The sequence below is a fragment of the Uloborus diversus genome, chromosome 1 (genome assembly GCF_026930045.1).
Source record: "Uloborus diversus isolate 005 chromosome 1, Udiv.v.3.1, whole genome shotgun sequence".
NCBI classification, from domain to species: domain Eukaryota; kingdom Metazoa; phylum Arthropoda; class Arachnida; order Araneae; family Uloboridae; genus Uloborus; species Uloborus diversus.
The window spans coordinates 141,480,044-141,552,132 of NC_072731.1; the positions used below are offsets into that span (position 1 = coordinate 141,480,044).

General features: G+C 33.2%; 2 protein-coding genes across 2 annotated transcripts; one reads left to right on the forward strand and one right to left on the reverse strand.

Annotated features, from left to right (window-relative positions):
* Positions 1-4,111: 4,111 nt before the first annotated feature.
* LOC129221739 (DNA excision repair protein ERCC-8-like) lies at positions 4,112-13,820 on the reverse strand. The gene is made up of 5 exons (XM_054856190.1): positions 13,708-13,820; positions 12,013-12,190; positions 10,331-10,432; positions 9,757-9,959; positions 4,112-7,790 (listed from the first exon to the last, which is right to left on the reverse strand). The coding sequence occupies exons 2-5, from the start codon at positions 12,183-12,185 to the stop codon at positions 7,078-7,080; spliced, it is 1,191 nt and encodes a 396-aa protein (XP_054712165.1). The 5' UTR covers positions 12,186-12,190; positions 13,708-13,820; the 3' UTR covers positions 4,112-7,077.
* Positions 13,821-19,706: 5,886 nt separating this feature from the next.
* Positions 19,707-53,117, forward strand: LOC129221755 (alkaline ceramidase 2-like). Its single transcript, XM_054856191.1, has 6 exons — positions 19,707-19,934; positions 26,421-26,542; positions 30,624-30,877; positions 39,875-40,012; positions 48,813-49,064; positions 52,576-53,117. The coding sequence occupies exons 2-6, from the start codon at positions 26,441-26,443 to the stop codon at positions 52,637-52,639; spliced, it is 810 nt and encodes a 269-aa protein (XP_054712166.1). The 5' UTR covers positions 19,707-19,934; positions 26,421-26,440; the 3' UTR covers positions 52,640-53,117.
* Positions 53,118-72,089: the final 18,972 nt, after the last annotated feature.

Sequence of the window (72,089 nt, forward strand, 5' to 3'; positions counted from 1 at the left end):
CTTGTAAATCATCAGCACACCACAATGATAATTAATGAATCAGTTAATTACTCTTTACATGAGTTCTTATGTAGCATGAAATTACTTATTTACTTTGAACAATAGTGACAAAAACTTTAAAAACTGCTGCAGAATATTTTTTAACTCCTGAGATGGAAAGCATTCAAAGAATATGCCACGCCAAAAACAAAAATCATTGTTTTGAGCTACAGAATAAAACAAAGGCTTTATTAAAATCCATGTACTTAATTTAATAATCCACATGATTTAAAATTAAAATACTTCAAATAAGAGATTGAAAAAATACTTATATGTATGTATGTATATATATATATATATATATATAAGGTAGGTGCGGGTATTAAGGCCTGTCGGGTAATAAGGCCTAAACAGCGAAAATATAATTTAAAATGGTTGTAGCCGCTTAAAAACGCTATCGTAGATAGTTTACACTCCCAGATGGCTCCTCAAACTGGTCGCAACGTCATGCTCAGTTGTTTTGACCAGCGAGCCCAGATTCATTTTCACGGAACGCTTGTAAGACACGAATAATAAAAAATCGTCAGATTGAAATGTAAGTAATTTTTGTAACATCATACTTTTATGCATAGTTTTGCGCTACAGTTATCTATCTTGAATGCTTCTATCGATATTTCATGTCTGAGTGAAATAATATGATCGAATTATTGTACTTTTTTGTATTTTTTTAAATTTGACGTCAGCGGCTAATAAGGCCTACGAAAGTTGACCGTAGGCCATATTATACTCCTTTTTTTGTAGCGTAGTTTTTCAGCTGTGCATCTTATTTTGAACCTTTCTCAACATGGTATGAGTATATTCAGTAAATTACCGCCCATTAGCCAGGGCTAAAGCAGAAATACGTGAAATACACCGCCAGCTCAGTCAATTTCCAGCCGAGGACTGCAGTTTCGTGCTTATTAGCTAATAAGCATGAAACTGCAGTCCTCGGCTGGAAATTGACTGAGCTGGCGGTGTATTTCACGTATGGTATGAGTGTTTATCAATAATTGCGGCTGTTTACGACTTGGTTCATTCTTATTTTAATGCCTACATCACGATGCCTCCCAAACGAGCACTGTGGTCTAATATTGACTTAGTGTCGGCTATCCAAGCAGTAAGAAGAGGTATGCTGAGCTCATATAAAGCAGCTGTGAGGTATAATGTTCCCAGGAGAACCATTAGAAACCATCTCCAGACCGGAAGTTTGAAAAAAACACTTGGTAGAAAATCTATTCTCAGTGATGACCAGGAAGCTGATCTTGTCATCAGAATTTTGAGGTTTGCTGAAGTAGGGTTGCCTGTGACACCACATATTCTCCGACGCTTGGTTTATAAATTTTGTGAGCTTAATAACATAAAGCATAATTTTAATAAACTTGCTAAAGTTGCTGGTAAAGATTGGATTAAAGCATTTATGAAAAGACACCCGGAAATATCTAGACGAAAAACTCAATTTATGAACACGGCCAGAGCTCAAAAGCCAAACAAATTCATCGTTAATGATCACTTTAACAGACTGAATGAAATTTATGATAATCTGGACTTGAGAAGTCATCCTGAAAGAATATACAACATGGATGAGAAAGGCTGCCGTCTCACAATTCACCACCAGCAGACTGTTTTGGCAAAGAAGGGGACTAAAAGAGTGCATTTAGTCTTCGGAACACGCCGAAAGTGTCACAATAGCTGGAAGTGTAAATGCACTTGGTACTGCTATACCACCAATGATAATATTTAAAGGCAACGGTTGAAGGCAGAATTATATGACAATTTGCCACCGGGTTCTTTGGTAGAAAAATCTACAAAGGGTTATATGACTAATGAACTTTTTAAAGAATTTCTAAAGCACCTATCTAGATTTAAAAGTGCAGGAAAGTCCCTTTTAATATTTGATGGAGCGGCTTGTCACCTAGACTTAACAATCGTTGAAGTCGCCGATTATACTGTTTACCTTCAAACACCACTCATGAACTCCAACCTCTTGATAAAGCCGTCTATCAATCATTTGAACACCACTAGGATGCAGAAGTTTTATCATTTATGGAACAAAACCCAGACAAAAAGCTCACCAAGGCAAATGTCTGGTCTAAATGCATGACACATAGTAACATTACAAGCGACTTTAAAGCCACTGGTTTGTATCCATTGAATCCACAGGCTATTTCAGAAACAGCTTTTGCTCCGTCTGTATTAACAGAAATTCCAGCTCCCGAAGCTGACAAATTTCAAGAAAAAAATTTGCAACCTCGCACCTCCCTCATGCCAATAATCCCAAGGCCTTCCCCATCGACAGCACAAGATGGAATAATTAATAGTACCCCAAATAAACCTCCTGGAACGACGTACGGCATGGTTTACGGTTCTAGTTCGGACGATGAAGAGGACAATGTACCACTAGCTCAACTGAAAAAAAAAAGCATTTCAGGAGCTTATGCGTACTCCAGTGAAAAATACTGAAAAAACATCAATTTTAAGAAGAAAATCTATTAATTATCGAGGAAATAAAGTCACCAAAGAACTGTTTGAAGAATATAGAAAATAGAAAAAAGCAAAAAATGACGTCAACGCTCAAAGAAAGACGACAAAAAAAAAAAACGATGCTAATTGATACTGTCACGTTTGTGAGGAGGATAAAATGATTGACATGAGGCCCTGTTCAAAATGCAACAGGTGGTATCATGAGCAATGCGTCGGTTTACAGCCGGTGACGAAGATATTTTTGAGTGCCCTGACGGCTGTTAATTTTTTTTTTTTTTTGTTATTTTGAAGATTTTCAGCATGAGTAATGCTTAAGGATATTACAAATGATCTCAATTACCAATGTTAATAGCTTATTTTGATTATTTACGAGAGTTAAAATATTAGGCCTTATTACCCTACCGTAGTATAATAAGGCCTAATTGCAAGGTTTTTTTTAATAATTAAATTTATGTTTGTTTTCGGCAAGAAAGTCCGTTTTTTGTTATTTTCGTGTAGCAATTGAATGGTACTTTAATTAAATTTGCAATTTGCTGATTCGGATCCTTTTCTTTCCATTTTATTCCAAATCTCCCTTAGGTAGGCCTTATTACCCGCACCTACCTTATACCAAAACAATCTAATTCAGAGGAGACCATGTGTTAATTCAAACTACGTTCAGGCATGTCGTACACTTAGTCTGCACCTGTTAATGTCCGGCTGACCACAGAAAAAGAGGCGAGAAGGGGGAAAACTTTATTGCCTTTTAGTATGACGTCACAGTGTAACTAGTTTTCCAGCCTAATGGCCTTGATAGTCAAGATGGCGGTGGCTATTTTCAGTAGTTATTTGGCCCTCAATGGTACTTTTTTCCTTGTTTAAAAGAAAGGTTGTAATATCAAGCCGGTTAAATCATTATTACAAAAAACTTAAATTGTAAAAAAAATAGAAGGTAATGATGGATTCACTAATTGATAAATTTGTTTAATATTTGAACATAACTAGGAGCATTTGTGGGTTCTCCCCCAAAAATATTGTTCTAAAAACGCAATTTGTGTCTCTTTGGTGGTATAAGAGGCAAGAGAGAAGAGATGTTCTGAGGCCCTTCTCCAGATTGTTTTTTAAATTGAAGCCTTAACAACCCTTACTGTTGGTCATTTTTGGTTCTCAAGAACCAAACTGACACGAAGGAAAGGGCTGGTATTCAGGAACTCTCCCCAGTCACTTTTCCCTATTGTAGCTCCAAAATACGATTCAAGAGGCTCTTCAATGATGGTTAGAAAAAGGGACTTTGAGGGCTTTTCTCCAGAAGATTTCGGAAATGAAGTCCTAAAATGCAATTGTAGATCATCTTTGATGACATTAGGAAAAGACAGGTTTCAGAACGCTTTCCCTAAAAAGGTTTCGATATTAAAATTCCAAGAATTCAGCTTTAGACAATTTTTGATAAAATTGAAATGCAAAGAAAAAGGACTTCAAGATTAAACTCCTAAAACTTTTCAAAATTGAAATCCACTAAAATTGAACGGAAGTAATATTTTGTCCCCGTCTACAAGGGTGCGATCAACCCAATTGCCCCCCCCCCATATGGATTTGCCACTGTTAGTGACTCAAGAGTATCTCCACAAAACATTTGAGGGAACAAAGCACTGAATGCAGTTGTAATACGAAAAGGATGGTGTTCATACCAATGTTTATGACTTTTAAGACTTCAAAGTGAGCAGTGTATAACAAACATTAAACTATAAGTAACACAACATTGAAGATAAAGGGGGATATGCTCTCTTCCAGATCACTTAGAAAGCGAATGCAGGATAACAACTGTTATTTCATGACCGTTTGCCATCAAAATTACTCTTACATGACAGTGGCAGAAATAGATTTTACACCTTCTATAACATAGACCTGTTCAACTGCAGATTCCTTGAAATGCAGAAATTTACAGTTGAATATTCAAAGATATTTCATATTGTATTTTATGAATTTGATCAATTGTATTAATTCTACCCTAAAACCTTAATATTAACTTACCTGCCACACGGCCCCGGATAAATGTTCAGTCGCTTTTCTAGGAGGGAATCAAGTCCTGGCACCTATGTGCCACGAAACCCCAGAGTATAGGGAGTATAATTTAAAGACCACTCAGTTTAACTAATGTTCACCTTATTTTATTTTCCTGCTAAGAATTAAATTTTCTTTTTGTTTTTCTTTTTTAAGTACGGTATATGTGGTGACTGCAATGTTTCAGATGTTATTCATCCATTATAAGTTTAATACAATGTGAAGTTTTCAATGATTTTTATAAGGTTAAAGAATTTGTTCTTCATTTAAATTTATTGACTTCCAAGTGTCAAGACTCAAATAAAGGACTTCCAATTCTGCAGGATTTCAGGATTGTAAGGAGCCAAGCACCATTGACTTTATTCTTCTAAAAACACAAATTTTATGTCAAATAGAAAAAGTTGGGTTTTTAAGAAAGCACTGTTTTTTTAATTAAACTAGTAGTTTACTCGAACTACGAACACAAATTGTAGAGCACTACAAAATCAGACTCCAATTAGCAATTATCATTTGGTACGCAAAAGTGTGAGGTAAAAAAATCCAATGGATCTCAATAAAGCATCGCTCGGATTGGACAGAAATTTTGCTCAAAAAATCAAATTGATATTTTTAAACCGAGGAGTTGGTTCATAACTTCATTTGAAAAGTCAACAGTACCGTGAGCATTATAAGTTAAATATCATAAACAAATAAAACAAGAAACATCTTAACATTATGAGGAGAATTTTCACAGGGAAATCAAATTACGAGAAAATTTGTTAGACATTTTTAATTTCAATGCTGATTACAAATCTGTTATAAAAAAAAAGGGGTTACCATTTGAAATTTTAAATTTGATACTGAAATGAACATAAAGACGGTACATTAGCAGATCCTTATAATTTGCAATTTATACTGTTCATTATTCCTCATAAATAGACATTTTTCACGTGTCTCTGCTGTAAATAGTAATCAAATAAGAAAATGTATCATTGTATTATTTCAGGAGGAAACTGTATAGATGACTATATAAGCACATTATTAACTCTATGAGAAATATATTAAATTAATCATATCCTGCTTACAGCATTTCGGTTCCAAAACTTTTAGAATATTTATAACAATACACTACGTACATAATATGAACCATATGAATACAGAAATAGGCAATTACCTATTAACATGAATTATTTTTAAAATATTAACAACTTCCACGTTAAAGCAGCTAAAATCTTTACTAATAATAAAACTGAAAGTCTCTCTGTCTGTCTGTTAGGATCTCTGTGACGCACATAGCGCCTAGACCGTTCGGCCAATTTTCATGAAATTTGGCACAAAGTTAGTTTGTAGCATGGGGGTATGCACCTCAAAGCGATTTTTCGAAAATTCGATGTGGTTCGCTTTCTATTCAAATTTTAAGAAAAAAATTATCATAAGATGGACGAGTAAATTACGAAATTATCATAACGTGGAACTGTAACATGGGCACAAGCCAATTGGCGAGACACGAAATTATCATAACGTGGAACCGTAACATGGGTACAAGCCAATTGGTGAGAAAATTCACCATACATTATTTGTAAATATACAGGCGAACCAAAAGACCTTTTCAATTTCCTATTGCGGGCAAAGCCGTGCGGGTACCACTAGTGTTCAATATTAAAATAGACAACTTTTGAGTTTTGCAGCATAGCTATATATCTCCTTTTTATTAACGTATTTTTGGGGAAAAAAGGGGCGGAGGGGGGAAGGGCAGGGAACATTTTTATACAATTCAGATTCTAAGTAAGGTTGCATAATTTTCCTGTTGACAAATAGTAATTTTAGTTTAGTAAATAAATATATAAATATTTAATGAGTTCAATAAATCCCTTTTTACATTTTTTTGAATGTACAAGTTTACAAGCTTTCATCAAATAATTACATCTTTTAATCATCAATTCATGTGCCATAAAAAAACAAAACAAAAGGTATAAATTTGTTTATATTCCTGTAAATTCAACAATCTGAATTCATTTTTTTAGGAAATGCATTGTTCATGAGTATTTTTTCCAAGCCCAAAAATTTTTTTAAAGTTTTACTTGAAGATTTAGTACGTAGAATTTCTTTTCCATTCCTAAATCAAATTTTGAGCACTTCAAAGTCTTTTTGAGTTGATTTTAACTTCAATTTTTTTAAATCTTCTTATTTGAGGTTATTTCTTTCACATTTCCCCCTTTAATATATATATATATATATATATAGGTGTGTGTGTGTGTGTTTACATTCAGGTTATACAAATGTCAAAATTGATTTCACTGTTGATTTATAACTCAGAAACAAAAGAAAAATGCAGCAGTACATGTGACATAAATAATGATAATGTACTATGAATCAACAAATAAATAACAATTTTTTGGTGCACTACAGCCTTAGAATGCTATAGTGCACTAAACATTAAACTTAATAGAACCAAGCCAATAAATAAATCTGTTCATCAGCAATTTCAATGTACATAATAAATTAGAAAAGTTCATAATATATGAAATAGTTTACAAAACATGCACTTGAAAAATAAGATCAGTCATCATCTGACCAATTATCAGAATGAATGGGGGAACTTCTTTGACGATCAATGGGCCTGCCCAATGCTGAATCTTCGAGTAATTCTCTTTCAACATCCGGTGTCCACAGAAGGATATTCATATCACTTCCTGCGGTATAAAGCTGATGTGTAGTAGAGCGGTATGCACAGCTGTTTACAAAACTGTAGTGTCCAACCAAAGCTCTCAGTTTTAAACCGGTAAATAAATCATAAGCATATATATAGTTTGAAGATGGAACAAAAACTGTAGGAGGATTTGAGTCACAAGATATGGCAACACCACGTTGGCGAAACTCATGATTATTGGCAACCAAACCAAAATTCACGTAAGTATTGCAGCATGTTGCAACGTCCCACAGTCTTATGCGGCTGTCAGTTCCGTATGACATCATGTACAAGCCATCATCTGTGAATCTTATGCAGTTGACAATACCATTGTGAGCAGTAACAACATCCTTTTTGCCGCTAACTTTGACACCATTGTGTTGGTCAAAAGTACTTAAGTGGCCTTTAGCAGATCTAATGTCCCAAAGGAATATTTTATTATCAGTACCCCCAGTTGCAAGCAGGTGTTCTGCAAGAGGTGACCATCGGACACAAGTGACATGTCCTCGATGAGCACGAAGTTCATGAGATTTTGCACCAGATATGGGATCAATTAAAAGAACATGAGGATGATGCATTGCAGCTAAAAGGAATAGAAAATAAAAGAAATAAAATAGTAGTGCTTCTAAGATAAAATTCTGAAAATGTGTTAATTTAAAAACAGTTATATAATAACAATAAGATATACTTATTTGTAAAAGTATTTTTAATGACAAACAACCCCTAATAGATGTATTATCATAACCATTGATATATATACTATTGAAATGAGAAAGAACTAAAACTCAAAATACATAAATATAAAGTAATAATATCAATAACAATATAAACCTATTGCAAGGTTATGATAGACAATCATAGGCCTCTCATAATCCTTTAAATTATGTCATTAAAAAAAAAAACTTTGATTCTCTCGATTTTACATAAAATTAAAAATTTTAAGAATTCATTGTGTACCTATAAGGAGTATATTCAAAGTATAAAAACTGAGCATTTCTGTAAACTGAATATGCTGAATATGGGTAATGCTTCTAAAACCAGTGGGAAGTTCATTATGAATCATTAGCAACCAGGCACGGTCCAAACTTAAATTTTTGGAGGGGGGAATTTTTCGATTGGCTGAAATAAAACTCTTAATTTTATTAAGTTCTTAATTTTATAAAATGCACAAAGCATGCAAGCATCTAATGAGAAGAGCCATTGAACATGATTTTAAAAATATGAAAAATGAAAAAAACGGCACTTTGCAACACTATGCTGTCTCTAAATTTGCCGAATTGTCAGAAAGAATTTGACAAATAAAGACATTTTTGGAAAGCCACAGTGACCTTTACTTCCCATAAGGGTGCCCTTGTTAGCACAGTACTTTTGAAAGGGAAAGTATTTAACGATAACTTCCCTTGCAGAATGGCAATTTTCTTATTTTCAGTCACAATTTGAAAAAGTTAACTTTAATGAAATATAAAAGTGTGTTACAAATTCTTATTTTGTTCACTATCAAAATGCGACAGAGTCATCCAATATGAATTTTTTATTACACACATACAAGCAATGCAGGTACCCTCAAATCTTTTGAATATGCTATATACATTATTCCATATATTCCATAAAAAAATTCGTTTGTAAATTAAATTACCTTTTTTTTATTTCTTTTGATGCGAAGGTTTCGTAAAAATGTAAATCAAAACTGAAAATAACATTTTCTGACATCTAATTAAAAGTCCACCTATTTTTGACACTTTTGGAAACATTTACTATATAATATCAATTATTTTCATTTGCTTGATAAAAGCACATGATGTTAGCTTGGAAATAGGAATAAAACTTAGCTATCTGAGAATGATATCAATGTGACTGTATAATGAGATATAATTGCACGTCTATGTTAGCTCTAGAAACACATATATTGATTTTAATGGGGGGGGGGGAATGTTTGAACTTGTTCATAACATATACTTAAAATTGATCAAGATCCAAAACCGTAAAAAGTGCAACATTTAGGTTGAACAGGGACTGAACAGGTGTGTAGGCAAATGGAGTCATCAAAGAAACAATGGTCATTTGGGATGTCTGTTAACAAATTATGGTACATTTTTGTTGAAACAAAAATACTTTCATACTATATTAAACTATCACAATATTTAGGGGATAATCTTTCCAGTCTCTTTTTGCAATTACTGCCTACAGCGATAGTTTCATTGCATCTACTTTTGGTTGAAAAAAGTCTGGAAGAATTTGAATTATATTTTTATCTGTACTTTCTTCTCATAATTCTTGATGCTTCCTGCATTTGAAACCACCTGTTTACTGCACTTTGAACATCCACTTTGCTTATTTTTTATCAAACATTTTTTATTGCATTTCTTGAGAGTTAAAGGCACATAATTCAGCATGCATAATTCAACTCATTTAAAATCATAAAATTTTCAGAAATAGGAGAATTACAGCATTCTTTAGATCAAAAGCTTCGAATTCTGGGGCAGTCCCAGAAAAGTTCAACACGTGGACATGATACATAACATAAAAAACTATAGAATTTTTTTTATTACCAGCAATCAGAGAATGTGTAGCAATGAAAGAGACATTGTGACTGAATATTTTATGACCAAGATGGATTTTGTCAGCAGGCTTCAAGCTGTTAGTATCCCAGATTTTGAGCACACAATCCATACCACTGGAAGTGAATAAGCCAGTATCAAAAGGATGCCATTGAACTGTCTCCACACTATATTTGTGAGCATATCTTGATTGCCTACAAGGAAGAGCATTAAAATATCAGTATTCAGTACATATTTCCTTCAAACACGTGAATAAAGTAGAAAAAAAAAGAGTTTTCCCTTCAAAAATCAGTTGACTTTTCTCTGTCAAAGATAGAAAATTTGTATAGCAGATGGCAAAAGGCTTTTTGATAATGAAAGTAATTATATTCTTTATCAAAAATAAAAACTTTTAAAAAATATTTGTTTGAAAAAACAACAGCATTACTTTCCCCTTTATCCTTGTCCACATAATATTTTTTGTCTATAAAATTTTAGATGAATAAGTAAATTTAATAAAGCAAAAGAAGTGAAGTTTTAGAACACCTATAATAAATGAGGAAGAAAGTCATGAATAACTAATTACCTCCGAACACGGCAAACAATGTTGGAAGTATGGCAAAATCTGCCTGTATCATTTTGTAAATCATGAATGCAAACAGAGCCATCTTTGGAACCGGAAAGCAAACTAAACAAAAAGGAACTGAATTAGTGAATTCACATTTACTGCTTCAGGTACATGCATATTGAGAAGCATACAAAAAAAAAGTAACAATAAAATATAAACAACATTAAAATTACAAAATAAAAAAGAATGCTACCTTTTGTTTTTCGAGTAAAAGGTAAGGTTTGAGCAAAAGGTTCTTATGTTTAAGTCAGAACCCCTTAGTTTCTGATGTTTCTATAGAGAATTTTTATTGAAAGTTCTTATTATTGTAATATTTCTTTCAGTAAGTGACTCAAAAATTGCACCCAACTTTTTTTATAAAAAAAAAAAAAAATCTTTAAACATTGGAAATTCATCATTGAAGTTGTCTTATAATTAATCAACAAGTTTTTTCATTTTTAAATTACTCCAAAAGCAGAGATCATTGTTCGGAAACATATCAACTTGTTCTTTGATGTAATGAGAAATGAGGGTATAATATTGAAGGTGTGGATTTTGAAAAAAAATGTGAAAAAAGGAATTCTCATTTTCTTCAACTTTTTTTCTTTACTCTTTAAGAATTTAGGAGCCTGAAATTCTCTATGTTAAAATCAGAAAAAAATTCTAAATCCAAATAAGGAAGTCACATTTCTTTTTTAGGTTCTGTTTTGGGGATCTCAATGCAATGCATACGTTTCCCCACTTCCATTTTTGAGCTACTCTATCTATCACAATCCTAAAGACCCTCCATGCAAAAATTTAAATTGTAAAAATACAAATCTGATTAGTTCTCAAAAGTTTCTTATTTAATATAAAGCACTATTTAAAATACAAAATTAGTTTAAAACATAATTTTTCATTCTTTTTCATCATTAATTACTACTGCAAGCTGTTTCTTAACAAAACATTTCTTCAACTTATTTATCATAGCATAATAAATATACTTGACAATTTATTTATTTTGATTATTTATTCAAAAAAAAAAAGACAAATGTAATCAAGTTTCAACTTACAAAGGGTTTTTACAATAATTACAGCCAAATTTTGCGCATATGTACTAGTGGTCAACATAGACAGGTGGTCAAGATACAAAGGTTTTCCTTCATTATAAAATAGGAGTAGTTCTGCTCTTGACACACGTGGTTAACTGAAAAGGGTGGTAAAATTTACATGTTTTACTGTATTAAGAGATGAATAATGATGGTAAAAAATTGTGAGAACTTGTGCCTCAACACAACTATGTTGTGACAGTTTGATATCATTTTACTGGAATGGTCGTACAATGGCAGCTATAACTACAGTCAGACCACAGAAATGTGGCACCTGCTGATCATTTCAGACATAAGTTGATTTCTTAATATGGATGGAGAATGAAAAAGGGGCAATTACAAGCTTAGCGACATTTTGCTATATGGGTGCTTTAATAAGTTTTATAACAGAGGAACATCTTTACCAAATATAACAATGACAAAGAAATGGTTATGATAACACACAAGTGCCAAACACTTTTACAATAACTTGATGAAATTCTGACATACAATGTCTTATAGATGTATTAAATTTTTAAAAGAACAGTGCAATGCATAAGTATTTGAAATCAAGTGACAAAAATAATAGCTTACAATCGTTCTTCTACTCTATCTATATCCAAACAGTTAATGCCACCAGAATATTGCTCCTGTAGTTTGCAGTGATTGCTCAATTCCAAATCAAACAAACGATCAGTCGTTATTGCATACTGAAAAGACCTAGAGCTGATGATCCCATTTTGCAACAATTCCAATGACCTCAACATTCTTTCTAAAAACAGAAAAGTACAATTAAATCATGTATTTCATTGACTGACAAAGCAAAGCATACATAATAAAAGCTTATTTTGTGTTATGTCAGCATAGCTAGATAATGTAGATGCACACGCGCATGCCGTGCACAGATACATTTGCCACTATGCAGATACATTTTCTGCAAATATGTACTTCGCCCAAAATTTTTAAATTAATATCAATTTTAAACAATGGTTTTCATTGAAAATCTGTAGATAAGTTGATGAAATTAATCTCTTGCTTTCATGAATACATGATTGAAAGTACAATAAGCATTGCATTACTGAAAATTTTCCCTATCCACTTTTTGTTTTTAAATACTTAAAGATAGTTTTGAGCTGTGTGTGCAGATACTTTATATTTTTTTATCTTAGTATGCATGTCAACAATGTTGGGAAATTCAAAGTAAAAATAAATAAATTGATTCTTTAGAAAACATCACTTTCTTTGCATGAACTGGAGAGGACTAACACGTCTTCTTATGGTTCTCTCAGATGAGCAAAGCTTTTGTCTTAATAATTTTTTTCAATTAAGAAAACTTAATTTTTTTTTCGAAAAATTTTCAATCTTAATTTTATAAGAAAAGAAATTAGCAGAAATTCTGGACCTATTTCTTCTCATTAGTGTCATAATAATATCCAGTTGGTTCTTTACTTGCTTTGGATACATTAAAAAAAAAAAAAAAAAAGCATTATTAGCAGGATTAAAATTTAAATACAAATTCTTATGTAAGGATATCTATAATTTACAACCGTTTGATAGCAGGGTCTGCCGATATATATCAGTGGATATATATTATGATATATATCACGATATATATCCAATATTAATTTTGAAAATATCATGATATTTTGATGTTTTCGATATTTATTTTTTCAACTTTGGTTCTTTCAATATAAAAAGTAAATTTATTCATTTATTATTCAAAATAACCAAAAAGTTATGTACTATATTTTTATGTTGTATTAATACATCATTAACAAAATAAAGTAATATAATACTCCTACTTCACGTGTATTTTATATTCATAAAATTATTATGTAATGCAACAATTTCAATTCATATTAAAAGTGCCTGGTTAAATGTTAAACATTGCCCAGAAAAAAGAAAATGTCTTATGACTGTGCACCAACTAATGTATACATTTTATTTCTGAATCATGTAATTGCAAAAGTAGCTAACAGAAGAAAAATGAATAAAACAGCTAATCCTAAATAACAAAATTAAAATTGATAGAAATTTAAAATGAAATACTAAATATAAGTAATGAAAGAAGCCTTAATTTTAAGTATACATATTGTAATTATAATACAAGAAAATAAAGAGTGATTTGAGAATACATTTACTATTTGGAAGACTAGTTTGTGCTAATTGAAAATATCGGATATATATATCAAAATATCGGATATTTTCGAAAATATCATGATATTTTCGAACCATGGTTGATAGCCACATTCACCATAGCGAACATGATATAATTTTACATTAACTCACATCAGATTAAATGTGATTTACTGAATGAATTTGAAAAACGTTCACTTCTCCTCTGCCATTAGACGGTTTCCCCTCATTAGAAGAAAGCATCAGATAATCAGAGAAGATGATACATAAAAAACACACGAATGCGTGTCAGTTTCAAATTAATCTGTCATATACTTTCTGGCTTCTGTGTTCTGTGCTTATGTCATAATAACAAAACCAGAAGAAGAACTACTATTACTATTCCAGGGGCCTCTAACCCCTTTCAGAAAACGAAGGACTGCGTGCCAGGCGCCTTGCCTTCATAAAAACTGAAACAGGATTAAAAAATTAAGAAAAGGGAGCACAAAACCTCAAACAGGAGGAGCAGAGGAAAACCAGAAAAAGGAGAATTATTGGAGGAAGATGGATAAAACAGAGGAGCAAAAGCCATGCAAGCAAAGCAGCGGGTAGGCAAGAAAATCATTGGCATATATAAGAAGATTGGGCGGAATTTGGTTTTTTAAAGAGTCTCTAATAGCTTTAAACTTGGTGCAGACATAAAGACGATGATGGATAGTGTCAGTTTCTTTGCATGAGTTACACATAGGGCTGTGCTCTAATCTCATTTTGTAAAGTTTTTCTTTAGTGAGATAGCAGTTGGTAATTAATCTATTAATCAGGATCTCCTGCTTCTTGTTGAAAATACCATTATTACGCTGTTTGTCTAAGATCAGCTTTCTGTATTTGAATTTGTTATAATATTTGCTGTTTTTCCAATTTTTTTCTCTATAACTAATCTTAATGAAGTTGATATGATTCTTGCAATCTTTCCAAGTGGTGCAGGGTAGTTTGGGGGTATGACTATTATTGACTGCCTCCTTCGCAAGGTTATCCGCGGTCTCGTTAAGATCAATGCCTGAATGACCTGGAATCCAAGTGATCGTGATTTTTTTATCTTGGGAAGCTTTAATGAGAGTGTTTCTTGTATTAGTGATTAGGTTATCTTCTTTATTTTTTTTTGTTTTAATAGCTTGAACTGCACTTAAACTATCAGTAATGATTATTATGTGGCTTTCATTGCCAATAAGGTATTTGACAGTATAGAAAACAGCAGCAAGTTCTGCTGTGAACACTGAGCAGATATCTGGAAGTTTTATTTTTCTTGTGGTGGTTTTGGCCTTATTAGTAATACCGAAACCGACTCCATTTTGATTCTTAGAGCCGTCTGTTGCCCAAAACTCAGCTTCGTTATTTTCATTTATGTAACTTAAAAAATATTTCTGTATTGCTTCTTTATTAATTTTGCTATTCTCTACAAATTCTTTCTTGATTAAAACTTCAAAGTTATAGCCTTCCCAAGGTTTGGAGTCATCCCCTTTAATGTAACTGTTTTGTCCAATCAGGTAACTGGTTTTATAATTTTCCACCAAATTAAGAATTTCTTGTTCCATATTATTTGTGCTTCCTTGAAGGTAATTTTCCAACAAGAACTTATTTTTTGGATTTTTTTTATAGTGTTGTTTAAGCATGTAAGTTATAAAAGACCATTTGATCCTGTCCTCATATTTGTCTATTGTGGTCATATATCTGAGAACTTCGTTAGGAGCAAAAGAATTAAATTTAAAAGCTGATCTGATTGCTTTATTTTCGATTGTGTTAATCTTTTTCCTATTTTTTTTTGTGTCCAGTGTCCTGGCAATGCTGCCATAGTTGCTTTGAGGGATGATGACCTGCTTGATGATAGAAAGTAAATTTTTGTGGCTCATGCCTGTTTTTTGGTTTCCCAGGATCTTGATAACGTTTATACTTTTGAAAATTTTCTGAACAATGTAATTGGTGTGGCTGTCCCATTTTAAGTTGTCTTGAATATAAATCCCCAGGATTTTGTGAGTATTAGCCCACTTGATAGGTGTATTATGTAACTTAATTGTGATGTTATGTTTCTCTTTAAAGGGGGACATGTTGAGAGCTGCACATTTGTCGGGCGAGAATTCTAGCTGATTTTTGTCTGCCCACTCGGAAAGGTTTGTCATAGTGTTGACCAGGATTTTTCCAGCTATATCTGCATTTTCATGGCTTATGATACAAGTAATATCATCAGCATATACATACAGGGAGCAGTGCTTATTTTGAATTTGTCCGAGATCCAGTAAAAAACAATTAAAAAGAAAAGGGGATAATATTGCTCCTTGAGGCAGGCCCTGCTGGACAATTCTCTCTGAGGAATCTTCATTTCTCCATTTAATAAGGCATTTTCTATTAGTAAGGAAGTCCTGTACCCATTGAATGATCTTGATGTCAAGGTTTGTATTGTATAATTTATTGATTAAGATGTTATGCTGAATGTTATCATATGCTCCTTTGATGTCGAGCGAAATTAGATAGGTTGTGAGTTTGTTTTTCCTAGCATTCTTTATTTCTTGGACTATTTTAATAATGCAGTCTTCTGTACTTCTTTCCTTTTTAAAACCGTAAATAAAATTGGGTAAAATGTTGTAGTTATTGTCCCACCAGTTGAGGCGTTCTAGTAATATTTTTTCCATGATTTTGCATGAGTTTTGTGTTAGGGCGATGGGTCTATAGTTGTTTACAATTTTATTATCTTTATTTGGTTTTTTTATAGGATATATGATTGTTTTTTTCCAAACGTCGGGTACTTTCCCGCTTCTTAAGCTTGAGTTGAAAAAAGCAATGAGAATTTTTTTTCCTTCATCTGGAAGGTTTTTTATCATTTTATTGTTTATTTTATCAGATCCTGGTGAAGTATTTTTCAGGTTTCTTGTAACATATATGAATTCTTGGTCTGTGATATCTTGAGATATGGAACATCTGTCAGGATTGCTAGAAATATTGAGATTATCTGTTGTCTTTTTTGAAGGTTTATTAAGGAAAAAGTCCGCAAAGATGTTAGCTTGATTGATGGCTTCTGTAATGAGCTCCCCATTGTGTTCAATGACGAGGTTATTTTCGATTCTTCTGCTATTAAGGTTATTTTTAAGGTGTTTAAGTGAGCGATAAATATTCTTGGTTTTTTTTTAGGTCAAAATTAATCTTAGACCAGAATTTGTTTTTGGAAATTTTAACTTGCCTTCTCAACACTGCTAGTTTTTTTTTGTACATTATCCAGTCCTCAATATTTTGGGTGTGAAAGGCTTTGTTACGGGCTTTATTTTTTTCTTTTTTTTTCTTGGCACAGTCCATATCCCACCATTTAATGCTATTTTTATTGTCTTTGTAGTATACTGTTTGAGTTGATTCATTAATATTTTTATTAATAATGTTGTTGAAATCTTCGATATTATTTGGATCTTTAAAATTGTTTTGATCGTATTGTTGAAAACTTTCTGCTATGTTCAATTTAGCCTTATCCCAGTTTGTGTATTTTTTCTTTTTTCCATTTGTTGTATTTTCAGGATTCCGTTTTAACAGAAGTGGATAATGGTCACTACTGCCATTTTCTCTGCTGATATGAAAACCAAAATCAAGGGCTAGATTTGCTGTAGTAAAAATCAAATCAAGAATAGCGTTATTATTATTTTGATTGATACGAGTTCCTGATGTGTTGTTTAATAAAATTAAATGTTTTTCATTGATCCAATCGTAAAATTTATCGGCATTTGGGTGGCTTCTGGAGTCTCCTGTCATAATGTGCCTGGCGTTGAAATCCCCAGTAAAAATTTGATTTGTTTTAAGCAGCGAGTTCAGGATGTGTATGAAGTCGTTATTAATATTTCCAGGTGGGCGATAGCAGTTAATAATTTGAATGGGATTCCTTTTATCAGTAAAAATTTGGACGCTCACAATTTCAATACTAGAGTCATTGACGTTAACTGGGATTTCAATAGACGGGACAGATTTGTCCACGAGAATGCAGACTCCTCCTCCTCTTTGAGGGGAAGATCTTTCTTTTGTATAAGCAACATAGTTGGAAAAAATGGGGAAATCAACATCCTTACTCCAGGTCTCCTGGAGGCATATAACGGTCGGGCTTGACCACGAAATGAGGAATTTAAGAAAGTCACAATTAGAAAAAATGCTGCGGATGTTCCAGGACAGCAAAAAAAAACCCATGGAAAAAAAAAAAAAAAAAACTTAACGTCCTAGTTAAATTTGGATGTCCCCTTCAGGGGAGCTATCCAAAGGATGTAACCTTTGGCTAGAGCAGCCAAGAATGTCGTCCATTTCGCTAGTTATCATGGCCTCGTTGTCAAGAGCATTATAGAAAACATCTTTTTGAATGGTTTCCCGGTATTGATTTATTAAATTTTTTTCACTTTCATTTAAGTTGTCAAAATCATTGGTGCTTTTGATATCCAAGTTGAACTTCAGATTAATAATTTCAATTCTAATTTTTTTTATCTCTTGTTTTAATGCAGATATTTCTTTATCCCTACTTTTTAGTTCAGATTTTAAGTCGTATATGATTTTATCTTTGCTGTCTTCGATTTTCTGAATATTTTTCCCTTCCACAACCTGAGTAAAAGATTTTTTGCTAGAGTCCAGTTGATTGTTTCCTAAGTTTTTTGTCAGGGATGGGCAGTTCGTGCTGAGTGCCGAGTGTTCCCCTTTGCATCTAAAACACTCCGGTTTTTTCCCACAAGCAGTATGTTGCTCGCCGCAGTCAGGGCACCTTGTTTCACCTTTGCAAAACTTCTCCGGGTGACCCACTTTCAGACATTTTTTACATATTCTGGGACGATCTATGAATTTGTTGACTTTGTATCTGATTCTTCCGATATATATATATTCTCTATTGCTTTTTCCTATTTCTTTAATAAGTATAACTGGTATTTCTTCCTTGGTTCCCTTCTTTGTGAAACGGCAGATTTGCGACACATGAATATCATCTTCTTGCAGTTTTTCAGCGATATATGCTAGTTTTAATTCAACATCTACGTCTTTGACTATGTATTTGGTGCAAATATAATCATCTATAACTCTGGTGTGAACTGCTACATCTAGAAAAGATTTGATTTGTATAGCCTTTTCAAAGGTCTTTTGGTTGCTTGTTGTTAATATAAGGTTTCCATTACGGGAAAAAGTGACCAAGTCTCCCTTATGTGTAAATTTTTCCAGCTCTTTATGGAATTTTAATCCTTTATTTGTGGGAATTTGGGTTTCGTTTCCCGAAATGGCAATTTTAACGTTTGGACAGCCATTTTTTATTGCGAGTTTGTATCTGTCTGTGTCCGGAGCATTATTTTGGAAAATGAGGGGGTCATGTTTGCGAACTTTGTCCGCTACTAGACTCTCTTCATTATTGGACTCCTTACTTTTACGTTTATTATTTGTCATTGGTGATAAAACATGCCAAGCAAACAGAGGGGGGGAAAAAATAAAAAGAGAATAGAACAAGAAAATTTTACAATACTTGGTGCAGCATAAAAACGTCCTCCCGGGAAGAAAAGACGAAATGAGTCTAATGACTCAAAATATCAAATTATTAAGACTCTGCTCCTCCAAAAAAAAAAAACGCGGCTCTCACGACGGCAGATTCCACCAAAAAAAACAAATTGTAAATAGAAACCAGAAGAAGAAGATAAACAAGTTTGAGTTGCCAACTCTACTATAATGTTGAAAATAAATAAATTTATGGTCGAAAGTCGAAATCATCGATAAAGTACTTCAGTATAAAATTTAGTTGAACGTAATTGAATTCGTTTGATGAAAAAAGTTACGACTAATGTTTTTTTAGGTCAAAATTTCTGGCGTTTTTTAAATCATAGATATATTTTTTAACAAATGCTTTTGGCGTGTAGAGGAGCCCTTCTTGGGTGCGTTCGACGAACCTCACCGGTTAACCAGTAAGTAACTGGTTACTTACCGCAGCGTTCTATGATCAACCGGTTACCTCAGTGGTTACCATTCTAAGCAGTTGATTGGTTGATTGGAGCACGTGATCATTAGTTGTCACGTGATTAACTAACCGGTCGCTCTCGGTCGTGCTCATCGAACGCAACCTTGGTGTTGTTTTCGTTTTTCTTCTCTTGGGTGGAAGTTACGCAACAGCGTAAATAAATAAAAAAGAAAGGCTTGAATGCGAATGATTGAAACAGCTGTAAAGTTAAGCTTGAAGGACAGTTTGTTTTGCAACAATGTGCTAGTTCTTGTTTTTTAGAGTGGAAAATATGATCAAGACATTGTCTTAGCCTTGCATATTATACGTTTTTCAAATGCAGACGGTATCTCCCTAAAATATCGAAAGCGCGATTATTATAATTTTTTCCTTTGTTGTGTAACAAAGGAAATTCTAAGAGTTGGTGAGTACAGTGTGAAATGAATAGGTAACTGTATTCTTACACTTAAAGAACAGATATTTTCTTGTAAAGAATGGAAAAGTTAGGGAATCAAGCGCTGAAAATTTTTATTACATTAACTATCAGTTTACTTTTTGAACTATTTTTTTATTATTCTGATTATGGTTTAAGTGCCAACAATAATTTCTGTAACAATTCTTTGTTGAGTTTTTTCAATGCAAAAATGCTGTGCGATTTATGTGTTTTATAATGTGTATTATAGATAAGGGGCTGAATTTGCATCATGAGAACTTCACTGCTGTACTTTTCTACTTTTTGTGAATTTTCAAGTAAATGAAATGTACACTAATTTCCTTACGAAGCTAAATTATGAGGACCACAAGGCATCTTCCCTTTTTCTAGAAATTAAGCTCTATATGTATGTATACATCAGTGGCGGCTCGTGCCTTAATTTGACGGGTGGGCCTGCTCTGTAAAGCTTTCACAATAATATTTATACAGATAAAATGAAGAGAGCTATAGTAAGTAATGCTGAGCAACAAAATATAATCCTTGTGCAGTTTCTTTATTTCGAGCTTCTCTTCAAGCGTCAAAGTTTGAAATTGGTGTTTTACTAAATAATTCACTTGATTAATATATTTTTTTTTTCAATTTCAAGGTAAACAACCTAAATTTAAAGACAACCAACCCATGCAACTAGTAATAAACAACACACAACATTAATCAAACTACTATTACACTCTTTATACCAACAACAATCAAGTTGATCGCGCAGTAGTATTAATTTCGATTTAGCCATGCTTCCTTAAATCAAATTAAGAAATCGGCAACAATATTTTATCTAGAAACAGTTTCATTAATTGACAATTTATTCTTCTTGATTATAAAAATCCTTGATTTTTTATTGTGTGAAACCACATTACAATACCTAGGGGCCACATCACATTCATAGTTCAATTCTTCTTTTTTTTTTGCATTTAAATAAAATGTGTAATTTTTTGAAATCTTTGCATGCGCTTACTGATTAATCAATAAATTTTTTTAATGCCATTAAAAAATTCAAAACACTTAAGAATATTTCAATTTTATAAAAAAATTATAAGGCCTTTTTTTTGTTTTTGCACATATTTCAGAAATCGTTTTTGCTAAATGATCATAATAATCATTTCTTAAAAGCTGTGCATTTGCTTGCTTATCCTATTAAAAATGTTCTGTCGTTAATTATGTAAAAAATCATAAAAGTTCCATAGTAAATTTTGTTTACAAGGATATAAAAAACTCTCAACATTTTAGTAATTTATAAAGTGCTTATCCAATGCACAATTTTGTTAAATAGTATATTGTACTGACAGCAAAACGTATTACTTTGAAGCTGTATCTTCACTATAAAAAAAACCTTAACTATTTCAATAACATGGAAACGCACAAAAAAAAAAAAAAATTCAACTGTGAGAGCTTGAATTTAAATTATGCTTTTCGCAATCGCAAATTGCGATAAGATCCTAATGCTCGTTCGGTTTCTTGTTTCTACTAATGGCTTTTATCGCAACCGTAATTTGAGTTCAAGACGTCAAAATTCAAATGAATGTCAGGGGCTGGATGTTGTATGCTGGTTACTTCTTTCATGTAAAAAGGATTGTGTGATTTCGAGAAGGGTCGTTTATAAATAATTTGATTCCGAAGCACATGATGGGACACCTACCCTATAAGCATAGAAAAATAAAATCAAACGACGGATGTAATCCAACGGTCAAGTGAAAACAATAAGCAATTTGTGATTGCTCAAAAAGAAGTTCATCGAGGAAACGCACACCTAGCGTGAGTGACTTAAAGCCAATATTTTTTAAAAATAATTAAGCTAGTGCGTTGAAATTCCCATGATTTGTGAAACAATATGAAGTTTTCAAATAAACAAAACTCATTAGTTTAGTAATTTTTGAGGTAATGTAGCCGCTATGTCTTTTAAGGACTGAAAACGATGTACCGGGTCTAACAGAAATAATTCAAGTTTGTTCCGCGATAGAATACTTTAACATAGAAAATAAATTAATAGAGGCTATTTTACGATTAGTACTTATTAACTTTAGCCAATTATCAGAACAAATCAGAAAATTGAATAGATCTCACCGAATTGAAGGATTTTTGTAAAAGTTTCGACAAATTCAGAGCTTTTAATTAGTACCACACTTAAAACCGATCTGTGCTACTCGAAAATAAACTGTCCATTCAGAAATTCCGCTCATATTAGTTCCAAGCAGAAAAATAAATTAATAAAAATCTGCATTAGATGCGATAAATCCATAAAATTGTAAATCCCTTTCTGGATTCAAGACAAAAGAAGGACGGAGGAAAAGAAACCCTTTTTTCATTCACGTGGGCTCTCTTTTTCCTGCCCTCCGAGCTGTTTTTTCGTACAAGTGACGTGCTTAAAATCCTTCCCCCCACCTTCTGCTGCCCTTCCATGGGCTAGAGAATTCTTGCCCACGGAGGATTAATTGGGGTGGTGCGTCTTGCGGTTTTGGTTTGTCTGGTAGAGTCGTCGTGATTGGTTAGGAGCGGAGGTGTGGCTGGGGCAAACCAATCGAAGCCCCAAGAATCATTCTCAAAGCTTGCAAGCGCGAACGCTAACAGATGGAAAACTTCTAATATTTTATTAGCGATATGAAAAATGTTTTAGAGATTTAAAATCTGTTTCACGCCCCCAATTCTTTGTTTTCTGTTGTTTTTTTAACTGAGATACAAAACGTTATTTATGAATAATTTATTTTTCGGTGCACAATTTTTCTGGGGGGCCAAGCCCACCCGGCCCATAGTGACGAGCCGCCCCTGGTATACATGGTACAGAATTTCAGGGGAAACTCATTAACATACTGAAAAGGAAGAAAAAAGCAATGTGTTTGATGGATTTTTATTCTAATATAAATTGTGTATATCCATTTAACTCACTGATATAAAAAAAAAGCTGTGCTATTAAGTACTAATTAATCAATTGAATAAATAGTAACTGAATAGCTCGAAGCATAGCAAAAAATAAATAAGTATGGCAGCTCTATAGTTTTCGGTGTAAAAACTCACAAAAGGTTGAAAAGAAGTACAGGGACTTACCTTTCATAATCTCTTATGCAAATGAGTCTACCTCATCCATAGATTGTCAAAACCTAGTTTTAGAAAAAAGAAGATAGTTTAATTTTCTCGAAAGGAACACTTGGATTTCTCCTATTTGCTATACATACCTATTTTTTGTTTTAAAATTTGATAAAAGCATAAAATTGTGCTTCAAAATTGTTAACAACAACTTTTGCATGGTCTTACAAAAGGCAAACAAAAGCAATTTTTGAAAGTGAATTACCAAATGCTATAATTCACATCGCAATTATAGCAATACAATTCTCTCATAAGTTCTCAGATCCAAAGGGAAATACCAGGACCGTCTGGAAAGGAAGTGATCTCAGCAGGTGTCAGTTCCATATGCAAAGGGGAGTGGGGGGGTCAGGACCCCTCCTATAGCCCTTTTAGTTTTTTTGATTGACTATAATCCTGTATATGTAGTATGTAAAAAATAATTCCAAGCAAAGGTACCAGTATGCACCACTGCCAGGTGCCAAGATGTGAGAGGGTGCTATAAACTATTTGCTGCTTTATACTATTTCTTTCTTCTTCTTTTTTTTTTTTAGTATTATTTGTTTTTAGAATTAGTTTTTAAAAGCTAACACATTAGATTTAATTCCTATCTTTTTTAAAACACATGATTAATTCAGTACTTTTCCATTAGACGTCCACCATTTTGTATGTAGAGGAGAGGGTACCAGAAAATATTTACTGGGCTACTGACATCACTTGGGATGGCCCTGGAGAGTACTTACTGTATGCAAAAGATTTGTACAAAACCCATACTATGCACCGAAGGAATCCAGTTCCCAACATTATTCAAAAATTATGTTGCTAACATGCTCAGGACATGTAAAAATCCCAATTGGGCATGAATCTCTTACCCTGACATGCCCGGCTGGGCTTGTGGTGGGCGTGTAATTTTATAATAAAATATTTCTGCCTAAAATTTTATTTCATATTTTATTAAAAAATTATCACATCCTTACCAGAGCTCAAAATTTATTTCATTGGTACTACTAAAATCATATTTGGACAAACGTAAAGTCATTGGGAATTGTTGGCCAAATCAGTGAGCAATCTGCCTTAAGTCAAGTACAAAACACTGGGCATGTAAAAATTTCATTCCGGCATGCATTTTTTATACAAACATGCCTGGTAGGGCATGGAAAGTTTTTGAGTTTTTTCTCTCCTTGTTTCCAAAACATGAATAGTTCAGGGCTCCCAAATGGTTCGCTTTTCCCGCCAAAGTCAATTTTTTATGGTAAAGTCCACTTTAGACCGCTTTTTAACATTTTGGTCTGATTAGTTCGCTTTTATATTGTTTTTACTTAAGTATCAGATTTTAAAAGTTTTTCATTTCGTTAAAAGCTACTGTACACCCAAACGCGCCGCATGTTAAACAAGGTTCATACGCCCATGGAAACCCTTGAAAAGCTCTTGGGGGGAAAAAAAGGTCATTTTCTAATGCTTGAAAACCTTGAAAAAGTTTCTTTATTGCTCGAATTCTTTCAAAAATCATTGGATTGTGTTTGTGATTCTTTTAAAAATATTTCATTAGTGCAATTTTCTGAACATATATATTCAATATGATTTATCGCGAAAAATTGCTTTCATGTTTGAGGTCTCAATCCTTTTGCATCTTGTTAATATTTTAATGCTTTTTACAATCCGAAGTGATTTTGACATGTGCTACCTTAGCTTAGCTTATTTTTCGTTCAATTTCAATAATTAATGGAGGAATTGTTTTGGAAATCAAGGCAACATTGAGCTTATTCGGACTTCGTGGGAAATTGCTTCTCCATTTAAAATTTCAATCCTTTTGCATCTTGTAAACATTTTAATGTTTTGGACAATTGGAAGTTATTTTGACATATGCTACTTTAGAGTAGCATGTTTTATGTTTAATTTAGTAGAAAATAAATAAATTTATTTTATGGGAAACATGCCAACATTGAACTTCGTTCGTGAAAATTTGCGTCTGTGAGCTTTCAATTGCTTTGCATCTCATAAATATTTTTATATTTATGGTAATTAGAAGTTATTTTGACATGCTACGTTAGATTAACTCGATTTAATTTTTATTTAAATAACTGAAAAATTAATAATTTTTGTGTTCTTTAATTCAAGTTTATTTAGTTTTGCAAACCTAATTTTGATTATTATTAGCTTATTTTCGATTATTACTGTTTTTTTTTGGGGGGGGGGATATTACATCTAAACAATTGAGCACATAACATTTTAAAGTAACGTTTGTATTTAAAACGAAGTTGAATTATATATATATTTATAAGGTTGAATTTGTGTACTACATCATTTCATTGTTATGATGTCTGCTAAAGGGGGGAATTCCCCCCCCCCTAAAAGTTCAAAACACTCATAGCCCTACAATCATGGAGTATTATTTTTTTAAATGTAAGCTTTATGATTCTTGAAAATATACTTTGAATATGAAAATTGAAAAACTAAGCCTCATGTGATCTGCTTCTCTTTGTGATTGAGCATTTCAGACATTTTTAGGAAAACTTTCAATACAGTAAATCTGTTTAGTGTGCGATAGATTCATATCAGTTGAGAAGGGATATAACACTATTAAGGAGCATTACAAGACAGAAAAACACAAAAATAATTTTTAACTAAAGAAAGATGAAGCACAGCTTCATCTATCCTTCAGTGAGACTACCTGCAACCCTGGTTCAATTTAAAATGTATCATTAGGCCTGTTTTATTTAGTTCCAAGGAGGCTGCCTTAAGTGCTGAACTAAGTGCCTCCCCCCCCCCATCCCATCCAAATGTTTGTGTAAATAATATTATTATGGATAAAAAGATCAGTTATGCAGAAGGTGATAAAGGAATTGTATCATTAAAAATCAGTATTATGGTTAATTAACGAATTATCTTCACAGATTTAGCCCAGCAGGTAGTTAATTTGCCCTTTGGTGCTTCCTTGGGTTTAAATGAATGGTCCTCCCAAGGTCCTTTTTCTAATCCTAACTGTTCCCCTGTAGTCCTCTTTTTGATTGAAAATGGTCCTCTTTTACCCTTTTTTGAAGCTAAAATGTGTTGGGAGCCCCGATAATTGTATTTTTAAAATTTTTCGCCAAATTAAAATTTTTAAGCTAAATTTTAACAATACATTTGATATTTGGTTAGCATTTAAAACATTGAATCCTGTATAATCCCAACAAATTATATTTTGGACCTTTTTAAAAATTTAAATCTAATTGTTCTCTGCCTTACTAACATATGTACTTTACTAGCATCATACAATATTTTTCTTGTTGCTTATTTATTCGTGATTTTGAAAGTTTTCAATCTTATTTTGATGCAATTATCCTTGCACATGAAATTTTTACGTTTGAATCCTCCTTCCTTTTACAGCTACTACTATATCTGTAATAATGCAGCATTCACCTTGGCCTCTAAGAAGAGGAACATCCCCTGTGGATTGGTGTGAAGGAAACTACTTAATATCACCTGTTATTGCTGAATTTGTCAACACTGTAAGTTTTTAGAGCATTGAAAGAAAACTTGTTACATGGAAAATCTCTTACTGAAAATTGTAAATACCTCATTTGTGGGAAGCTGCAAACCATGTGCAGAAAAGACAATTCTGCAGAGATTGTTGATGTATCTGCAAAACAAAGGAAATGTTGAAGTCGGAACATTTCCTTGGAGTTGATTATAATCGAACCAAGTTAATATTGCTTAGCTGACATTGGATTCAGCATCTTTTTTTTTTTTTTTAATTTGTTTTTTGGCAACAAGGCCAAGTTGTTGGCCAATTTATGAAGTCACCTGACGTTTGCATTCTGTTTTTTGTTAAAATCAAAACTGTTGATCATCATTTTAAATAAGACACCCTCAAATCTGAAATTCTTTTTTGATATGCCTTAAAAATGCTACAGTATAGCATGGCTGTTGGGTGAGTTTGGCAGTAAACAATACTAGAGTTGCAGGATTATTTTACACTTAAAAGATACCATTTGATGCTGTTTTTGTTTATTTGGCAAAAGAGTTTAAATTGCAGGAAAAACCGCTTCACACGGTAAAGAGTTTTTAAGCAACTGTAAATCTAGTTTAATGTTTTGCCAAATAGTTTTAAATTCCGAAGAAACTTTAACAGATTTTTTTGAAACGGTTTTTACTCATTTTAGTTCAAGAAAAATGATCATTTCACATCGGGGTTGGGGAGGGGGGGGGAGATTTTCTTTATTCAACGGACTTCCTTTAAATTCTTAGCATGGGCATCGCTGAGAGGGGAACTGCTAGTTATTTATTGAAATAGTGATGTGGTACTAATGGATCTTCATAGTTTTTTCTCTTCGCTACCCATTGAGGAAAACTTTCCTTGATCTTTATTACTAATAATAAAGCTGAAAGTCTCTGTTTGGATATATCTCTGTCCAGATCTCTCTCTCTGTCTGTCAGGATCTCTGTGACGGGCATAGCGCCTAGTCAGTTCTGCTGATTTTCATGAAATTTGGCACAGAATTAGTTTGTAGCATGTGAGTGTGCACCTCGAAGCCATTTTTCGAAAATTCGATTTTGTTCTTTTTCTAATCCAATTTTAAGAACATTTTCCCGAACAAAATTATCATAAGATGGACGAGTAAATTACAAAGTCATTATAATATGGAACCATAACAAAAACAAGCCAATTGGCGAGAAAATCATCATACATTATTTGTAAATATACTGGCGAACCAAAAGACCTTTTAATTTTCTACTATGGGCAAAGCCGTGTGGGTACCACTAGTATTTGTACATAATAACAGGCCTGCCACTGGCAACTAAAAAAGTGACTATTTCGAATATTTGAAGAACTGCAGACTATGACAACAATTTTAGCCTAAATTAAGATAAAAACGACTATTTTGTTAAAATCTGCTACTATTTCAGCCTAAAAGCAACTAAAATGTAAAAATAAAATGGATGTAAAAGATGGAAATGTAAAAGTAATTAATTAAATAATAGTTAAACAAAAAAAAATTTTTTTTTAAAGTATTATAAAATAATTGATTAAAAAATGAACTTTAATGTAAAAAAAGCTGTGGTGCTGTCTATTCACATTTTTGTAAGGAAAACAAATAGAAGAAATATGAAGCCCCCCCCCCCCCCCAACGCATTTTCTTACAAAGTTAATTGTTTGGTGAATTGTTTTATCATGCTTAACATTTGTTAAAACTTAACATTACTAATTAAAATTTCACATTAAACATATCATAACATTAATTAAAATAATTGGATTCATTGCCGATCCTTGAATTATTGAGATTTAGCACATTAGATCGCTGATATCTTTCCAAATTTTTAAGATATTAAACTGGAATTTAATAAAGAGTTTAGGGATTTACTTGGGTTTTAAATTGTGAAGGTTATAAGTTGCTATCTTTCCTGTATGCCCAGTGAAAATTTTATTACTTTAAACATATTTTCATATTTCATCAATTTTCCAAATTTTGATTTTAAATTTTAGAATGGTTCTCTTGTATGCTGTTAAGTTTTCTGATAGTTTGGTAAGTCAGGTTGTAAATCTGCGTGTTATGAACCAAAAGCATGCAAACAAAACAGATATTTTTGAAAGAATGTTTATATCTTAGTGCAGGGGTTCCAAACTTTTTTGACTCACATCACCCTGTGACGAATTAGAATTTTATTGCGGCACCATTCTATTATGTAAGGTAAATGCGCTAAATAAGGCCATATTAATGTTCACAACTAAATATCATGCTCATTTATGACTGAATTGACAGCAGCTTTTGCATATTCATCAGATTGCCTTATTGGGCCCCAATGTGCAATCTACTTTTCTAGGTTATCAAATCATAGGAAAAAATAACGATACACTAAGAGACATTTTGAATTTGTCAACTACATAAAATGTTAGTAAACTACAGTAAACCACGTAGAAACAAAACCTACTATCAAATAAGATGAGATAGTTTTGACATCTCTCTTGTGTAATAACTTTTGCTACATTGTTGCCTGATAATAAAATAAAACTGCTAGTTGAAAAGGCCTAACCATCCAGGCTTTGTGATGACAATGAAGACACGATATGGCGAGATTTTATTGTGCTACATCAAAAAAATAGGGGGATGGCTATATTTGTCTATATGGTCACACCCACCTAACATATACGTATATGGATACCATGGACACTCCCTGGCATCCCTTGCCTCTTCCTATGGCACCCAGTTTGAGAACCCCTGACTTCTTTATCTTTACTAATAATAAAGCTGAAAGTCTCTCTGTCTGAAGGATGTCTGTAGGATGTCTGGATGTCTGAATCTCTGTGACGTGTATAGCGCCTAGACCGTTCGGCGGATTTTCATGAAATTTGGCACAAAGTTAGTTTATAGCATGGGGGTGTGCACCTCGAAGCGATTTTTCGAAAATTCGATGTGGTTCTTTTTCTATTCCAATTTTAAGAACAAAAATATCATAAGATGGACGAATAAATTACGAAATCATCATAACGTGGTACCATAACATGAGCACAAGCCAATTGCCGAGATACAAAATTATCATAACGTTGAACCGTAACATGGATACAAGCCAATTGGCGAGAAAATTCACCATACAATTTTTGTAAATATACATGCAAACCAAAAGACCTTTTAATTTTTTCTATTACGGGCAAAGCCATGCGGGTACCACTAGAAGTGAATATAAGAGATACTTTCATGTATAAAATTATTGTTCACAGTAAGTAAATTAAATTCCGAAAATAACAGCTTATACGCAGCTGTTTATGAGGAAGGATGATCAATAAACAGTTTTGGTTTCATCAATTTATTGTTGGTCCCCTAAATGCATGGGGAATTTACTTTTTATTGAAAAACGACAACTGAAGCATACTTTTTATGTGACAAAAGTTACAGAACAATTGGTCACTTACCTCTCGAGAAATCCTTAAAAATGTGAATTTTAGAGAGTGTCCCAATACATTTGGTGATATACTGTATCTCTTATATATGCTCAGCTTTCACACTCTTGTCATTGAAATAAGATTGATACAAAACCATGTCGGGAACATTATTTGTGTATGACCGGAGAGAACTCCTCTTGTCCAGGTGATCCCACTTATATCCCACCCAGCTGAGGTATGTCTATTCATCCAAGTATATGATGCATAATTTGATTATTAATACTATTTTTTTTTTAAAAATGGAAGACTATTTTAGTTACTATTTTCCTTATTTAGCGACTATCTTGCAGACTATTGTTCATTTGAGATGCTACTAACACGACTATTTTTAGGACCATAACTCAGTGGCAGCCCTGTAATAAAGATTAAAAAAATATTTTTTAAGCTCTGTAAAAGCCGCAAGTCCATACCATGATAATTATTTTAATGCTTTTTTACAGCACTGCCAAATTGATTTAAGCATCTAAAGAAGGCATCTTGGCATAACAAGGTGGACAGCATAATACATAAATTGTGCAAAAAAGAAACCATTTATTAATTAATCCTAAAAGTTTTAATTAATTACCTTGCAATTTGCTTTATATTTAATAAAGTTATGAGTTGATTTTATTTATCTTCATTTCTCAATTATTATTGATATTATATTGCAGGTTAGCAATGTTCTATTTTTCATCTACCCACCACTGCTGACTGGTCTATTTAGAGAATATGCTGTATGCGTAAACCGTGGAGTTTATTTAATTTGGGGCTTATTGTTAACAGTTGGTCTGACTTCAGCTTACTTTCATGCAACTCTCAGTCTTGTTGGACAATTGTTAGATGAAGTGGCTATTTTATGGCTTTTGATGGCTGCTTTTGCAATGTGGTTACCAAGACGTTATTTTGCATTTGGGGTGCATGACAGGTAAATATAAATAATTTAGTGTATCTAAAGCAAGTGTTGAACAGCTTTATTTTTAAAGTTATGTATTTTTTATGTAGAAAAAAAATCAGACAGGAAAAATAACATTCAAGTTTTTTTAGAATGACTTATTTCATCACAGCAAGAAATTTAGTTTGCAAAAACCGTTTTGCTATTTTGTGGCTTGTGATAAATTAATAACTAAAACATTTTTTATTTATTTATTGTTTTGTTGCCTGAAATATTCAAGCTTAATTTATATAGAGTATTAGTTATTTCAGAAGCAGTTAAGTCAGATTTTTTTTTTCTGTTTTACGAATTGGGTTTTTCATTATGTACGCTTAAATGGCAGATAGGAGGTTGATGATCTGTTAAAAAAATATGTACAGTCAACTCTCAATACTCAAAGTCCCAAGGGCTGGGGGGGTCCCAGAAAATATGTCCAAATCTTCGTAATCATGTAAGATAACTTTGGCTTAAAAAAGTATTTAAAATTTTTTACCCAGCTAAGAAATAGTTTGCTGACTTTCTCAAAAATCTGTGACTTACAGCACAGTGCTGCTACTGGGTACATTATACCCAGTGTTTATGTACAGGCTCATTTATCAGTTGGGTGATTCTAAAAAGACCTAACATTTTCCTATCACAGGTTCTATTAAAATAAAAAATGCTTTAAGAAAATCCTAAGAACAATTATATTTACTTTTTATTAGGATCTTGTAAAGATCCTAATAAAATTTATTCTCAAAATAGGGGGTGAAATTTTCACAGGATATAAGGGCGCCAAGCTTTGCCAAGAGAGTGGAGTTTCATCAAGGGTTATCAAAAATTTAACTACAGTAGAAAAAAAATGTAACTTGAATCAAAAAGTGTTGCTTGATAAAACAAAACCTATGTATTAACATTTAAAGTTTTTCTGGAAAACAAGAATTGACAACTCTGTATCTGCTATGGATTGGCCGAGGAGGTTTTACCTTTCTAATAATGTCTTCTATTAAATATTAATGTCATTCTTTCTTGGCAAGCACCAAGATGTTTACATTTTTATTACTAATTGGCAAAATTAATATATGGTCACAATCATTAAAGTCATTATCATTATCAGTTACTGAATAAAATTTAACATAGGACATAATGGTAAACCAACACGTCAATAGCAATTTTAACGTTAATTTTAACGTCCTATATTTGCTAATTCTAATCTGCTAATTTTGAAAAATACTTACATAGTTTTAGAAAATTGCTCTATTTTTTTACAAAAGAAGTTTAAAATATCATTTATAATCTATATAAATAAAACAAAGAATATATACATGTGTTTCCTATACAAATTTACAATTTACTTCAGATCTTGACCCAATTTAGTAAGGAAGTAATTGAGCACCTTAGAAGGAAGGTAGGGGGGGGGGGGGGTTCGAACGCCGAAGAAGAACCAAACCATTTGAATGTTAAGGCCCAAAAATGGCATTAAATGGCTCTTTCTACCTGAAATAGTTATCTGATCTGTTCAAATTTAGCACCATTTGAAAGCTCGCAAAAAATAACCCTAAAATTGATTTAATTCCTTCGAATTTCAAGGGGGAAAAAAAAGGCTGTAAAATCACTGGGAAAAAATTTAAAAGGCTATCATTTGTGTGATCTCATTTTAGATTAGTGTGAAAAGAATTCAGATTGTTGCCACCTTTTTTCTCGACTGTGACTAAATAAAATTTTGTTAAAAATATTCCCTTTTGATTATTATTTGGCGATTTATCTTCTTTCTTTCTTTTTTCTTTTTTGTACTGCCAGTAGAAGATGATCAAGAAGATTGCGTTTAATTTATTTGGGAATTTTTGATTTGCTGTTTTCTTTCTTATAGAAAGATTATTTTGACGGCAAATTTTACAGTATTTTTTTTTTCTAGTTGAAGCCTGATTTTTGAACATGCGTCACTTGACATACCTTTTATTTTCGAGATAGACTGTGCAAAGCCAGGCTACACAGATAGTTAAAATAAAAAAAATGGATAACTGACGCATTTCATTTTGAACAGTTTGTCTGAACAAAAACAAATAAATTAATATAATTCTAGTGCTACTTTTTCTTATTTATCCTTTGCCAAATTTAGCTTGTATTTGATCCTATATTTTCTAGCAAATTGAAAATGAATCCTTCTATTCTACTCGATCTATTACTAGTGCTTTAAAAATAAATCCAGTACAGTGGCGCCGACTCCATGGGGCCTGAGGGGGCCCGAGCCTCAAAAATATTTTTGAGGGGGCAGAGCCCCCCCAATAAATCAAGAAAATTATTAGTCATTTTATGCTTTCTAAACTCATAAATTTATCTTTTATTTTCCTTGTTTGAAGATAGTTTACCTTGTAAAATACATTCAGTAATGAGTTAAAACAAATAATTATTATGGTAGTAAGCAGGTTAACTGAAAACGAGTGGTGTGAATAATGATGGTGTTACGGTGCTGCAAGCACACTAAGAATTTGTTCCAGTGCGCGAACTTACGGGTCAAGTCTTGCTAGTGGGCAGCGCTGCGGCGTGCTCATTTATGCTGATGTGGAAAAAATATATGAGACTTTGATTTTGTATATTAAATGGGAGGCGTGATAGTTCTGAATGCTTTTAGGAATTGTGTTTAAAAGGAAAACCGTCACAAAATGATGATCCTTTCGCTTCTTCGGAATCGACGTACACCAAAGAAGTATGAAAATAACAAAGCCAACTCACTACACACTTTCAAAATCCTGAAGTACTACAAGGCAACACATTGAGGTTTGTGAAATGGTACAATCTTGCATTATTGGGCGGTTTACATCAACTGGACTCACATAGGTCATTGCAGTTGAACAAGAGTGCTTGCTTTTATTAAACAAAAGTGAAACAAATTTTGAAAAATCAAGTGAGTTTTTCAAAAATGACCTAGACATTGAGAAACTGCGTTTACACTTGAATATGTCAGCCGATATGACTTATGAAAAAACAACTGGTCTTAAAAACATGCGTTAATTAAATTTCCTTTTTACAAAAATACTGTTCGTGTTTGTATTTATTGTTTCCTTTTTTCAAAGCCAAAAAATATGTGTCAGGCTTGTTGAGTTTTTGGGGTTCTAATGTTGATTAAATGACTTTAAAATGCTTTAAAAAAAACTTTGAAGCTCACTATTTTTGATCTCAAATTTGGAAAATTTCCCGAGGCAAGACCCCCCCCCCCCTCGCCCGTTACAATATTTTTTTTAAAAGTCGACATCTCTAGGAGTGCCCTTCCATGCAAATCAAGTGCCCTACCTTTTTCAATGCCTCGCTACGGCACTGCACGGCTCCCCGTAGAAAAGAACAAAAAACTGTCTCTTTCTAAGACAAGTGACGTGATCTAGTTGAACTAGAAAATTTGTATACCATTTTTTAGATTGTTTTACGGTAAAAACGCCATGTCACATTTGTCTGTTTAAATTAAACACCAGAAAGTATGTAAATTGGCATTTTCAAGGTACAAAAATCTGACTTTTATTTAGGGGGGGGCGCAACCTCCGTGGGATTGCATAACCACCTAAACCCCCGGTGATGTCTAGCCCCCTCAATAATTTTTGCAAGTCGGCGCCTCTGATCCAGTAGGATGATTTTTTTCCCCTTCATGCCAGGAAAGTGACATATTTTCTCACTTTCCTAGTAGAAATAGTTTTTTTCTCCCCCCCCCCCCTTTTTGTGACAGGAGTGTGACATTTTTCTTACACAAGGTGTTACCCAGGCCCGGAATTACATTTAAGATAAAGAATAATTTTTCTATTCTAAACTCTTGAGTCAATTACACACTACAGGTAGAATCAGTATTATTATTATTTTATGTTTAAAAAAGAAATGTGAGAAGAGAAGAGAGACAGCAAAAATGTTACATATATATATGCATAAAGTGAACACATTTACGTGTGTGCGTTTTATGATATTTGTAAATAGTAATAAACACTTTATTTAGATTATACCATTGCACAGAGGCATAGCTAGACCCGACTTTTGGGGGGGGGGGAGTTTCTTTTATATATATATGTATATATATATATATATATATGTGTGTGTGTGTGTGTGTGTGTGTGTGTGTGTGTATGTATGTAAATTTTTTTAGTATTAAAAAAAAATAAGAGGGAGGTGAATCTTACATACTTTGGAATGGGGTACCCCAATTCCGACACTTGTGTCAAACAAAACAAAAGCAAAGAATTTTTTATTTTTTTACTGTTGGTGGAAAATTTCAACTTGTTTTTCATTTTCCTCCATTTAATTTAAAGTGAAATTTTCTAGCATTGTCTGGTCAAAACCAGTCTATCCAAATCAGGGGAAATCAAATATCTGATGAGCGTGTTCCGTTCATTTCAGTGTGACTGCTTAATTTAGAGACTAACACACATCTACAAAAGCTGGCATTCCTGAAAGATAATAGATACTTCCATTTCCGCCTGTAAACTGGATGTTTGACTTTCAATCTCATCGGTGGTCAGACTATAAAGACTATTTTTACTAACTTGGTTTGCACTAAAAGTATGAAATAAAGTAAAAAAAGACTTCTTCAATTATAACCCGCAAAAAATGAAATTGCTTTTCATATCATTATATTTATATGTTGCTTTTTATGCATTTACATTTATGCTAATTCTAAAGCAGTTAATAAAATTTGAATAAAAAAAGTTAGGGAAGAAATATAGGCGGTAGAAAGTTATTTGCTCAAATGCATATCATCTGTTCTCCTCTCAAGTCTTTATTTTTAATTTTATTAGCTGCTTTAGAATTTACATAAAGATCTATTTGAGAGAGCAACAGCAATTTTCGGGTATTATAAACAGAAGTTTTTTTTATTTTCTACTTTTTAATCCGAACCAAGCTAATAGAAATAATCTAAATTCATCTCGTTTTTAAACATTTTATTCATGTAATGCTATGCAGTTTTCTTTTGAATTAAAATAAAATTACCTTCAGAAGGGTCCGATGGGACTTGCTGCTTTGCAGACTGTACTTCGTTTTCTTCAGACAACGTTAACTTTCTCTTTTTGGAGCAATCCTTTTCATCATTTTCATTTTTTTCTTTGGGTTGAAAAAAGCTTGTTATCTGTCTTGCTCGCATCATTACGCAACAACTTTCACTTAGAATGTACTATTTTAAACAGACTGTACATTTCCAAAAGAATACGCAGTAAATACTGGTTGAAAAATCAATGTGATTGCAATGGATACTCTGGTTAGCAAAGGGGCAATTCCACCGTTACGGACGTAACAATCACAGACTTTAAACATGCGTAATTTCAATTTGGTTTCATAAAAAGCTACAATTTTTTTTCCTGTTGTATAGTTTGGTGTTATTAATGCTATCAAAAATTTGGGTGCAGATTGCTTTATTACAAAAAGGAACAAAAATTAAAAACTTCCTGTTACGGACGTAACTCAGAAAACAGCAAAATGTATACATTGTCATACAGTTGCCAATATTCCTGTGAATTATTCATAGATATCTAAAATTTTCTTTGAAATACTTGTTCTAGAGATTTCAAGCTTTCTAAAACCATAAAGTTTTCATGGACATTGTTTGTAAAATTTATGATAGAAATTTATATATTTGTTACGGACGTAACAAAAAAGTGTTACGGACGTAACATGTCTGATATGTTAATTGCACAAAGCAAATAAAAGCTTATGTATACTAATAATTTTTGTTCAGAGAGTGCTATGGTCTATAGTAACACATTATTTTGACCCTTTAAGTTACACTTTAATAGTTTTTAAAGATTTGGGGAGGTAGGGAGCAGCCCCCATGTATATACCGCCATGTAAATAAATATAAAATATAAATTGGTGCATCATAAAAAGTAAAATTATCCAAGGAGAAATTAAGCAAAACAAAAGTGGAATTATTCAGTTACAAATAAATTTTTCAAATTTTTAACATGAACATGGGGGGGGGGGGGCTTCTACAAGGAAGTACTTTTAGTTTGAGAATTTTCAATGATTTTCTCTACCTCTCAACAAACATATTAACTGCAAAATTTCTTTTAAGGTTTAACAGTTACCTTTGATTTCGATCACTTTTTAATAGAATTGGCACGTTTTTGCCGAAGGTGGAAAAAAAAACGGTCGAAACTGACATTGAAAAAATGCATTTTGGTCATGGCCAACATTTGCCTAGGTAATCTAAATCTTGCTTCAAAACTAAATGTGCTTTATCTGAGGATCAGATGTAGCTAGTTTAATATTTAGTACTTTTAACTCGAATCTAATTATGCTTTTTAATTTAAGTTTTAAAACTATAAAATATTCAACGCATCAATGAAACAGTCATCTAAATATTATTTTTTTGTGGAGAGTAAATAACAATAAAAAGTAACTCTCAGTTACTTTGGTTTAAACTATTAAACAGGACAAATTCTTATCTCTAAGTTAGTTTTTAAACAAGAAGTAATATCAATTTGGGTCTGATTTCAGAATGATAGAAGTTTGAAGAAAAAACTATAATTAATATCTGTAATACAAATTTTTTTGAAAAAAAAAAAAAAACTTTATTAATGAAAATTACACACAAAATGCTTTGGATTTCATCAGGTTAAATGATCAAGTAATTTTCACAAAAACCTACTTGGAGAACACTTTTTTTTTGTGTCATAGTGCATTGATGAAGGAAAGTTTGAGAAATTAGGGAACCCTCTAGAATATTTTTATGCACGTTATTAAGCATTAATTGCTAATCTAGAATTATTAACACCAATTGAATTTATTGCATGATTTGGCGAACAAAAAATTTTACCTTGAGAGGAATACCTCAGAGCAACAGTAGGATATCTTAGTGTTATTCCTAGGATTAGATGTCTTAATGTTGCTCTGAGGCGACGATGTGTATTTCAATAATTTTAAAAATGAAATTAAATATCCACTAAGATTTATAAAATTTTGAAAATCACAGTATCAGAAGTTTTGTTATATCATATTACATGTCATACCCTATATTTTCATTGCCCATCCTGTACTTTTTTTCTTTTTAATTGGAAATATACATGTGTTACAGACGTAACATACTGCTTTTTGTTACGTCCGTAACAAAAAATGTTACGTCTGTAACGCCATTTTTTTAAAAACTAAAGAAATTCTAATGTTTTAAACTATGGTAAACAATTACTCTGATGAATTGCTAAAAGGACAAAAAAGGATTTCTTTAAATTTTGATTTTTTAGGAAGTAACGACAACTTTTGCTAAATTTTTGTTACGGACGTAACATTGAACTTTATTTTTTAAAAATTTAAATTGCCTAATTTTATTTTGTAAAAAAATTAAAATAAGTGCATGTTATTATAGTATTATGTTAATAGTTTAAGCTGTACTGCAATTAATTTTGTTTATTTTTATTTTGCTATTAAAAATAAGAGTTTGAAAATGGGGTATTTTTTTCTGATTGTTTTGAAGACCCGACTACCATACTTCCAACTAGGAAAAAAAATTATTATTTAATTTTTATTAAAAAAGCAATGCAATATTCTGAAAATACACATTTCAAGCTTTACAATGATGTATAATATAGCAAAATAACTGCAATATGAAATTTTGACCTACTGGTTTCACTTTTCATGGAATTGCCCAAAGGTCGTTTTGACTATGATCTATGACACACACGAGGCCAGACCAACAAAAACCTCTATCGCCTCGAATTCCGGTTATGCTATCATTTTCGGATTCGAAGGCCAATGATCTTTAAAGCAGCAAACAAAAACATTTTCTTCAACTCAGAAACAGAGGAATTGTCTTCAAGAGCTGAGGAGGCAGTGGAAAAAAGGGAGAAATGTGTTCCATGAATAGGCTTTCCAGGAAGATTAACCAAACGACAGTCGTTTCGCGCACTTTCTTGGGTACTAAGAGTAAAGGGGTGAAATTCACAGGTTTGACATGTTAAGATGAACATTTCAAGTTCATGGTTATAAGTCATTCAAGTTAAAAGCCATTTCGCTCTGTTATCTGGATTAGTACTGTTCTCTGGTTGCTCTCTTTCTTAAAATTGTGATTCCTTAGAAAACCGAAATGATACGAGTGAAAAGAAAGTATAAGTTTCTTTCAAGTGATGAAAAAAGGAAAATCGTAGAATACTGGCCAAATTAGATTTTCTGCAATTGCTAACCTCAAGAGGATAAATAATGAATCCAAAAAAAAAAAAAAAAAAAAATCAGGGACCAAAAAGCAATAAAAGACCTTTTCTTGAAAAAGATGTGCTTAAAGTTTCTTTTACTGTCAAATGAACTCGCAATAAAGCACTTAATAATGTAATAATAGAATAAATACCTAACAAAACTAATAAAGAGGAATTTTAATCAAGAGCCCATATTGTCTTTAGTATCGATTTCAAATTTTCACCATCATATTTCAAATTTCTATAAAAAGTTTCTTAAGCCCCCGTATTTCAAAACTTCTTTATCTATTTTTTTTCTTTAATGTGAAATTCGAACTATACAGATTCAACTGTATGCAATATTCCCACTGCGCGGCTCATAAAATTAAACATATTTAACAATTTGCAGAATCTATGACAAAGAAAGACTGGATGGATTTAATAAATTGGAGGAGTGGACAGAGAGTGGATTTAACAAATCAATCTCATTTCTAAAGCGAAGTGTCAAATTTCACTCAATTATCAAAAAACTGTCGCAGCAGAGGGAGGCATCTTTATGCTTTAGGGTCACACATGGAGCAGATTTTCAATGGCATTGGGAGGGGGGGAGCAAAGTGAATTTTTGACCTTTGTTACTCAGAAAAAAGTCGTTTTGATTTTTTTCTTTTTCTTCTTTTTTTTCTTTCTCTTCCCTCTTTTTCTCTTTTTTTGAGACTAACGTTTCATGGGGGGTTGTCCCCCCCCCTTAGCTACACCCCTACTGTTGCATTTTTTTACTCATTTTTTTACGAAAAAAATTCTTTGTTTATAAATTCATGTTACATTTTCTGGATGCAATCTAAAGACTCTATATACTTTTAATGTTTATTTATTTCAGAAAAACATTTCAAATTTTGATGCTTGGAGTATGTAGTGCTGCTACTTTAATGGCTTGTCTTCATCCTATATTAAATGCTTTTGTATTAATGGGACTGGGAATACCTGCTACAGCATTGCTAATAATTGAAATTAAAAGGTATGGTCTATTTGTATACATTATTTTTACTGCAAATTTGAGTAAGTTTATAATATCACACTTTCACAATCTTATTAAAAAATTCTGTTGATATAGTGAAGATTGAAAAACTTAGTAATTGAATTATACAATGTACAAATCTAGGTTTATGCTTAGTCACTCCACATTTTTTACCAATAAGACGTAATCAGCTATGTAAGCAATTCTTTTATTGATTTACTTTAAATTCTCAACTTGATTTACGTAAAAATGTTGATCACTTCGTATTTTCTTTTATACATATACATTTCCTCTTTATACATTACTTCTTTAATATTTTAATATGTATGTTTTTTAGGTTTCTGACACTTTTTTTTTGCTGCTGCAAAACTGCTGCAGGGGGACAGCATAGAGGGAGGTAGGGATTATAACTTTGCTGGGGGGCAAGTGGTTTTCCGTTCAATTTTTGTGGTACAATCATGGGAGTTAGTTTTTCCGAAAGGTATTGGTATGAAGAAAACGAATTTGGATGTTACCAACCCCGAAAAGGGGTTATAATTGTGTGTGTGTGGGGGGTGGCAAGTGGTTTTCTGAAAGGTATTGGCACAAGGAAAAAGAATTTGGATGCTGCTATCCCCGAAAATGCTGCAGGGAGGCAGGGGGGAGAGGGATTATAACTTAGCTGGGGGGAGGGGGGGCAAGTGGTTTTCGGTTCAATTTTTGTGATACAATTATGGGAATAGCTTTTCTGAAAGGTATTGGTATAAAAAAAACGAATTTGGATGCTGGCAACCACGAAAATGGTGCAGGGGTGGGGGCTGGTATAACTGCATTGGGGAGCAAGTAGTTTTCCGTTAAATTTTTGGGATACAATTGTGGGAGTTAGTTTTTCTGAAAGGTATTGGCACGAGGAAAACGAATTTAGACGCTTCTACCCCGGAAAATGCTGCAAGGGGGCCGAGGGGGTAGGAATTATAACTTCGCTGGGGCGCAATTGGTTTTCCGTAAAATTTTTGTAATACAATTATGGGAGTCAGTTTTTCAGAAAGGTATTAGTATGAGAAAAACGAATAATGTTTCCAACCTCGAAAATGGTGCAGGGGGGCAGCTATAAATGCGGTGGAGGGCAAGTGTTTTAACGTTCAATTTTTGTGATACAATTATGGGAGTTAGTTTTTCTGAAAGGTATTGGCAAGAGGAAGACAAATTTGGATGTTGCTACCCCTAAAAATGCTGCAGGGGACGGGGGGGGGGGGAGGGTATAACTGCAAACATAAAACAGCTATATATTCAACATTTCTCGATTTCAACAAGCTTTCAAAGCTTAAAATGCTTTAATCCACTAATAGTATTATTATTATGCATAAATATCAAAATTAAATTGCAGACATGTGTTTCATGGCTATTAAGAGCTCCTTTTTCATTGTAAAAGAAGTGAGTTTTTTAATGAAAATTCATCCGGCTTTGAATGAAAATTCTGCCGATCTTTCCATTGATAAGGAGTTTCTGGTAACCAAGTCCATCATTTTGGGGAAAATAGGGGGGAGAGGCTCCCCCCCCGCCCATTCCGATTAAAACAATTGCAAATTCGCATTTGTGTACTTCATCGTTTTTCCAATATATTCCCTCATCCGTATTAAATATGTAATCTGAACTCAGGTCCGTCATTTGAGGATCGGGGTGGGGGTGGGGGGGGGGTCAATTGCCCCCTGATATTAAAAATTTAATTTTTTGTACATTTTAGTAGGCATTTTTTTTTGATTGCATGGGGGGGGGGGATTCAATTGAAAGATTATTTGTTTCCCTAAACAAGCGATTTCTTCATAATTTATGCACCCGCAACAATTTTTCATAGCTTAAAGCACTCCTGATATTTAAGAAGTAGAACAGGGCTTCGCAACCGGTGTGCCGCGGTATTTTCGTAGTTATATAAAAAGAAAGAGCCTTGATGTATTTTATTTTAAAATTACGACCGAATAGCATTTGTATCGTTCTGTAACTTCTCAATTCACCCTTTCGATCTTGTGCAATAAGACATACCTAAGAAGGGGAGAGGCGGGACTTGCTGCCTCACCTCTTTTAACTTCTTGTGATCCTATTACTTTCCGTTTTTGAAAACGGATTCTAATTTCCACGACATCAACTAATTATGCAAAAAATTTTTCCTAAATCTTTCGCAAACGGGATTATCGCCCCCTCCCCCAGGCAGAGATCGTGCACTCCCGCCCAGAATTTTAGCCCCAGCTTTAACTTTTGTTTTCCTCTTTTCTGGTTCCGATACTAATTTCATTTTATCGTAGTTTCTCAAAGCTCGGGTCTGAGACTTAGCAAACTGGAAATTAAAACCATATACTGTTTCAGCCATCGTGAAGCTCTCATGCCAAAGATCTTACCAGATGAGCTGAAGTCAGCTTTGGCTGAAGTCGTGAAAATTGTGAATTTCATAAAATCAAGGCCACTTAATTCTCGCCTTTTCTCCGTATACTTTGTGAAGAACTGGATGCAGGTCACCACTCCCTACTTCATACAAAGATTCGCTGATGGCTTTCATGTGGTAAGGTACTATCAATAATTTTCGAATTGAGGGGCAAAGTACGACAGTTTTTTATTTTAAAAAACGAAATGCAGTACGCCAGTTTGTTGCAAGACAAATATTGACTGGGAAAACTAGCGTACATGGCTGACATTTTTGAACACCTTAACAAATTGAAACGGAAAATGCAAGGACAATAAGAGAATTTGTGTTACATGTATGGACAAGCTAAACGGGTTCAAATCGAAAATTCAGCTGTGGAGAGAAGATGTAGATTGTGGCTCATTGGACATGTTCAAACGAACCATCAACATGTTATGTGAAGGAAATGACATGGAAGAAAAGCTGCTGAATGTGGTGGCAGAGCATTTAGTCATACTTCAGGACAAGTTTAGTTTAAGCACTATTTCAAGAATACTGACATAGAACAGTATGACTGGATTCGCGATCCATTCTCTTCATCTGCGGATGCATCAGTTAAAGACCTTTCTTTGAAGGCGCAGGAAGAATTTATGGACCTCAATAGCGACCGTACTCTTAAACTTGGGTTGAGCGAAGTGTCTCTGGACGAATTTTGGTTACTGGTTAAGAATGAGTACCTCACCATCTCTTGTCTTGCTATTGATGTGCTGCTACCATTTTCAACTACATATCTTTTCGAAGTCAGCATCTTAGCCTTCACACTTACAAAAAACAGCAAGAGATCATCTCTAATGAGCCTGGATCAGAACATTGTGTAGCTTTTTCCAGCATAAAGCCAAGCATCAAGCATCTTTGCTCCTCAAGGTAGGCTCAAGTGTCTAGTGTCAAACGGAAGTTATGTGCTTGGTTTTCATTTCTTGCTTGCTTCTTTCTTGAAACATTATTTGATAAATCGTTTAACTGCACTGTGCACTTTAATGACATGTTTGACAGGAATGCTTTGAAACATATGAAGCATAATTTTCTGTTAAGTCTGATATAGGTAGTTTTGTTGTTCATTATCAACCTCAATACATTCGAAATATTTCTACTTTCTAAATAAATTTAAATATACTACGTTAGTTATAATTTTTTTATTCATATGAAAAAATCCCCCACCCCATCGTCTTTTTACCTGTGAATGATAAAAAAATTTCTATATTACCATTGCGAAATTAAGTTCAGTGTGCCCCGTTGAGCTAGAAATTTTTTAAGTGTGCCGCAAAATAAAAAAGGTTGAGAAGCACTGGCCTAGAATATGGTACCTAATTTTTTAAGTTACGAAAATGAGCAAAATATGTTTAATCTGTATTCTGCCAAATGGTAATATAATGAAAAATGAACCTATTAGTTTCTTATGGGTTGCTTAGTATTGTACTTATTATTGTAGAGGTGTTTCTTTCATTGCAGATTATAAAAATTATTTTTGAACGAAACAAAACATTACTGAAACTGACTTTTTTTTATTGTGCCAGCATTATAAATTTTAGGTAAAAGAACAAAAAATGCATATTTTCCGTTACAATCATGTGCTACCAAAATATTTAAATAAAAACAAGAATGTAGAATTATATTTACAGATATCAACACATAGGCACTCCATTGATAATGCTTGAAAGAAAAGTTACATTTAAATTAACCATTAAAAAAGGTTTCTTACATACAAAACCATTTCAGAAAAATATTGGAATTTTTTTTTACTATGCCAACATTATAAAGTTTAGGTAAAAGAACAGAAAAACAGATATTTTCCGTTACAACCATGTGCTACCAAAACAGTTAAATAAAAACAGGAGTGTGGCATTATATTTGCAGATATCAACACATAGGCACTTAGTTAACTATGTTTGAAAGGAAATATATACATTTAAATTAACCATTAAAATAACTTTTTTGCATGCTAAACCGTTTCAGAAGAATATTGCTGTCAAGAATTTTGAACAATAAGTCAGAAAAGCAATACTAATAAATAACACCAATTAAAACTCCGTTTCACTGTCAGATTCATCGGAACTGCTATCCCCTTTCCAGTTAAAACAGTAATTTGCAGCATCCAGATGTAAACATTCTCATTTATCCGTGCACGGAAATCCGCCGCGTCTGCATTTGCATAGAAGTATTGAGCATTTACTTTTTTTGCATGAGCATTTTACCAGTTCTAAAATCGCCTGTTGGGCAGGTTCCATTCCGGTCATCTGGGTAACAACCCCGCCATGCAATGTTTTTGGGGGTAGCATCATTCAAATTCATTTTCCTTGTGTCAATACCTTTCAGGAAAACTAACTCCCATTATTGTATCACAAAAACTGAACGGAAAACCACTCCCCCCCCCAATGCAGTAATAACCACCCCCTGCTCCATGCACTATTTTCGGGGCTTGCAACATCCAAATTCCTTTTACTCGTACCAGTACCTTTCTGAAAAACTAACTCCCATAATTGTATCACAAAAATTGAACGGAAAACCACTTGCCCCCCAGCACAGTTATTACCACTCTTGCTCCCCCCCCCCTGCACTATTTTCAGGGTTGGCAACATCTAAATTTGTTTTTCTCCTACCACAACCTTTCAGAAAACCTAACTCCCATAATTGTATAACAAAAACTGAACGGAAAACCACTTGCCTCCTAGCTCAGTTATAACCGCCCCCTGCCCACCTGCACCATTTTGGGGGTTGGCAACATCCAAATTCATTTTCCTTGTACCAACACCTTGCTGAAAAGCTAACTCCCATAATTGTATCACAAAAATTGAATGGAAAACCACTTGCCCCCCCCCTAGTTATAATCCCTCCCCCCCTCTGCCCCCTGAAGCATTTTTGGGGATAGCCGCATCCAAATTCGTTTTCCTCGTACCAATACCTTTCAGAAAACCACTTGCCCCCCACACACAATTATAACTCTGCACCCTTTTCAGGGTTGGCAACATCCAAATTTGTTTTCTTCATACCAATACCTTACTGAAAAATTAACTCCCATAATTGTATCAAAAAAATTGGACGAGAAACCACTTGCCCTCCCCCCCCCCAACGCAGCTATAACCGCCCCCTGCACCATTTTCAGGGCTCGCAACATCGGAATTTGTTTTCCTCGTGCCAATACTTTCCAGAAAAACTAACTCTCATAATTTTATTACAAAATCGCACGGGAGCTAAAATTTGACTGTTTGCTCCTCCATTTTATCTCAATTAAAACAAGGCGATTGTTTCTTGATTTTTTTTCATTTAAATCTTAAAGAATTTTTAAAAGTGTAAATTTTCTGCTTTCACATATTTTAAGGGGAGCATTAGTTGCATTTTTTAATTACTGAAACATATTTAAAACTTTCAGGTCTGAGCTTTTTCGACCGCATATCTCCTCCAGGGGTTTTTTGGTGCTTTGCATGATTTTTTAAAAAATACAATTTTTAGTAAGAAATTGTCGAAAAAAGCATGTTTGAAACTAAAAAAAAAGTTATACTAGAAAAACATAATTTTTAACTATAAAAGCTTACCCAGACTCAATTAAAAACTTACCTAAATCTTGAACAAATATATGAAAATAGGTTTAATTTGAAAATAAACATTATTTAATAAAATTTGCTTTTGCATAGTACACTTCAAAACACAAACTTGAGTTTGATCCCCCTATTCTATCACAATTCATTTAATTATTTCTGCCCAGTGCTGCCATCTATATTTTTCTTTTGAAAGTAAAAGGTTTGTAGATAATGTCTAGAAAGGTTAGAAATGTATAGAACTCGTACTTTTGTAGCTAAGAGAGTAAATATTTGACCCCGAGAGAATCTTGGGCTTAGTTCCTTTCACCAAAAACGGCAACCCGATTGACCCTCGGGCATAAACCTCAAAGCGTTAATGAAAGTTTTTCTATCAAAAATAAAAATTGAAATCTTATAAATAATACCATTTTATGTTAAAATGTTCTCTTCTTTTTTATTCGGCAAAATATTTCATGCTAATGCAACTGATAAAGAGTACTACTTAATTTTATTCAGAAGCAAACAGTGGCAGCGCACACAAGGGTCCGATCTCTTCCCATAAGTCTTGCTTTTTTTACCGATTGATTATGGTTTTATGTATTTTGTACGTTGAATAATTTCAAACAAAGGTAACAATAATTTCAATTCTGATAAGTGGAAAAATAAAATCCTCATGTTAAAAGATTTTTTGAAATATTGCGCAGATTTCCTATAACCAATTACGAATTGCCTATAAGATGCAGAATGGTGATTATAAATGAATGCACCATAATAACCATGTTTTTAAGTTTTTAAATTGCAAATTAAAATGAGATTCTATGAACTTGAATCCATTTTTTATGAGAAAAGTAAAAGATAATTATGTTGCTTTCATGTTATCTATTTAGGTATATATTTCATTAAATAATGCTAATTATTTGTTCAAAAGTTTTTTTAAAAATTGTTTTTCATTCCCCGGGTATCAAAAAAATCAAGTCAATATGTTTGATGGCATATTTGGGTATGATATGAGAATGAGGTGTTTGACCTTGGATCCTCCCTTTGCAAAATTCCTGTGTGCGCCACTGGAAGCAGAGCATTTGTTTTTACCCTTGAAAAAATAAACACAAGCTGAAACATAAATATTATTTATTAATTGACAAATTGACTAGTAAAACAGCACTTCAAATTTTTGTATTTCCTTTAAAATTAACTTAAAGAATTCAAAAATTTTTCAGTTGTACATTTCTTGCAGAGCTGCTAACTGCTACGAAAAAATCATAGTTTCTATGACTTACAGCTTTAAACTACGACGCTACGAAAGTGGGTCCAAAAATTATGATTTTCTGTTTTTTAAATTTATAATACCAAGGACGCGAAAAAAAAAAAAAAAATCATGAATTGCATCAAAACTAAATTGGTAAGTTCAGGAAATCAAACTTCTACACATGTGCTGCCAGTTTAGTTTTCATGCAGTTTATGGGTTCTTCGGCAAAAAAGCGGAAAAACTGCCAAAAAAAACGTAAAGAATATAAAAGCATTTGGCCATTCCTTATTTCATCTTTAAAGACGGGTTATGCAAGATGTATTATTTGCAATAGCGATTTTCCAGTTGAACATGGTGGTCGTGATGATTGCCACAAGCATGTTACTTCAAAAAGATATGCCGACCGGGTGAAAGGTACATCTAATAATAAAAGTTTTATCATCTTAAAATATTCTGTATAAAATCATTTATTCTGTGTTAATATTTTCTGTATCATACTTGAAATTTTTTAAGTATCATTATTTTCTTCTTTACATGCTTGACAATTCACCACAATTTAATTATAAAGCGGCGACCCCCCCCTGCAAAATGTTGCTGCAATTTTGGATTTTTAAAAGTTGACCGCTCTGATTTCTTGCGTAAACATAAACCCTTGATAGACACATAAAAGGGATTTTACTATATCTGCTTAAACTTTTCACTTAAGTGCGTGTGTAAAAAAGCAAAGGAAAAAAGTTAGGAATCCACTCTTATAATAGCTCCATATTAACAAGTACACACTAAAATATCAAAAAACCAATTAAATAAGCATTGTATCCAACTCTTTCACAGATGCTAATAGAAACATCACTTTTCTTTATGTTTGAAAACATTTTGCACAATTCTCTATGTTTACCATACACTTTATAAGTGTAGGAAAATGTCTAAAAAATTACTCATTTTCAATGTATTGCTTCTTACGCTCGTACATAAGTAATGCACTCATTCTTTGAGTTATTAAAATACACTAATTATTTGATGTAAAAGGAAGTAATGTGGGATCCACACTAAAGCAAGTTAACTTTAAAGCAAGTTTTGTGAATAATGCCCAAAAATTACAATTCTTGAACAAATCCTGCAATGTCAGTAAAGGGTTTTATGTGTAATTTTTAATGTTTATGTTTTGAAATATAGTCACGTAATTTGTAACTAATGTTTAGGTTGTTACCTTTAATTCAAATGCTTTTTGTTTTTCAATTGAAGTTGAGACAACTCAAATATCTACAGTTAGACTGGAGTTTTCATTTCATTTTTAGCTCTAATTATGATTTCACGTGAACACATTCAAAAATCACTAGAAAAAACTGATACAGAAAAAAACACAAGTTTATTTTGCAAAATTTAAGTTTGTTTTCACTTATTTTCATTTGAATGTCTAAAAACTAAATTTTTTGTGACATTGTTTTCAGAAAATTTTTGTAAATTTTTTTTTGTTTACTTTTTTTTTTTTTTGCTTTTACTTTAAAAACAAATATTTTAATTTGTTTATTTTGTGTTTTTGTTGTTTATTTTATTTATTAACGTGCCTGGAGATAAAGTTTTTATGTTGTTAAATGCACTTTTTAGGTGCAGAAACATGCGAGTTGTTAAACTTGGATATCGATGTGCTTGGGTGTGGATGGCTGCGTTAATGTGCTGGATCAATGATCGGCTCTTTTGCGAAATTTGGTCAAAATTGAACTTTCCTTACTTGCATGGTGCATGGCATATCTTAATAGCTATTGCTGCTTACTCTGCCTGTGTTTTGTTTGCTTATTTTGATGCTTGTGAATCGGTACCAGAGCAGCTTCCTGTGATGAAATTCTGGCCATCAGACAGGTATGTGTGCTGAGTATTTACATGATTAAGTGTTTAGAATATTTGTTTATCTTAGAGATGTTTAATGTTAATGATTTCAAATATGTTGAGTTATAATATTCTATCATTAAATGATTATAATCAACGTTTAAAGCATTTTTATTGCAGAGAATATTAAGCATAGAGAAGCAAAATAATTAAAATATGTTCCAAAATGTGTCTTTTTTTTCAAATCGCAATTTTTTTTAAGTTATTTTTTTTCCTGTTAGATTTTTATTATTAGATATATATATATAGTTCATTGGTGACTATCTGATTTTTTATTATTTTTAAAATATAATTTTTGAATTGAATCGCAGCAAGCTGCTGTTGATAAAAGCTGTAATTGAGCTTCTTCAGCAGTGCAAAAAGTTCTGATTGTTTTTGTTCGTTCCTAGTTTTTGATGTCTGGTCTAATGTAAACTATATTTTTTGTACTGATAAAAGAAGCAACTTTGAAACAGCTACCTAAAAGGGTTTAGTTAGTCAAATGTTCATTACATTTTGTGTTTCATAAACTGTTAAAAAAAAGTTACTTAAGTTGAAGTTGAAGCATAAAACCATTAAACTTTATATTGCTGTTTAAAAGGTTAAAAAAAATCCTTTTATAAGCTGCTTGAAAATTCTATTGAATTTTCAAAATTTCTTTCCCGAAAAAAACTGTCTTTTCCCTGGTACCCACTTAAACTCTGATGTTATATCCAAATAAACCAATTTCTGCAAAATTTCATGCAGTTAGGCTGATAACAGGAAATATCTTTTAATCTATCTGTGTTGTGCTTCTGTAAATTATAGATTCCTCATATACATGACAGGAAACCTGGTTTTCTTATCAAAAATTTTGCAGAGATTCACCAGAAGCCGATAGATAAAATACATTATTAAATTGCACTGTAACTATGAACTACATGGGACGTTTTTAAAGTAAGGTCCGTTTTGAAATTAAAAAAGAACGAGTACAGATAGAGCAAAGAAATTTATTGTACAAATATCTACCACCGTTACGCTATATTTCAACATTACTCCCGTGATTTTCCCAGCATTTGTCACAGCTTTGTACAGTATTTTGTATACCTATTCATAGAAAATTGCCACCTGTGTAGTCAACCAGAGGATGACATATTCTCTGAGATTATTGCTGTTGTGCAACAGACCGTCTAGGAAAGATTTTAGATACCAAAACAAATGAAAATTGCTGCAAGCGAGGGGGGGGGCAGACTAGAGAATGTTCAGAAACGTCCCAGCCAAAGCCCTGTAAGAGTCCTCATGGTTGACTACACAGGCGGCAACTTTGTACGAATAGGTATACAAAAACCTGTACCACAATATGACAAATGCTTGGAAAATCACGGGTGCAATGTTGAAAAATAGTGTAAAAGGTGGTGGATTTTTGTGCAATAAATTTCTTTGCTCTCACTGTACTTGTTCTTTTTTTTATTTCAAAACAGACCTTACTTTAAAAACACGCCTCGTGCTTTTAATCTGTTTGAATGTTAACAGATCTGCTTTAAGTATATTAAAAATGCATCTTTTGACCTTACAAAGGGGAAACATTAATTGACACACTACCTGAAATGCAAAAGATATAACTATTTGAGGCTTAAGTTTATTTCAACAAGTGTATTTGGACTGTGCAGAATGTACTCAAGTTTTAGACTTTCCATTTTGTCATCGGGGTTGGATTTTTATGGAATGAAAGTAAAATAATTGTAACTTTCTGATTATGTTGCAAAAAGTTCATTGATTTCTACTACTGGTCTTTTTTTAATAGTCATAACCATAATTGTATTCTAAACTTGTACATTAATCTTTGTACATGTGTGCAACATATCATATTTTCCACATACTCTTTAAATGGATTTTCCTTCAAAATAGATGAAGTATAATTAATTTTTCAATTTTTGTTTACACTTCATTTTTAATATCACATTTTATAGCAATACTTTTTTAAAATAGATACTTTCTTTGTTTTTTGAGCAATCACGATTGCTTATTGCTTTCATTTGACTGTCTTTGGCGTTGTGGTTCCTTTTTCAGCTTGGACCAGACCTGCAGCACCACCGTCCACCGGCGGCGGCGCGGCTGGTCCTGAGCACTGTTCACCGGAATCCACTTTTGCTGGGCGGTGGCGTCCATGTCCCACACACACGAACGCCTACACACACACACACGAACGCCTAGACACACACACGAACACCTACACGCACACGCACGTACACAACACTCACTCACACACATGCATACATACACTTACGCACCCACACACATGCACCTACACAAACACACAGGCTCGTGATTGCGAAAAACATAATTTGAATTCAAGATGCCAAAAATTCAAATTAATTTTTTTTTTTTTTGAGCAATCACAATTGCTTATTCTTCTCATTTGACCATTTTTGAGGTCCGTGCCTTTTTCAGCTTGAACCAGAAGCCTCTGCAGCACCACCGCTTACCATCATCTGCAGGCGGCGCGGCACGGCTGCTCCGGTCCTGAGCTATCCGCTTCTCCTGGTCGAGGCGTCCATGTCCTACACACAAGCACGCACACACGCCTACGTCCATACACACAGGTCTACGCACACACACAAGCCTACACACTTGCACACACAATTATGCACACGTAACCGCGCAGGAGAAGAGACAGGCTTGGGGGGGGGGGGGACAGGAGCTGTTTCTAGAAACTAACTCCAATGAGTAGGGTCCTGTCTCAGTTCGCGATTGCAAAAAACATAATTTGAATTCAAAATTTCAGAATTCAAATTAATTTTCTTTTTTTTTTATTTTGAAGTTAGATTTTTGGTTTAAATGGATGTTTTTTCGATTAACTGTTTGTCAATTGGTAAAGATGATATTTGCAAACAGCTATCCCAGTGTAACAAAGCAAGTCTCTACCAGGGCAGCAACAAAAGAGAGAGAGAGAAGTTCACAACAACACAAAAGTGGGCAAATGACGTACAATCTTCTGTTCACTTGGGGCAAGGTTTTGTGTTGCTCCAGACCTTTTTTATTTTCTTATTTTTTATTTATTTTAAGCGATGGAAGATGCTTACTTTGTTAGTTGTTTGCAAATCATGAAAACACCTGTTTGCAAATTGTATTTTTTTTTTTCACCATTTGAGGCAGTGAGAAGCAAAGGGATGTAAGTGAAGATTTTCCAGTTTTGAGTAAAATGCGTTTAAAAATAAATTCCTAGGTAGGTTTCCATTGAAATTTTTTTCTAGATCATGTTGTACAGCAGCACCTGTCAGGACTACCAGTATTATCTCTTGCCCCAAGACAGATAAGAGGTTCCCCTACTATTTAAATTGGTTATCTCCAAATTTTTTAATTTTGACACTTACATCCCTTTGCTTCTCACTGCCTCATTTGTACTTTTAATTACATTGTCATTTTACTTCTCATATTTTAGTACAGGATTTTCACCTCATTGCCCACCATTAAAATGAAATCACATAACAATTGTATTTTTCTCTAATGATTTTTCTTCTTTCAGATTTGAACTAGGAGTTCCCTATATTGTTCTTCGAAATGCTCGCAAAGATTTTGAAAAGATCTGACTTTCCACTTTTTTACTTATGTTTTAATGGCAGTCTTTCATACCTTCTCAGCTTTTATTCACTTTTAATTGACATACATTTTTTTAAACGTAAATTGGAATTTCAGTAGTATTTATGAACTCAAGACTGTAGAGCTTATTGTTATTTACACTTAAAAACCAGGAAACCTGATAAGTTATGGAAGCATGTATCTGATCTATATAAAATACCATCTGGTATGGTATTTTGACAAAGTAGCTGACAGGTTCAGCTTTGTTGCTCATTTACATAACGAGTATTTACTAAAAAGATGAACTGTGCCACAATGCTTTTATTGTTTTGTTTATATATATGTAACTATGTTATACTGTAATTTTTTTTTTTTTTCACCAACAGTGACTGTAATTAACATTGCTTCGCAATTGCTTTAACTACTGTTTTTGCTGACATGTATATTTGTATTGTAACGTATTTGTATAGAAACTATCTTTGGGTACCATAATAAAGCACTTATTTTTAATCTCTACATATAATTCTATTTTTTATACTTCCATTGCCTTTCATGATGTTTCAAGGTGGATTACTTCAATGCATGACTCAAACTACAATTGATTTTACGGTATTTTAATACTTCTCGACTGGTGATTTGAATTTATTTTATTACTTTTATTTTTCATTCAGGGTTCGTATGGGTCATGGAAATCCTGGAAAGTCATGGAAAAAAGATAAGCAAATTTCAGACCTGGAAAAGTCATGGAAAATTGAATTCATTCAAAGTCATGGAAATTCATTTGAAGTCATGTAAAAATGTCCTGGGCAAAGAGAAAGTAACAGTTGTTAAAGAAGCATTAAAAATCTTGAGTGATTTAGCAGTATTGCACATAAAAGCTATTAAAACTGAAAAATTGTATGATCTCAAAAACAAAACCAAATTTTGAAATCTCATTGCATCCACTTCTGTAACAGCCGCTCGTCTTTTTTCCCAATATGATTTTACTGATTGGACATCACTCATTTTGAATTTATCATTATTTCCAACACTTCTTTTATTTTATATTGTGTAGTAGTGAACTTGTATGTTCTTCATTTTGCCACGCCTACTCAAAAAACGCAGAGGGAGTCCGAGTTTTTTTTCTATCACTCTTAAAAACTTTATTATTAAATATATCAGAGTTTATATTAATTTGTTGAAGATTTTTGAAAACAAAGATCTTGAGTCAGGTGATAGAATGGAGAAATAGGGGAATTCTAATTACTCTAAAACAGTATGTGCCCAACATATGGCCCACTGCTATGTTCAATGTCATGGATCAAGCACTATGTTCTGGAATGACAGAACCTATTTATATGCATTTGAAAATGCAAATAAGTAAACAAGTACATTTGAATCAGAAGATTTATTCACTATTGAATGTTTTAAAAAAAAATAAATATCTGGTTTAGAAACAGGAATTTAGTGGAGAATGTCGCTTTACTTTATAGAACCAAAACACTCCTTGTCAAGTTATGTGGACGATTATATGAACTGTTGACACTAAATGGCATTTTTGAAGCGAATTTATTGAAACTTAGTTAATGACTCATTCAACCTTTGTCCCATTCATTATCATTCTGCCTGTTTACAGAAAAATTATTTAGACATTTTCACATCATTATATTCCAATCACTGTATTTTCACTTTATTTAAATTTATATGATGAAGACAAGTAAAAATAGTTTAGTTTTGTTAGGTGTATACTAATATTTTTTCAACCACAAGTAAGTACTTCGATGAGGTAGTGGCATTCAAACAGAAGTTTTGCTAATGCTCATTTCCAAAAACTGGCAAGTTTGATATTAAATTGTACTATTTTCTTCATGTAACAAGGTCATGAAAATTTTTATGAAGTGATGAAAAAGTCCAGAAAAAGTCATGGAATTTTTTCATCCAAATAGAGTATGAACCCTGTTCATTACTCTTAAGTTATTTAGTAACCATTTGACATAAGTTAGCATCGACTGGATTCATGTTATCTCAAATGTTCTTATAACACAAGGATGGCTGACATTATGTTTAAAAGCAAGTTGAGTTTATACTTTGTTTTTGTATGAATTTCTAAAAAAAATATGCAACTACTTTCAAGGAGAATTTGTTATTCTTTGCATAATAAAACTTGGATCAAGATTAAGGAAAAAAAAACAATGATAAAGGGCATCCTTTAACGGTAGAGGGTATAGTTGACAAAGTAATTCTTCCAACTGACTGAATGTGACTCGCACTAAAGCTTTTTTTAAAAAAAACTTTCTTTTATATCTAATATACAGGGTGTTCCGTTCAGGGCTGCCCACGACGGTGGCAGAGCCGAAAAGGCGCCAAGCTCTACCGATCAAAAATGCTCAAAATGATGAAATTATACTGCTCTTTGAAACAATTCATCCGTCTCGCTGAGAATATAAATGGAAAAACTATTGACTTGTTGTGTCTAAACATGATATTAAAAAGTGCAATCTTTTACACTGAAAACAAAAGACTTTAATTAATGCATACATTAGCAATTTCCTTCTTAATGTAGAGCCGTGAATGCCATTTCGGTATGTCTATATAGTACACAAGGTTGAGCAATGAGCATACGAGGTGCAAGAAATTTGCTCTTCCCCATTTTTATTCTTGTGGTGAACTATTTTGTATTATATAATTTGTGCAATTATAATCTTTGTCATTTTTGATTTACACTAATTCCTCTGCTTCGTGTTATCATACATAATAGAATACGGTAAGTACAATTGCATATTATTTAGATATGCGTAATATTTATAATTATATAGTAGACAATAATTTAGGTTAACTTTTTAGTTCCAAAAAGTAATGACTTGACCATAATTACTCGATTCTTCTCCGCCCTCCTTTTATTGAAAAACTATTTGTGTATTAAATTCAAAACAAAAACTTTGGAGAGACTATGTATTTGTTTTAAATATTAAACTCAGTGCTTTTGTGATGGTTCCGTATTTTAGATTTTTTGATTTTACCGTAAAAAATTTCACTTTCAGATATTAAGGCAGAATATCTTCTACTTTAATTTAGAAATCATTTCAGTACTCTATTGTCATGTTTTGACAGGCATAAAACTTAGAATAACTGTTTATTAATTAGTGATTAGAGAGATATTTAGAGCGGCGTTAACTTTGATCTTTAAAACATTTCCTTTTTCCAAAAACACATTAGCATATCAAAGGAAGGGTTCGTCAAACGGAGCCCATCCCAAAAAAAAACCCGCCCGTTTTTTTCCTGCAGGCATACTTGAAAAAACCTACTATCTTGGTGAAGTGGGTTTTTCTCAACTTTCTACATTTTGAAACACTTACTTCAGAAACAAAATAAATATTTATCATTACAAAGTTCAGAAATAGACATCTTGCTTTTTGGACATCAAATCTGTTGGTATCTTTTGTTATATCATATATTAGAAATTTAAGCTGCATAATAACCCTTTACCATTTTTTAAAAGTACTTATTAGACTGAAATAAGCAATTGTTATTCCAATCAAATTCTAAGATTTGCCTTTTTAAAAAAAAATTGGGGTAAAATGCTTTGATTAACTGAAACTGGCCATCTCTTTTTTTTAGCAGCTTCTTAATGCAAGGTTTCTAGGAGAAGTCATGCTTCAGAAGTTAATTTCGATCACTCCTCCCTTACATCTGCATTTACTCGAAATAACTTCGAGACATGAAGTAAAAATATACACTGTGTTCATAAATTAAAAATGTACAAATTGTTTTTCTTTTGATAAACTAAACGCCAAACGCATTTCCCCCCTATTACATCAACAAAACCTCACCCCAGGTGTTAACTACATTTTGCTCGAACGTTACTGCATTAAGGTGCTCAAAAACATTTGTACGACAGCGCCGATGAGGCTTGGCATGGACCTGGCTAAAACTGCATAGGTTTTGATTGATTGTCAGCTGGGTGTCGCGGTGATTGGGCATAGGCTTCGTATTTCTTTGGTATCAGGTTTGAATCTGCAGTTGAAGGGTTCAGCCGGTGTGATTTTCAAGACAGTAAACCATCAGGGTCCTTGTCACATGATTGCTGCACAGGATGCCTTGAGCACCTGCTTGGCACACACGCTCTGAGACAAAAATAATGAGATTTTTTTTTCAAAAAGTATTGGTTTTCAAGAACGCATACATAAAAAACCACTGGAAACTTGACATATTTGTATGAAAACAATTTAATAATAAATTTAGTTAACTTTCCTTTTTATTCAGAAAACATTTTTCCTACCGTTTCGATATATAATCAAAATCCACGAAATTTGGCTCCCCCTTCCCATCTTTAACTCCCCCCCCCTCCCCTAGGGTCGGGGACTTTCAGTATGTTTCTTATTAATTACTTCTAACAAGTTTCTTACTGAAGAAGTGCTGGCTTTCTGCACTTCCTCAGTTCACTTTCATTAAAGAATGTCATTTATATAGAGCTAATTCATACTGCAGAAGTACGTATACATAATATACGTACTTCTGCAAATGTTCTTCCAATTTCTTGTTAAGAGGCTATCCATATATAAATGATGTTACACTTTTTAAAAATATTTTTGACCCCCTCTCCATTTGTCACAAAGTACTTTTCATATAAACTAATTTTCATAAACATACTCGTATTAAAAAATGCGTGCTGTCACACTTCTTACTCTTTCCTTCCCCCTTGTCACAATTTCACCCCCCCCCCCTTAAACATCATTTGTGTTGGAGTAATCCACAAAAACTTTTTATTGTCCATCAGGATTGTCGAATTCATTAAGGACAGAAGAAGTGTGCAATCCTTTTGAGTCAGTTTGAAATTTGTGAATGGCAAGTGTTCCACTTTTTGCCATGAAAGTGCATGTTTGAAAATTTTGTAACTTTTGATTGGTTGTATAAAATATAACAAAATAGCATATCAAATTGAAGGAAATTTAAAGCACTACAACTTTGTCATTGACAATTTTCGTGAATACTGATCCTGAGAGGCATTAAGATTAAATGTTTGACAAAAAGAGAGAATTTTTCAGAAAAATCATCGATTTTTCAAAACATATACCCATAAAATTATTGGAAATTTGACAAATATGTGTAGAAACAGTTTCATAGAAAGTTTATTTAAATTGAATTTTTATTTTAAACGAATTTTTTCTTCCGTTTCCGACGTTTTCTCGAAAAACACGAAAAATTTTTCTCTCTTAGCTCACCCCCTAGGATCGGGGACTTTTAGCATGTTTACTTACTAACTACCCCTAACAATATTCTAAAGTCAAAAATTATCGCATATTTCATGCACGCTACACCCCTCTTTTGAGCACTCATTAACTGGACTATATATTGTGTTAAAAAATTTAAAGTGAATAAGAACTGCAAATTTTAAAAAGTTAAAAAAAAATCAAAAATATCTGAATTAAATTTTAAAAATCCGACTCTTAATTTTTTTTTAAATTAAAAAAAAAATCACGAATCCTGTTAAAATGTAATTTTAACATTTTTTTCGACAAATAATGAAATCATTTGAAATTGAGTAACCTTATTGTGTACGTAAGAAAATATGTTTATTATTTTTTAATAGTTAAAATGCTGTATTCATTCATTAAAACCGAAGTTCTTGATTAGAGAATAGCTCAACATGACTGGATGTTGAGGTTTGTTAATTGTTAAAAGGGTTTCAATTTGTTTTACATAAATATACCTATTATTTACTTAAGTAAAACTACTTTACTTCTATACTTTCCCTATCACTTGTATACCGCTTGAAAATTTAGTTCAAAATTATTCCCATATAATAAACTTTTTAGTTTTATCATGATTAGATTAAGAGTGGTTTTAATAATTTCTTATTATTCTTATGCTTACTGGTTACTGGAAGTAAGTTATTCGTTTTATATTTCCCTGTAAATAATTTAATATGCCATTTTCACTTAAAAAAGGAGCATGTTTTTAGAAAACAACTTAAAACGTTCATATGCAGTGTTTTTTAAGTAGGGCAAAGAAAGGAAACCATTATCATTGGTAACGTAAATCAGGGAAATTCGGTGAACTAAATTGGGGAAAAGTCAGGGAATTTTCTTTCAGTTCCTGTCGCCAATCTCTGTCCAAAATGTTAAAAGTTTTTTACTGAGGCCGCAAACGCTTGTATTTCAAACAAATAAAAATACAGGAGAGAAATTTAAAATTTCACAACGGAAAACCAAAGCATTCAAATTGGTTTAAGAAAAACTGGTGGAGGGTTTTCCGCAACATTTTTATCCATAATTTTTTTTAAACAATAAACAAAGATAGGGATGTAAGCAAGAAAGGGGAATGGAGGGCGATCTCTGAACCTTGGCCCTACGTTGAAGAGTTCCCGAACCCCTTTCCTTCCCTATTGTCATCAAAGATGACCTACAGTTACGTATTTAGAACTTTCGAAAAGACTGCAGGCTAGTTCGCCTGTCTAAGGAGTACCCCTTCCCCGTTATTAAAAATCGTCGAAAATTTCATTTTTAGGACTTTGATTTGGATCAACTATGAGATCCCACAAACCATCTCCTCCCTGTAATATCGCGAATGACCGACTAAAATTTCGTTTTTATTGTTTCAATTTCGGAAAATTCTTCGAGGGAGAGCCCCCGAGCCCCCTACAATTGCGTTTTTGAAATTTCAATTGCAGAGAATTACCGAAGGAGAGCCTCCGAACCTCTCCTCTCACTGACCTAATCAAAGACCCCCCAAAACCTGCGTGTTAAAATCTAAGTTGGAACATATTGCGGGGGAGCGTACAACCCCCTCCTGTCCCTCCGACACTATTAAATTTAGTTTTAATTTTCATTTTAAGGGCTTCAATTAAAGGATTTGTTGCAAAAAAAAAAAAAAAACATTATGTTGTGGCCATCACTAAACTTTCTTCTATATCTTTTTTATAGTTTTGATTCCTCCCCATGCTTGACGAGAAAGCAATATTCCCAACAAAAACAAAATTAAACACGCCAAAATTTGGCGACCGTCCCAATTTCCGAATTATCGCAACAGCAAAGCAAAGAGAGAAAATTGAAAGTTATTTTAAAAGCCTTGCTTAAATTAATTACAAGCATTCCACCTTGAACTTTTTGCAAGAGCCTCTATTTCCCAGAAAGCCACCAAAGGAAACAAAGATTAATTTGAACCTCCTACAGCCATGCTCGAAAAAAGAAGACCCACAAACACTCAGACAAAAAGGCCTTGAGACGATTGAAAAGTTCTCCCAGGGTAACTTTGTGACTGTCTATACGGACGGCTCATCTGACATATCCCTCAACAAAGGAGGTGCTGGCATTCTCTTCCTCCTTCCAAATGAAGATAAATTTACACATAAAATCAACACAGGCATAATTGCTTCTAACTTCACCAGCGAACTTCTTGCGATTAAGGAGGCACTCACTTTTTACATGACCAATCAAGAGATCTCAGTCCCAACTGATGGATTGGCAATCTTCTCTGACTCAAAAGCGGCCTTAGAAGCAATCAAAAACGGAGCAACCAACATCACCTCTGCCATAAATGCCCTACTCGAAGACTTGCACGGCGCAATGGAAAATCCTGCATGCTGCAATGGATACCGGCACACGTGAATATTGAAGGGAATGAGTGCGCGGATTCCCTAGCAAAAGAAGGCAGAAACATTGGCAAACCTTGCACCACCATCACGCTAGCAGACTCAAATGCTGTCGCAAAACATAGACTTCTGCCACATACCTTTAAGAAGCCCCTCATCACCGACTTTGATTGCCCCAGAATCCTAACATCTACAATTGCAAGATTAAGAACAAACCACTATAAAGGGATGAAAATTCTTCCCGACAAAACGAGAACTTATATTCCCTGCAAGAACTGCACCGATGCCCAACTGACTCCGGATCACATTCTTGAGTGCCCGGCCCTTATCCCACATGTTCTGCAGCTGGGTATGGTGCCACTGGCTTCAGAACTTCGAGAGGTTCTCTACAGCACAGATGCGTTGCAGCTAGCGGACGCAGTCTTGAAGACACACGGAGCCATTTAATTGTCCATGGACACGACAAAAAAAAATTAATTACAAACACTTATTTGTTAGCAAAGCCAAGACAGCAATAGTTAAAAAGTTATCGTGATTTTCTGGTCATTTTCCAACAATTAAAATCACGTGTAATACGCAGACGACAGTCTATTCGCAACTCCACCAAACTATTAGGACTCGACCGATGCATCGGCCTGGCCGATGCATCGGCGCCGATGGTTCAATCGGCACCGGCCAATTTAGCCATCGGCACTGGCATCGGCGGCCGATGCTAACTTGCAGGAAACATCGGCCCATTGGCCTTAAAAAACATCGAAAAGCCGATGAAATTGGCCGATGTTTTTGAAAAAAAAAAAAAAAGATCTTTGTTGTTTTGCTTTTTAATACAACGTAAAGGGAGTTATTGTTTTCATATAAAATTTTTTACTTAAATTTCAGTATGAATTTCTATTTTAGTCACCCGTGAAAGAGTTATTAATACTGCATTTAGGTACCAAACAAGTTAATTATTGCGTTGTTTCTTGCGGCTGAATGTACGTATGTATCTCTCATAAGTCATAACTCAAAAATGGTAAGCTGTAGAAGGCTAAATTTTCGCATGTGGGGTGTGCGTACGTTCCAGTTGTGCACTTTCCTTTTTGTTTTCGATCGGGTGTTCTAAAAAGCCTATTTACTCATTTTTTGTGACTATTAATTACTTATTTCAATGGAAAACTAATATAGCGTCTCAGATTGACGATCATTTGGTGATATATTGCCAAATTGGAGACCATGGAAACAAATATGAGATGGCGAAACCGGTTTTGTTTCATTTTGTTAGATCCCCGCTGAACCGACGGTAATTTTTAATTTTTGGATATTTGTAATATAAATCACAAAAATGCAGTCTTTTCTGTATCGCTTCGGCGGAACTACAAGTTTGGGGCCCGTCGAAATACATTTTGGGGCCCTATTTCTCTATCACAGAAGTTATAGAACATTTATCATAAGCATTTTCCTAACTCCTATACGGTGCCCCTACGCCTTTGGGGCCTCTCGCGCAATTGCAACATTTGCTAAATTTCGCTACTGCACGTCAAAACAATCTCGGGTGCAAGTTTTAAAAGGGTTTTTCTGCTCAATGTTTATGATAATTTTGAACTCTATTTTTTACGACTATTTTTTGTATTTCCGAGAACATTTGCGTGCCCCTCCTCCCACTCCCTTAATTTCTGAAATTAAACTCTAGTTGTACTTCTTAGTTGTTTAAAATTAACACCCTTCATAAAATTAGAGATTTTTTTTTCAAGTTTCATCTATTGTTTAGGAAGAATTTAGAGTATTAATGCAAGAAATTGATTAAAGACGTTTTGAAAAGTGACATAATTCGGAAATCAAAGGGACTTACGAATTTTTTCTTCAGAAGTGCTGAAGTAGATTCAGAAACTCTTCCGAGGCGTTGGTGGTAGCGGTTCTGTACTAAAAAAATGAGGCCGAAGTTGGGACCGAAGTTTAATGTTGTGAGTTACTCCAAAATCAGAGGGTGACCCCCCCCCCTAACCCACCCTCGTCGTTTCAAGCATTTCTTAAATATTAAGCGATTATTTATTTTGGTCAAGAAATGTCCTTTTGCGTATTTCTTATACTTGTTTCACCTATATTTCGTAATGCGCCATCTTTTTAGCGATCGATATTTTTTTCTGTTGTAAGTAACTATTTTTATGTATTTATATAAAATCAATGAATAAGTTATTTTTGTTTTCATCATATTTTTAATAATATGTTATAGAAAAGTTTCAAGGATTTTCTATTATGCAATTTTTTAAATTTCAGAAAATTATTGTTAAATTGAAAAATTTAATTTGAACTTGATTGTAGTGCTTCATAAAAGATTAAACAATCAAATTGTTCAATATTACGTGTGCAAACATCAGATCAAGTAGCATATGTATTCCGTTATTAACTTGGTGTAAATATTGAGTTTATTTATTGTAGCTGCGTTTTAAGAACCTCGCTCTTTTCATGGCTATTTCTTTTTCCGCAAAATTTATGTCACTGTTATAGCTTTTATGAAAAATGCAAACTTTTCTATTCATAAATTTTAAACAAGTATAAAAATATTCCTATAATGATTTAATATTGTAATTTATCTGCTACCTTTTTTGTTTAATTTGATGACTAAAAAATGTCTACGTGCAATCTTTCCACTTTAATTCCGCAATTTGTTGACGGTTTCATAGTTTTATTCTTTTTTTTTTGAATGGTTAAAAAAAAAAATTTAATGTTTTCTAACTATGTTTAGTGAACCTAATCCATACATTATTACAATATTACTGAAATCTTAGTTATATGGTCAATTAAAAGAAAGAAATCAATTGGTTATAGATTGTACGTAGTACGATCCAAAAGTTCGGGGGACAAGCTGTATAAAACCTTACCCAGGATAGTTTACATTACCGAAACACATCCACCTTCAAAAGGTCACCTTGAGGGACTATGTACTACTTCTGCCAGTGTTCGTATAACTTTTGGAAACACTCCTGGAAGCCATTTTTTGCTACCTTCTGTGATGCAGCTTTATCTTCTCCTGACGGAAGAAAGCGGCGTACATGCAAATGTTTTTTTGCTGGGAACAGGTAAAAGTCACACGGAGCTAAGTCCGACGAAACGTTATGTTATCTGTTTGTCATATCAGAGTATTGACCAATCGAACCGTGCATCCTCAACATGAAAATCGCCTTCTTCCCCACGATGAAATTAAAGCATCAACGCAAGAGACCTTACAGGAGGTTGCGATAAATGTCTTCCAGGAGTCCTTCTAAAAGCTATACGAACGTTGGCTAAAGTGCATAGTCGTTCAAGGTGACTTTTGTAGATGTACTTCGGTAATGTGAACCATTCAGGGTAAGTTTTTATACAACTTGTCCTCGAACTTTTAGACACATACTACGTACGTATGAGTTTTCAACTTACTATTTCATAGCGTTTTTCAGTGACGCAAGTTTACGCGCATGAAGACATCACAAGAGAATTTGCGATAATTAACTACACACACAGAGAGACACACGCCTACGTGTATGCACAGGTCTACGCACACTCAAGCCTACACATGCATGCGCGCCTACACACACACACACAGCTATACACACGTAACCGCCCGGGAGAAGGGGCAGGTTTGGGGGACAGGAGCAGTTTCTAGAAACAATAACTCCAATGAGTAGGGTCCTGTCGCAACTCGTGATTGCGAAAAACATAATTTGAATTAAAAATATCAGAATTCAAATTATTTATTTTTTTACTTTTTTTTTGCCATCGGCCTACGGCATCGGCCATCGGCAATCGGCCTTTTGGGGAAAAACAATCGGCCATCGGCCATCTTTGAACAATCGGTCAACAATCGGCATCGGCCCATCGGCCAAAAAATGCCATCGGTTGAGCCCTACAAACTATAGGGGGTACTGCAGCCACCGTCTAATGGCGGATGAAAAAGGTAAAACAAACGCACGCCGTAGCGTAGAAAATGCTAATAAGTCTAGTAATTTTTGTTTGTATGCATGACACATTTGTTTTATTCTTTTTGAATTAATTTTTAAAGTCTTGTGGATACTCTGGCCCATGTAGAAAGAAATGAGAATTCAAGAAGCATTACTAAACGAACCGCGGCGTTCTATGATCAACCGGTTACCGCAGCGGTTACCATTCTAAGCAGTTGATTGGTTGATTGGAGCACGTGATCGTTAGCTGTCACGTGATTAACTAACCGGTTGCTCCCGGTCGTGCTCGTCGAACGCACTCAATGATTCCTTGCAGGTTCTGCAGAAAAGTCGAACTCAGAACCACTAGACGTTAAATCCCGGTTATCACAAAATTGCCATTTCAACTGCGCTTGCGCGCGGACTTAGCTAGGGACTCTAGCTTTTTGGGCTTTCTGATTCCGTGTTGCTTGTTTATATTTAGGCTGATCTAGAGTTTAAAAAAATTAATGAATGTGATCAGAATATTTTCACAGAGATTTCGTGATATATTATATGAAGCTACGGATATGAACAACTGATAATCTTTATAATATAAAGAGAAAAATGGCGCTTCAATATTTATTGGTTTGGAAATATTTATTTAACATAAACGTGAAACACGTTGCTTACTTCAAAAATGATTGGAATATGAGTACAAAAATCCGTCTTTTGCGATATTTTACGTTAGGCTAAACAGTTTAGTATTATACAGTTTTATTTAGGTTGAGGGTCCGGGTTTGTATTTAAAATGATGCTGCAATTCTGGTGCGTTCTTGTGAGGTTAAAACTTTGCTGTTATTTTTGTTCCTTTTCATCTTTTTTTGTTGAAAATAATCTTCTTTGAGGTACTACATATTTTTTTGACGGCGAATTTGATTTAGGAAACGATCCTTTAGCAGTGTTTTCAATCATCGAAGGGAGCATTGCGTTGATGGATGATGATGCGAATCAATTAATAATTAAGACGCAAAACTCAATCTTTACCGATACCTAAAAACTAAATCAGAGAAAGCTTTGCGATTTCTAATTTTATCTGTTGCCATCTCATATTTATTAACAAATTTAAAATGTAATTAATTTTAGCAAGACGTTTGAAATCAGTAAGTCCGCGCGCAATCGTTATGTTTGCTATCGAAAAATTTGCTTCTAATTGAGCAAAATACAGTTTCTCATTAAAAAGGAGAAAAATTAGGCATTTTCATACCAATCCTATCAACGCTAATCTCTACTTTGGATTCAGTCATTTTACTACTAGTAACCAAGACAAACAAAATGTAAAATCAAATTGGTTGTCCGCATTTAGTCCTGTAATAGGTCACCACTGTCGCGGGGTCCAATTGACCGCGAACATGAGAACATATGAAGAATACTTGAATGCAAAATAAAACTCTTTTATTTACAACTAGCAGTACCCGCACAGCGATGCCCGTGCTAAAAATTTAATGGAAGTCCGTTAAATAAAAAAAACTGACGCCCCCTCCCCTTCTGATGTGAAATGATCGTTTTTCTTTGTATAAAATGCGTACACACCTTTTCAAAAAAAAAAAACTATTTAAGTTTCTTTGGAATTTAAAACTTTTCGTCAAATCATTAAATTAGATTTACAGTTACTTTAAAACTCTATTTAGCTAGTGAAGCGGTTTTTACTGCAATTTAAAATATTTCGCCAAATAAACAAAAAAAAAAAAAAAGACATCAAATAATATCTTTCAAATGTAAAAATAATTCCGCAGCTCTATTCGCAACTCCAACGAACTATAGGGGGCACTGAAGTCACTGTCTAATGGCGGAATTGAAAACTAAAACAAACGCACATGGTAACGAAGAAAATGCTAAAAGTGTTGTGATTTTTGTTCGTACGTATGATTTTTTCGCTTTATTCTTTTTAAATTAATTTTCAAAGTCTTGTGGATATTCTGGCCCACGTAGAAAGAAATGAGAATTCAAGAAGCATTACTAAACGTCAAAGATTAATGCAAACTACGTAGTTCGTAGTTCTAAGCAGCTATTTCCACGATGTTGAATTCGATATTTATCAATTCTTGATAAAACTAAATAATAATTGTAGCCTGACAAGAATAACAATTAATGCTAGAAAATTCAATGTGACATTACAAATTGTTATCGAAAGAAGATGATACTTTTTTGCCTTGCTTGGCTAGCGCTTATTTTTTTTCCCATTTGTAGCTGAGTTATTTCTCTCGAATTCCCGAATCGGTTCATTTAAAAATTTTCTGTTTCGATTTTTCTAATTTCTGAGTTACGATTTAATTGTGTCATGTTATGCAAATCATCAACAAAATTCTCACGGATATATGGTGGTAGTTTTCTTTTCAGTTGATTGACCATTATTTCCTTTCACTTATCGAATTCTGTAATCTTACTACCATTTTATTCCACTCATGATAAAAATTAAAAATGGTTTAACTAAAAACGCGAAATCTCGCCAAGGCTACTTTGCTCGCACTATACAAAAACTATAACCCTAAACAAATTTGGCGAAACCTTTCAGCTGAGAATAAAAGGAATAAAGTAAATTCTTTCTCGGTTATTCATTTTGTTCTACGATAATATATTCAAGAAAATATTTTGCATACTGTCCATTCCAACTAAATGCTGCTGTAAAATATGGTAAGTTTAATTAATTTAAGATTAAAAAAAACCCCATATTCTTACAAATTCATACAAAACAATAAAATTTTTTACCTTGTATAACGTTATCCAAGTTTGTTAATCCAGTATTTTCGCTTTCACCAATTATTAAGGAAATAATGAAAACTAACATTATTTTGAGAAGCTCGAGAATACTACTAAGGGACGAATTAATTTCTGTAGCTGAAAGCAAACTAAGACACATCGATTGCGTTAATAAATACTCAGAACAAACTGCCTGTGTTTATTTATTTATTTTTGAAGAGGGTTTAGAATATAAAACAGTTATACATTCTTTATTGCGTATATATAGTCAGGGGTACCGCGATGGTAGGTCACAGCAACCGCCCAGAAAATCCTTATTCGGCCAATTTTGTTTGATTCAGCAAATTTGGAGACAAAATTGCAATGTCGGAATTTTTCAAATGCTCAAATATTTTTTCTCCTCAGATGTACTTGTGTTCATACTTGAATTTAATCTGCGGCAAAAATTGGAGTTCTATTTGATAAATTGAGAATTTCTAACTTCCTAAAAAATATCTTTGGAGTTCCCATGTGTATAGTTATTTTATGTATCATATTTCGGTGAATAACTGACGCACTCCCTTTCGACACGCAAATCAAACATATTCTAAGAGTAAAAATATCTTACTTGAATTATGTTTAACAGTCAAAATGACGAGCTTCGTAATGCCCCCCCCCACCCCCTCCAATAGCAAATAGTTCAAGTTGTTTTTTATTTTAAAAATAAGATATGAAAGCAGACTGCTTCTGTAAAACCGAAATGTTTCTTTTTCTTTCTTATTTTTTTAAGTTAGGACAAAATTAAAACAGACAAAATCAAAAGCCTAATTTTGAAATAAATGACAAAACGAGCGTTATAAACACGCAAATAGTAAAATATGTGTTTTGGGAAACAAAAGAGCACTTTTCGCTGCAAAAAATTATGATCTTCGGCACGTAAAAAACTCGTAAACAAACCTGATAAATGCACAATTAGAATGAAATTGTAAGCATGTGATCACGTTGTGACGGATTTCTAATGTACCAAAGATTACAACTTTTTACATCGATAAAGTGAGTCCTAATTAACTTCCAAAGACGCATCTGAAAACCCCCCCCTTTTTTTTTCTTTTTGGTACGTGTGCCTTGTGCATAAATTACATCGAAGTTATCATTTTTTTCGTTGATCTTCATATTATTGAAGTTATTTTATTGAACGATTTCTCGATAGATTTTACTTATCTCACTAAGTAAATTTTAATTTACGTTATTAAAAGTGCTAACTCAGTTCCTTTCGAATACGAAAGAATTTTCTTTAAAATTTTGAAGGCACAGGAAGTCATTTAAATTTATTACATTTTCAGTGTTTTTTTTAAAACTTCGCCTTGTTTTCCGTTTTTTACTATTATTTAGTTTATTATCTGGTATTTATCTATGTATTATTCTGCAGTTTCAATAACAGAAAACATGTCGTTGAGGTGTACTTTACTTTAAAAATATTCCTCTAAGGAACCGTAGCATCCAATTGAAACGCATCACTTCGATAAATAACATGGTTTTCGGGGCAAAGCTTGATAAAAAATGTATTAAGGTTTTGAAATATATGCCTTTTTTTTTGCTGATGGATAGAAAATAAAAGATTTGCTAGTTAACCTGGTATCGTTTTCAATTAAAAAAGATTGTGTGAATATATTTTTTGCAACAATATAATTTTAGTAGATGTATGTGATATGTGACACGCCGTAAATGTTTCAGCACATTTTTTTTTCAACATCATACAAGGCAAAAATGAACTATCATTATAATTACTGTCGTATTGCGTACTATAATTTTTGTACTATCTCTGAGTTATAAGTAGAATATTATTTCGTGCATACATTGTCAACTTTATTAATTAATTTATTTATTGAATTTTCTTTCTTTCTTTCTTTCTTTCTTTATTTATTTTTTGAACTCATTAATCTTGTTTAATTGTTCATTCTTTACTTGTGCAGAATTTTTATTCTAGACTGCACCTAATATGTGATAATTGAAAAAACATGGATGAATATATACGTATGTAGTTGAATTTCATTGAATGCCTTTTCTTTGCTTGAACAATTAGAGCGTAGCCACGGATATCTACGATTTTCAACAAAGCAAATAGAGGAACCAGTATTTGACCTCTAGAACTACTGTTGAAGGACGAATGTTTACTATGTTAGGATAGGGCACGAAATGTTGAAAATCAAGTCCAACCGCACGTGTTTATGGGTGGACAATGAATGATTTGACCCCACTTGTATTCAGTGGGGAATCAATTTCCACTCAAAGGCGTTTGCTTCCAATATAGAAAGGCTTCTTGCTAATGCCAGCTGCTTTACAATTTACATGCTTGATTGCACCAGAGTTGCTCCATAGTAGTGAATTTTGAAAATCAACTATTTTTTGAACTAGAGATTTTTTCGAAAGTTCACGCATAACGTTAAACTTTTGACACATGTGAATGAAAATTACATATTTTAAATGATGCTACACAAATATATATTACATGCATCAACTTTTACAAAGCCCATTAGTAAAATGCGAATAAGTTTTCGTGGAGAAGGAAAGGAAAAATTTATTATGAGGTTCCTCAATAAAATCTAAATCATGTATGCACTTCATGTAGTTACTTCGCAAATAAAGTAAGCTATAAAGTTGTGAACATAGTTCAGTCTTTACCAAATAAAATCATGCAGATAAATTCACCTGTGTTGTGGGAGGAAGGGGGGGACGTGTCCCTGGCCTTACTCCCCCCTGCCCCTCTTTGCCATCATTAAAAATACAAAGATATTATAAAGAGACGTAGGGACGTTTTCCTGACGATACGGATAACGATAACAAAACTTCAACCCCTCCCTCCCACCTTGTGAATTCCTGATATCCCCTGTATAAACAACAGTACCAGAATCTACCGTACTGTATGCTGCAAAGACGAAGGTCAGCGAGAGTCACCCGTAAATATTATTTCTTTTACAAAATGGTTTTCGTCTTTGGTTTTCATAAGGAAATTTTGCGAGAACTATTGATCGGTTGAGAGTGATCTGTAAAGTAATTTAAAGAAAAAAAAAAGCTTAGTGTGTGAATATGAAAATCAATAAAAAACTGAATTAAACATATATTGTGTTGGAAACGAAATGATTTCCCAGACAATCAATGTAAAAACCGTGTTCTGGCACCGATTCACACTTTGTACCTATGCGTATAATATACATGTGTGTGTGTTGCGAGGGCCCGATTAATATATTGAGAAGCCCTAGGCCAATCCCCTTTTTCAGGGCCCCCAGTAGTCAATCGTTACAATTTTTGCCATTTGGTGCCCTCAAGGGAGAGCCCTAGGACACATCCGAGTTTGCTTATTCAATGATCAGGCCCTGTGTGTTACAGTACCATACAGTGACTTTTGCAGAAACTAGGCAGATTCATGATTCCCCTCCCCACACTCACACTGAATAGTGAAGTAACAAAATAGTTTGTTAGTTTCTTACTTATGCACAGGGTCTGACTAATCCGGGTGCCAGGTCGTTAGAGTGAAATAAAACAAATTTTTTGTCGACCATATGCATCTGAACAAGAAACTAGATTGCACTGAACTTTCCTATAAAATCTAAGAGAAAATGTCGGGCGCCTAAGTATTTTGCCTAGCTCTTAAGATTTTATGATTTTCGTCGGTCTCTGATTATATATGTATCTTGCTTTAGTGCGATAGAAAATTAATTGATTTTTTTAGAACTTAAGCTACTCATTTGTTACCCTTCAAATTTTGGCACACTGGTGAAAGAAAACGGAGAGGCTGACGTCATCATTACCTGTGAAACCAGGGACACGTATTTTTCCACTAAAATTATCTGTAGTTCGTTCGCAAATATTTAACTCAAGCCCTAAACACCTAGGCCCAAGCGTAGGTCCCCTCGAAGTTTATGGCCCTCATTTATTTTCAAAATAATATTTTATGTAACGGAAGATAAATGGAGAACAAAATGCAACAAGGATATTATTGGTTTCTTGTTTAGAGCTTATGTAAAATATGCCCTTTAAATGCAAAAACTAATAAGGTAAAGGCGCCAAGTAGGACCACTTTATGGTTCATTGCCTTTTATTATTTTTATTATACACGTTAAGTTCATTAGTCCAATTCCTTGTTGCGTCGAAGTTTAATAAAATAACTAAGAAAAAAGCAGCCATTTTTTTTTCTTTTCACGTATTTTTCAGTCATTTGTGGTTTTAATTACACATTTGTATAATGAACTATATTGAAGCAAAAATTAAAATTACATTTCAGAGTTGTACGGAGCACTTTTTGTTGCATTCATTCCGGATATCTTTACAACTTTTGCCATAGATTTTCTAATTGAATTTAGAAGTAGGAACACAAATTAAGTGAAAATCAAAGAAACAAAAATGAGTATAAACGTAAATGTGTATTTATAGGTTCTTATAATACATACCAAAATACAAGAACTGCTTAAAATATTGGAATGATGATTGGAACGATTGTGTGTTGTGTAGAGGAGGCAGGATCTGGCCCTCCGGGTCTAGGACTTTACTATGACTTAATCGAGCTCTGGTTTATCGCTTTCAACTATCCTTAATTGCCTTTGAAGCTCAGAAAACATGAGAATTTCGCTCAGAACTTGAGAAATTACAAAGAATAAGTACATTGGCCAAGAAATACCAGCGGATAACTTTATCATATAAACGTAATCAACAGAAACGTCAAAATGCAACTATTTTTCATAACGACCATATTAGTATTAACAGCAACTAGTATTAGTTGCTTGATAAGGCAACTTTTTGATGAACATCTTTTGTCGGATTTTGAAGCAGAAACACGGGCTCTTTTTACCGGCAAAGGCTATATTGTCATTGTATTATTCAGTTTACTCGATGATAATGGAAAGTTTTAGACTCGGAATTACAAGAATAATATGGTAAAAATTAACGTGATTACGATACTGTACTTTTGTAGAATCCAAACTTTGTTTATAGATGCGTTTCTTATTTCGACGATTTTTTGCTTAAATATTCACATTCTACAGCATTTCTTTTTTTCCCCTGTAAGAGATCCTTTTCGCATCTAATTGATTTGGTTTTTTCTTTCATCTTATTTTTTATTTGTTTATCCCTTCTTCATGATATTTTATTTAAAAAACGATCGTAAATTCTATTAGAATGATAAAACTTGTAGGTTCTACTTTTTTTCTTATATTTTGAAAATAAAACGTCTTTTTTTTTTGTAGTAGGCAAAATATTATTATGGAACAAATTAGTCAAAGCAAT

Bases quoted from the DNA above. Each gene is read 5' to 3' on its own strand.
- LOC129221739 (XM_054856190.1), bottom strand. From the start codon at position 12,185: ATGTTGAGGTCATTGGAATTGTTGCAAAATGGGATCATCAGCTCTAGG. The intron at 10,433-12,012 runs GTAAGCTATTAT...CTTTTTGTTTAG, and splicing joins GATAGAGTAGAAGAACGATT to TTTGCTTTCCGGTTCCAAAG. The intron at 7,791-9,756 runs GTAATAAAAAAA...TATTCCTTTTAG, and splicing joins TACACATTCTCTGATTGCTG to CTGCAATGCATCATCCTCAT.
- LOC129221755 (XM_054856191.1), top strand. From the start codon at position 26,441: ATGCAGCATTCACCTTGGCCTCTAAGAAGAGGAACATCCCCTGTGGAT. The intron at 30,878-39,874 runs GTAAATATAAAT...TATTTATTTCAG, and splicing joins GCATTTGGGGTGCATGACAG to AAAAACATTTCAAATTTTGA. The intron at 40,013-48,812 runs GTATGGTCTATT...TGCACTTTTTAG, and splicing joins CTAATAATTGAAATTAAAAG to GTGCAGAAACATGCGAGTTG.